Source organism: Natator depressus, chromosome 20 (genome assembly GCF_965152275.1).
Source record: "Natator depressus isolate rNatDep1 chromosome 20, rNatDep2.hap1, whole genome shotgun sequence".
Taxonomy (NCBI): domain Eukaryota; kingdom Metazoa; phylum Chordata; order Testudines; family Cheloniidae; genus Natator; species Natator depressus.
The window spans coordinates 12,415,182-12,487,270 of record NC_134253.1 but is presented as its reverse complement, the minus strand read 5'-3'; the positions used below and the strand labels follow the sequence as shown (position 1 = coordinate 12,487,270).

The following is a 72,089-nucleotide window of genomic DNA, read 5'->3' as shown; positions in this document are numbered from 1 at the left end:
AACCTACAGCCTGTGGGCTGGGTCTGGCCAGCTGCTTCATTTAATCCAGCCCATGGCAAGTCTCTGCGCCATGTGCCGGAAGCCCTCAGCCTTGGCGCCACCCCGTGGGGCTGGAGCCGCGAGCGCTGGCTCGCCCCACTGCAGGGGGAAGCTGAGGTTGTCAGGCCTAAAAAGTCCTGTCAGCTCCACGCAGCTCCTGGAAGCAACTGGCACGTCCCTGCGGCCCCTAGAAGCAGGGGTGATCAGGGAAGCTCCGCGTACTGCCCCCGCCTCTAGCGCCGGCTCTTCAGCTCCCATTGGCTAGGAACTGCAGCCAATGCGAGCTGCAGGGGCGGCGCCTGAGAGTGTGGGCAGTGTGAACCACACAGAATCCCCTGGCTTCTCTGCCTAGGGGCCTGACATGCCAGCTGCTTCTGGGACCAGCACAGAACCCCAGCAGGCAGGAAGCCTGCCTTAGCCCCACTGCACCGCTGACCGGGAGCTGCCTGAGGTAAGTGCCACCCAGCCAGAGCCCGTACCCCGAACTCCCTGCCCAAGTCAGAACCTCTTCCCGCACCCTAACTCCCTCCCAGACCCCACACCCCCACATGCACCTCAACCCCCTGTCCCAGCTCTGAGCCTGCTCCCGCGCTTTAAACCCCTTGGCCCCAGCCCTGAGCCCCCTCCTGTACCCCAAACCCCTCATCCCCAGCCCCACCCCAGAGCCCGTAACCCCAGCCAGAGCCCTCATAACCTCCCACACTCCAACCCCCTGCCCCACCCCGGAGCCCCCTCCCGCACCCTGAACCCCACATTTCTTGCCCCACCCCAGAGCCTATGGGAAGCCCTGAGCCTCTGCACCCCTTCGTGGGGCTGGGTGTGGCCTGCGACTAATTTTTTCTGTGGGTCAGTGGTCCCTGATAGGAAAAAGTTTCCCCACCCCTGGTCTAACTGATCACCATATTGGGGGTCAGGAAGGAATTTTCTCCCTGGTCAGATTGGCAGGGACCTCAGGGTTTCTTTGCCTTTCTTTGCAGCTGCGGGTCGCTTGCTTGGATTATCTGGGTATATCCCATTTAATCATTTCCCTCACTTTGCAGGGGTCTTTAGCACCTCGGTCCCTCCTCATTTCTGCCCATGGCACGTAATAGTCTGTGGGTCTCATCTCTGTTGCTGGGTGTAGTGTGTGGGTGCTGGGTGGTGCAGGTGGCCTGTGACATACAGAAGGTCAGACTAGATGATCTGATAGTCCTTTCTGGCCTTAAGCTCTGCAATGACTCTAGGATCGATTCCATTCTCACGCTTTGCTCCAGAGCTCCCTAGCCTGCAAGCGGAACCAGAAAACTGTCCGCTGCCCCCGAAAGTGATAACTTGCAATTCCAACATTGTCCTCAGTACACAGGATTGGCAGAATTCAATTTTTATTTTTTTATAGTTTCAATGGATAACATCAATGATTATTTTTAAGCATTCCCCCCCCCAATTTTTAGTTATTTGAATTTTCACAGTGGCAGGAAGAAATGTTTTGGGGGAGGAGGAGGATGACAATCATTATTTAATGACAGTAGATGCTGAGATTCAAAGAGTTAAGGCTACCTAAATGCCACCCCTGCTCCAGCACCACGAACACCAGCATTACAACACATTAGATGCACATTAAGGTAGGACTCTAAGAAGTTCTCACACATCATTTTTCTTACGTTGCCTATCTGTAAATGTCAATTATTAGCTATGGAAATATTTTTCACCGGTGGGTGGATGGTGAAATCAATGCTTACTGACATTTACCAACAAAAATCCAATCCTACCCATACACCACCCTACGGATGACTGGTGACCTGTAGGAATTATGCCACCATGAGAGTGAGAGATGCAGCAGTGGACTTTTAGTCACACTGTTTAGAGCTTTGCCTTTGTTTTCATTAACACCCATTTAAAATGAACACCTGATAGACACTTGGGAGCAGGGAAGTCTTTGTTAAAGAATCAGATTACAGTACATAAGTATTTCACAGGGAGAAACTACTAGAACTATAGGGCTCTTTAGCCTAGCACAAAAAGGCATAACAAGAACTAATGGCTGGAAACTAAAGCCGGACACGTTCACATTAGAAACAAGCCCATGTTTTTTAGCAGTGAGGGTGACCGACCATTGGAACAAACTCCCGAGGGATTCTCCATCACTTGACGGCTTCAGATCAGATCTTTTTGGAAGAGATGCTTTAACCAAAAAGAAGTTACTGGGCTCAATGAAGAGGTAAGTGGGTGAAAATCTCTGGCCAGGAGGTCAGTCTAGGACATCTAATTATCCCTTCTGACCTTAATAAGTTATAAATGTCTGAGTTGTCTGCTTCCCCCTACACACATTGCTTAGTATAAGGCTTGAGACCTGATGATGTGCCTCTCTGAGTCTGAGACAATTCCTCAGTACACCCTGAAAGCAGGGAAAATAAGACTTTAAAAGGTAAAAAACAAAACAAAAACCTTTTAAAAACCAAAAACGTTTCAGGTTTTCTATCTGCATCATAAAGAACCAAACAAGGAGCATTTTACATCTGAGGTAGAGAATGGTACAGCTAACGTTTGTTGTAGGGTCTCCACTGAAATAATTTCTCAGAGCTGTGAGGGAGGAATTGGATTGAGAAGGAGAAGCCGAATGAGCAAAGCAGCACCATATAAACAGCAGCTTCAGGCGGTGGATGCCCCAGAAGTCCTTGTGCTCTTTGAAATGTCCTCAGTGAATGTTATGGGCTGCAACACACATTTTAAAGGTAGATTAATCCCAAGGCAGTGGGGGATTTAAATAGATGAATAAAGAAAAGAACTGACGTGGCTGGTGTAAATGTCACTTTCACTGTCATGCTCCCCTTCTTGTGTTAGCGGCAAGGAAAAATCTGGCCTCAGTCAATGGATTCCCAGCTCTGAAAGGTTTGCACCTTTCCTAGGATAACTTAAATGTTATTTTAGTTACATTACATCAAATATCTGCTTGATAAAGGTTGCAGTGAGCCACTTGTCCCTTTCCAGTTCTGGGTTCTAGTCCTGGCTCTGCCACTTTACTTGCTGAGTGAACTTGGCCCAGTCATTTGGCAGCTCTGTGCCTCAGTTTGCCCATCGGTAAAATGGGGATAATGATATGGACCTACTTTGTACAAAACCGGGTAACTGGGCAACACAATGGGAGATGACATTCAATGTTGATAAATGCAAAGTAAAGCACATTGGAAAGCATAATCCCAACTATACATATAAAATGATGGGGTCTAAATTAGCTGTTACCACTCAAGAAAGAGATCTTGGAGTCACTGTGGATAGTTCTCTGAAAACATCCGCTCAGTGTGCAGCGGCAGCCAAAAAAGCGAACAGAATGTTGGAAATCATTAGGAAAGGGATAGATAATAAGACAGAAAATATCATACTGACTCTATATAAATCCATGGTACATCCACATCTTGAATACTGTGTGTAGATGTGGTCGCCCCATCTCAAAAAAAAGATATATTGGAATTGGAAAAGGTTCAGAAAAGGGCAGCAAAAATTATTAGGAGTATGGAACAGCTTCCATATGAGGAAAGACTAATAAGACTGGGACTTTTCAGCTTGGAAAAGAGACGATGAAGGGGGATATGATAAAATCATGACTGGTGGGGAGAAAGTAAATAAGGAAGTGTTATTTACTCTTCTCATGACACAAGAACTAGGGTCATCAAATTAAATTAATAGGCAGCAGGATTAAAATGAACAAAATGAAGTATTTCTTCACACAACCCACAGTCAACTTGTGGAACTCCTTGCCAGAGGATGTTATGAAGGCCAAGACTATAACAGGGTTCAAAAAAGAACCAGATCAATTCATGGAGGACAGGTCCATCAATGGCTATTAGCCAAGATGGGCAGGGATGGTGTCCCTAGCCTCTGTTTGCCAGAGTTTGGGAATGGGCAGCACTTGGTGATTGCCTGTTCTGTTCATTCCCTGTGGGGCATTTGGCATTGGCCACTTTGGAAGACAGGATTCTGGGCTATATAGACTTTTAGTCTGATCCAGTATGGCCATTCTTATGCTGTCAGTGGTTTGAGATCTAAAGATAGAAAGGGCTAGATAATATTCATCATGGTTATTACTACAGAGTATTGCCAACTCCAATGTTAAAAAAATCAAGAGATTGTCTTAAAATCATGAGATTTTTTAACAAGAATAACGGGTTGTTTTTATCTGTTTTCAGTGTTTTCAGAACTTGGAAATCATATTTTCAAGCTTGTTTCTGAAACTACGAGGGCTAGAAACTTTCAAAATGAAAGCTGAGATTCTCCATGCTCATGTGTCTCCATGAGCTGGGGCTTTAAGCAAATCTCCATATATCACAAGATTCGTGATAAGTTCACAAGAATTGGCAGGACTGAACAGTAACAGATAGAGGCCTCGATCAAGCTGAGGGCCCTATTGGGCCAGGTGCTGCACAGACATGGAGTGAGAGACAAACCCTGGTCCCTGCCCCCAAAGAGTTTACAATCTAAATATACAAATGGCAGGAGGGGAAACTGACGCCAGACTCGCTGATCATAAAAGTCCCCTCTGGACTTAAAATCTATGAAACATTACACTGTAAATCCTTCCAGGCCAGGGATGATTTCTTTCCTGTGTTTGTAGAGCACCTAACACAATGGGGCCTTAATCTCTTTTGAGGCTTTAATACAAATATTTAATAATAAGGGTGTCAGGAACCAAGGGCCAATCTTTTGGGGTAACCTCTCCTTACAAACACTGGTTACAAACCACAGTAGCCCAGAAGTCCCTGTAAATCTTTTAGGCCCAGGTTCTCCATGGGAATTACGTGCCTATATACCTTTGGAAATCTGGACTTTAGTTCCTTAACTTGTTCATCAGAGTCTGTGTTTAATGAGATAAATATTGTACACCCAAAAGTACATAGTCAACAGTTCATAGATAACAGGTCCCAATTCAGCCAAAAAACTGAACCCTCATCTATCTGGGGAAGCTGGTCTTGACTGAAATATGGGAAGTGGAGGAGAAAGAAAGTTGATATAAATTGTCTAGGCTAGGGGTTCTAATCTCAGTCTTGTCTATACTGGGCTCCATCCTGTTCCCATCCAACTGGGCCCCTTCCTAATTAGCTCTATATGAAGGTGAGAATGCTTATGACCTACTACTAAGGGGGAGAAGGGTCATGACTAGAGCTGGGTGAAAACTGATTTTTTGATTCGTTGGCAATTTCAAAATATCAAAAAAGCTTCAGTTCAGTTTGGACAGAATTTTTGAAATTTCCGTTTACTTAAAAAAAAAAGTCATTTCATGTTGAACAAAATGTTTTAGTCTGACAACATCAAAAACACTGGATTTCAAGCTTTTTAAAACAAAAATTGGATTTATTTTTTTTAATGGTATTAAAGGAAATTTTGAAACCCAAAGTCATTTCCAAACCAAAAACTTGAAACATTTCCTTTTGAAAATGTCCACACTGGGCATCTCCAATCTTTACGAATATTTTTTACTTATTTATGTCCCAAAAGAAACCATTTGGTGAAACTGACGTGAACTCTTGAAACATTTTGGAGTTACCGAGTCTGCTTTTTTCACCACAAAAAGTTTAGTGTGAAAAATTTTGCCCAGCTCTCATCACGACCCCAGAAATCCCCTGGGTGAGGCTAAGAGGATAAATGCTGCTGCCCTGAATTTTATTCCATTTTCTCGGTGATTAGTTGCTCTGGGAGGCTCAGCAAATTTTCTCTATTACCTGCAGCAGGGTCCACTTGAATTCGATGTAAGACACTTGATGGGGAAATCAATTGCTCTTTCTTTCATCCCAGCCACTCAAGAGGTTTCTTATCTGCCTCCCACCAGATCATAAATGCAACACCACCTCCCCCTCCTCCTTTTCCTCTCCCCCGCTGCAAGGCGGCTCCTTATCTATGCTGGGGAGGAAGTCATGCAAATAAATTGCTGTTGAAAGAGGTGTTCGGCCTTTGGAGAGGGACATTCAGGAAATGTCGAGTGCCCCCATAACAGCCTCTCTCAGGCAGCATGCCAATAAAGTGAAGAGCACCTTTGAAGCAATTAGGGAGATGAGATTGGCCTGATTTCATTCTGCTCAATGCCCTCCACTCCCTCTGTCTTGGTGAGAGCGGCAGAAAGCATTTTGGGACCTTGGCATGAAGATCTTGCCACTGATCCCAGGTCCCACTCAACCGGGTGGGAGTGCAGAGGGCCAGGACTCAGCGGGGATCGAAGTGGGACCCCAGAGCTAAAAAGCGGGAGCAGCAACAGCATGAGTCAAAGCTCTGTAAGTAGGGCTTGTAATAACTCCTGTCCTCTGTGGACAGACACAGAGTGGCCCTATAACACACATTCACCACTGGGTTACACTAGCAGCTTGTGGGAGGCACACAGCACCTTGCCAGATCGGTCCCCAAGCACCTAGTGTCACCCACTGGGCTGTGTACGTTGCATGTCACCCCTCTGTGCCTAACCCTGCAGATCTGTTACTGCTCCCAGCTGTGGAACTGGGCTGCTTTGCTTGAGCTGCACAGCTGTGTTCTTTTACCTCTAAAGCCCCTGATTCACGCCCCGGTCACACATCTGGGGATGGGGCCCGTTGATGCGAGTGAGAGCTGAGGGCACTGAGCATTAGAGCTGGGCAAATCATGGATTTTTCGGCTCCCTGGCAATTCTGAAAAATGTGTGGGGGGAGGGATTTCATTTCAGGTCAACCTGAATTTAAATGTGTTCATCTCTAAGGTGCCACAAGGACTCCTCGATGTTTTTGCTGATACAGACTAACAGGGCTACCCCTCTGAATTTTCAGAGACTCAAAGAGTTTGCAGGGGGGGATGTGTTTCGGGTCGAATGAAACGTTTCGTTTCACTGCTGAGAATTTTGTAAATGTTTTAAAATTTAACTTACAATAAAAAGAGAGGAAAGTTTCTACCCCAAAAGCCGGTTTCCGGTTGAAAAACTGAAATGTTCCCATTTCTTCCGCATTTTTTTCTTTTTCTTTTTTAGTATTTTTTCCCCCTTGACAGAAATAATTCGGTGAAATTGCCACAAATTCACGGTCACCAACTCTGCTTTTTCTACCGGATAAAAGATTTGGATGAAAAATTTCTCCCAGCTCTCATCAGCACCCCGCAGGGTAGGGCCCAGTGACTCCCTGCTCCCACTGCAGTCCCCTGTAAATTTCTCACTGGGCCTTTGGGTCCAAGGAGCACAAAGAGCTTCCCCCAATTCCCATGAGGTCAGCGGGAACGGACGGTGCCCCGGGGTGAGGCCTAATGATGTGTTACACCGCAATCCTGCCACCAACAGGAGAGGCAGCTCCAGGAATGGGCAACCCCCAGGGTTGAATTCACCCCTTGACAGGAGCTGCTGGTTCTCTGTGCTGTTTCGGGAGTGAGCCTGTAGCTTATGCAGAAGGAACAGAAATGCTGTTAACTAATGAAGGGCCGGAAGGGGGATCCACAGAGGCTACGAGTAGCTACCCCACTGGCTGCAGAGTTTTAGTTCAAGCTGGAGCAGCTCCAGCTTTCCGTTCCCATGTAGCTGTTAACAGAGTGGCCATTACATGTTCATAACATGTTGTTTGAGTTGCATATATAGGCTATAAGGGGCTGACTCTGATTGCCTTTGTGAGGGGCTACCTCCATTTGACTTAACTGGAGTCACTCCAGATTTACCTGGGGTTGATGAGAGCAGAATGTGTACATATCAATTCTGCGTTCCTTTCTCTCATCCTCCTCCCAGGGCCAAGGTGGGGGTGCTGGGAGTTCTCTCCTACATCCAATTAAACAAACACCACCACCTAGAACTAAGAAAGCTCTGTAGGGAACTACCTATCAGAACATCAGCATGGCCCTATTGAGTTAGACAGATGGTCCATCTAGCCACTTTTGACAGTGGCTGGTGCCAGACGCTTCAGAGGGAATGAACAGAACAGGGCAATCATTGACTGATCCATCCCCTGTTGTCCAGTCCCAGCTTCTGGCAGTCAGAGGTTTAGGGGCACCCAGAGCATGGGATTGTGTCCCTGACCATCTTGGCTAATAGTCATTGATGGACCTATCCTCCAGGAACTTCTCTAGTTCTTTTTTGAACCCAGTTACACTTTTGTCCTTCACAACATCCTCCGGCAAGGAGTTCCACAGGTTGACTGTGTGTTGTGTGAAGAAGTACTTCCTTACGTTAGTTTTCAGCTTGTCTAATAACTTCATCAGGTGACTCCTAGTTCTTGTGCTATGGGAAGAGGTAAATAATGCTTCCTTTTTCACTTTCTCCACGCCAGTCATGATTTTTATAGACCCCTGTCATGTCCCCCCTTACTTGTCTCTGTCCAAGTTGAACAGTCCCAGTCTTTTAAATCTCTCCTCAGATGCAAGCTGTTCCACACCCCTCATCATTTTTGTTGCCCTTCTCTGTTCCTTTTCCCATTCTAATATATATTTTTTCAGAGGGGGCGACCAGATCTGCACAAAGTATTCAAGGTGAGGGCGTACTATGAATTAATATAGTGACATTATGATATTTACTGTCTTATCTATTCCTTTCCTAATGGTTACAAGCATTCGGTTAGCTTTTGGGATTCCTGGGGCACATTGAACAGATGTTTTCAAAGAATTATGCATGATGATTCCAAGATCTCTTTCTTGAGTGGTAACCAAGAGGTAATGCAAAGCAATGCACATTGGAAAACATAATCCCAACTATATGTAGAAAATGGTGGGGTCTAAATTAGCTAAGGCACTGATCCGCCCCCCCCTTGCTGCAGTATGTGAGCACCTTTAACATATTCAGCCTCACAACAGCCCCTGTGGGGTAGGGAAGTGCTATACAGGCCAGTTGCTTTGAAGAGAGCATTGTTGCCTAGTGGGTAGAGCTCTGCACTAACACTAAGGTGACCTGGGTTCTAATCCCAGCTCTGCCCCTGGCTTGTTGGATGACACTGTGCCTCAGTTACCCTGTCTGTAAAATGGGGCTAATGATACTGCTTTCCTTTGTACAGATGCAAAGTGGTACAGAAGAACTAGGTCTTATTATAATGCTTCTTGTCATCAGATAGCAGGGAATCTGAATCCATCATCCACTTCATTTGCCATTGAAATGCCGCTGCCTCTGGGGTAGAACCCAGCAACTATGTAACAATGCACAGAAATGCCACACAACATGGTATAAGAGGAAACAAAGAGGGATACCAAAAGCAATTGAAAATGAAGGGGAAATTTTAATCAGGCAGAATGTAATTACTGGAATTAGAATTTGGCCAGAGCACTGGGGTTAACAGCCCTTGTATTCAATTAAATCTTTTTTCCCCTCCTATGCATCTTTCACAGGTTTGGAGGATGAGAATTGATAGTAAATCCCTGGAGAAATATCTCCTTGCAGGATTTGCTTGATTTCCATTGCTGTTTCCTTGTATTTACACGGGCACCATAAATGTAATGATTAAGACCCAGGGAAATTGAAGTGTGCAGTGGAACGGAGGAGGTGATTTTTCTCACCATAGAAGCAGTAAAACAATATCCAAGTTCACGCAAGTGCTTCTTCTCAAAGCTCCCAGGCTCTGCACATCTGTGCCTGGTGGGCTTATGGAACTTTTTCATTTCCCTCTGATCCCTTCAGGGTGGGGCGCTGCAGATGGCACGCTCAGGATTTAGGGGCGGAAAACTGATCTGGAAAACGTGGACTTTATATGACACGAGTAAAGAAACCCAGCTGCCTCTCAGGTTCCTTACATATTCCAGATGTTCTCCTTCACTCTCAGCCCCAGCTTCCTTCTGCTTTGTGGGTCCAATCCTGGGACATCCTAGCTGCCTCCAGTAATGTGCTGAGCGGCTCCACCTGAAATCAAAGACGTTGCCGGATGGGGCCTTACTTCACTTCACTCCTTTTTTGGACCGTTGGCTGATTTTGTTGAGATGTTTCCAGAAGAATGACCCGGGCAAAGTGTAAACTCAGCAGGGTGGGAGACTGTTTTATTTTATACCCACACAGCCCTGTGCACTGGCCACATAATGAATAACATGAATGAGCCAAATCTTGCAGTCCTTACTCGATGCTTCCACGGGCCAAACTCTCATTGACGCCAGTGGCAAGAGGAGAGCTAGGAACTTGATGACCATTGCACTGACATGCAGGATCTGGATTCTGGTTCGCGGCCATCTTTTCAGGGTATAAGATAAATCATTATGTCAGAGATATTATCTGCACCCTGCTCCTTTTTTTTTTTTCACATGGTGACCCTTCTAAGTTTTACTTTAGCTGGAAACCAAGGCCAAGAGTTTCAAAAAAAGGTGGCTTAAATGTAGACCACTAGGTTGAGATGATCGAAGGCATTCCCAGGGTGAAATGTTCAAAAACACCTAAGTGACCCAGTTAGGGTCACAAGGCCAGTGGAAAAAGTTGGCAAAGTGGAAGCATGACCCAGGGGTTAAGATACTTCTCCCTAGCATTTGGGAGACTTAGGTTGGCTTCCCTGCTCTGCTACAGTCTTCCTGTGTGATGTTGGGCAAATTATTTAGTCGCTGCGTGCCTCAGTTTCCCTCTGTAAACTGGAATTGGCTTCTCTACCTCCCAGGGGATGGTCAAAAGATTGTAAGGCAGTCAGATATTTTGGTGGGGGGGGGCCCATGGATCAAAAGTTAAGGGGGTTTATCCTCCTCAATTATTTAGGGACAGGGTTATAGGTTCCTAAAGATGCAGATAGGCACCCAGTAGGATTGCCAAGTGATTAGGTGCCTAACTCCCTTAAGCATCCCACTATCCCAGTGAAATTCAGAAAGATTGGGGCATCTCACTCCCTTAAGCGCTCTCGAAAATCTCAACCCTAGCTCCTTATGCAGGTACCTAGGCCCATCAGATTTTCAAATGTACCAAGGATCCAGCAGCTCCCAATCGACATGAGCATCTGCTTTGCTCCCCAAACTAATCCCTTCAGACACCCACTTTGGAAAATCTTGGGTCTTGCACACCCAAATGTCAACCCGAGTCTCCTTGACGCTGGCTCCTTTGCACATTTAAAACTCCTGTTGTCTGCAAAGAACCCAAGATCCAGCTCAGAGATACGAAATGCTTCACTTCTCCTCTAAACAAATTTCTGACAGGTACGTTCTCAATGCAGCCTGCCTTTCGTGCAGGCTTAAATGTGGAAGGTGCTTTTATGGCGCTGTGATAAATAAATTGTTAAGTGAATCGAGACTTTGGCATTGAGAGTCGGGGACCCCATGTGTGGAAATTTGCAAAGACTTTAAGTTCGGGCTGCTGCTTGAAAATGTGTAGATGATTTAATAATACCAAGTCAAACTGGGCGGAATGGCATATTTAGGAAATGCGCAACTGCGAAACATCTGGATGGATAAGATATACACTGCACAAGTGCTTTTAATTATCCCATTTCCATATAGAAGCAACAGATTAAAAAGAACCCATTGCTTTAATATGAGTCAAAACCGCCTCGAATGTACACTATAAAGTTGTGGGCTCAGGAGGGGGGCTGCCAGATGTCCCTTTAAGGGGTGGGATTGATTAGCTGGTGGTGAGGAACACTTTTCGGGTATGATTGAGGGCCGAATTTTAAAACAAAACACACACACACACACAAATTTGAGGCGGGCATTAGGGGGATTTGATCTGGCTATTTGGGCAGTGACAGGTGAGCTGCATAATGTATTTCTGTTTCCCAAAGAAAAATGGCAGGCTTACGCACAGCCATGGGAGCAGGGATTCAGTGTGTACATATCTGCACGTAGAAGTCAAACACGCTGACATGAGAAACTGCCCTCTGAGCTCTTGAGGCAGTGTAGATCCTCCCTGACTGATCCATAAAACCTGCTTGCTCATTGGATCCATGAGTAGTGACCACTTACTGCTACATTTCCAGCACCAGGAATTTTGCACGTCCTGGGAGAAAATGGCCAGGGACATCCTAATAATGGCGGGGGCCTAACAACTGACCAATGGAGATGGTGGATTCTCTACCACCTGGAGTCTTTAAATCCAAGCTGGGGTCTTTCTAAAAGATACGCTCTAGCTCAGCAAGAAGTTATGGGGAATACTGGGTGGGAATTTTCCACCAAAATGACTTTTTGTCTAAACTGATTATTTTTTCACAGGGAAGGGGCAGTTTTGATTAAACTTTCTCAGGTCCTGCTTGGAATTTCTGTTCAAAAGCAAAAGGAATGTGATAGCCTGAATAGCCAATAGCTCAGTGACTAGGACATTCAGCTGAGATGTAGGAGAGTGTGATGGGGTGTCAGCTCCACACTGGCAGAAAAGGGGTTAAAAACAGCTCTTGGGAGGATGCACAGGAGGCAGCCAATCACAGAAGGGCTTATAGGAGCAGCCAATCTGGGCTGGGCTGGCCCATATAAGAAGGGCTGCAGAACAGAGCCCCTTCAGTCACTCCCTGGCACTAGAAAAGGGAGGGGGACTGGCTGTCTTGCAGAGGGAGGGTAGTAAGCACCCTGGACCAAGCAGTGGTGCAGGAAGAGACCCAGAGAGCTAAAGGCAGCTCCTGGCAGGCTGCAGGGATCTGCAGACTGAGGCCCTGATGCAAGGGCAAAGAGGGTGCTGGAGCCACTGAAGGAAGTGGCTAGACTGTGGACTGCAGGTCCCCCTGGAAGGGGGGAACATAGGGTGTGGCACAGCCACAGGCCAGTCTCACTGAAGAGGATGCTGTGGTCCTAGGAGTGACATGGGTTCAGGAACAGAGGTGACAGTATGCGAGACACCACCAGAAGAGGGTGCAGCAGTATTTCCCCAGACAGCCATCGGGAGGTGCTGCAGTGGTGAGTTGTGCCCCATCACAGAGAGCTCTGTGCAAGGCCCAGCTCTGAATCAGACAGAGCAGGAATTTGAACTTGGGTCTTCTGCTTGCTAGATAAGTTGTCCTGACTACCAGGCACTTGGCTCTCTGGATATGGCAGCTTTTCTCTCTCCAGTTTTTCATGCAGAAGGTCTTGGTTTTGTCCTCATGTGGAACTGGACATTTTTAAAAATCTCAAATGCTGACATGGGATGGGAAAACCATTTTGCGCCCAGCTCTAGTTATGGGTTTGATGTAAGAATTGCTGGTGAAATTCTCTGGCCTGTGTTACGTAGGGCATCATAATGCTTCCTCTGGCCTTAAAATTGGCGGTTGAAATTCCAACCCCATTGAATTCAACTACAAAACTCCTACTGACTTAAACAGGGCCAGGATTTCACCCTATGACTGTCAGTAGGTATTGGCTACCTAACTCCCATAGGTCCTTCTGAAAATGCCAGCTGATGATAGTTACAGATTCTGTGTGGATCTGAGGATATCCAGGGCTGAAATCAGCACCATTTGGCATCAGTAACAACATTCAGCACCACTCAGGGGGTACCCCACACCTCACAGGATTGGGCCCATGTAGTATTTGCCATCTTCAAAGGCCTTTATGCACACCAAATCCCTGACTAATCTGGTGCCACTGATGTCAATGGAGTAGAACACCTCGGCAAGGTAAATATTCTTAGCCCCCTTTAAAAATTAGGTGCTAAGGTAGGAAGGTTGAGTGACTTTCCCGAGGGACACAGGAGGTCAGTTCCTGAGCTGGGATTAGAAGTCAGGAATGGAACTTTTTGATTTGTTGGCAATTTTGACACCACAAAAGTTGGACCAAAAATAAAAATGTTCGAAATTTTAGGTGAATTGAAAAGACCCCCATCCCAATCAGGTCCAATGAAATGTTTTATTTTGATTTTGACTTTTTTAAAAACATTTTTTTCCCCCCAATGAAGCTAAAAGAAATTTTGAAACAGTTGTTTCAAATCTCAAATGCAAATGTTTCGTTTTGAACATGTTGAAATGGAGGGGAGGGATAACTCAGTGGTTTGAGCATTGGCCTGCTAAACCCAGGGTTGTGAGTTCAATCCTTGAGGGGGCCATTTAGGGATCTGGGGCAAAAATTGGGGATAGCTCCTGCTTGGAGCAGGGGGTTGGGCTAGATGACCTCCTGAGGTCCCTTCCAACCCTGATATTCTATGAATGTAGGGCAGGGAATCTCTCCCTTCCCACCAAAACAACCAGCTTGGCAAAACCAACAGAAATGGGGGAAACAGTTCAGTGTTGCTGAATCTGCATTTTTCATTTAAAAAAAAATTGTCTGGGTCTAATCAGGAAGCCCCAGCTCTCAGGCCTGAGCCAAGACTGAAGGCCCAGAACACTGCCGGTCCCACCTCCTGTCAACAAAACCACTTCTGTTCCCACTTCTTACTGCAGCATCACCCCAGGGAGTATATGGAGAGGGCTTGAACTTGGGAACTCTGGAGCCAGAAGCAGGAGCTCTCCAGGTTCAGTTCTGCTAGCTAAACCATAGCTACAGACTCCTAACCCTCTATGCAAGGTGGCCATTAGAGGGAGACAGAGAGCCATGCTGTGATAGCCCTGGGTTGTGCAATTTTATCACTTACTTTCTTGCAATTGGGCTTGGCCCTCTTGCCATCTCAGATTCTCACTACCTCATATCCTCCAGCTTTTTCAAACTCCCTTCCCTGTCCCATCCACCTTGCTTGTAAAGATCCTTGGCCTCTGATAATGTTGCCAACCCTTCAGGATTGTCCTGGAGTCTCCAGGAATTAAAGATTAGATTTTAATTAAAATCTAATGTCCTGGGATGAAACCTCCAGGAACATGTGCAACAAAAATTGATAACCCTAGCCTCTGGTGACTGGCCCCTTACATGGACCAGGAAGCCAGAAAATAGCCAACCAATCTCTAGTTAAAGCCCAGAGTCAACAATGATTCCAAATGCGCATGTAGACTCCATGCCTCTGTGAGGACAGTGGGATTCTAAGGCTAAATTAATTCATGTTTGCAAAGCGCGCTTACATCCAAGTGTTTATGGATCACGTATTCTGAAGGAGGTCTGCTGTTGGAGAAAGGACGGTTTCGTAGCAGGCTGAAATTTTTTCAGCAAAATATTTTTCCATTGAACAAGGCAGCTTTGATGAACTTGAAACATCTAACAGCAATGTGCTTGTTTTGATGACATTTTCGATAATGTCAAAGTTCCAATTCAATACGATAAAATCATTTCATGTTGACACTGTTGTTTCAACTTTAATATTATATTAAAGTAGCAATTTGAATCGCATATATTCATATATTGTATACAATTATGTACTATATTGAATATTTTACACTATACTAGTAGCTGTCACTTGGGTGTGGTTTGTAAATTCAAGTGTGTAAAAAAGCCAAAAAATGGCTGAGACCTTCAACCTCTGTCAGTATAGCTGCGTCGACACTGTGGTTTTCGTTGGCATAGCTATGTGGGCTGGGTGTGGGTTTTCACACCTCTTGCTGACATAGCTAGGCTGGCATAACTTCATAGTATAGACCAAGCCTTTCTGGCCCATGGAAGCACTATTAAGGAGTTTATCACCACCATCTCTGAGCTTATCATATCAAAAATGGCTTTTAAGCTGCACAGCACACATAAAATAGGGATATTATAGGCGTACACGGCCATCAGTCTCAAAGGGAGGCCATGCCCCCTCACTACAGATGTATCACACCCATTTTACTGACATAGTCCCGAACGCAGGCAGGAACCGGGGCCTGAGAACTTCACAAAGTTTGTCAATAACAAATAAAGTGGAGAATCCCAGGATCTGCTGGTGGGCAGTTCTCAAAGGCGGGGGTGAGGGTGGGAAAGTTAATCAATCAGTGATGTCTTGTGAAAGATCACCATGATCTAGCAATGAAGTTGCCCAGGTGAAGACAGTGCACTGGGAATTATTTCCCACCCTCCACTTTTTTGGGAGCAGAAAATCTGTTACTCCTCATTCGGCCTGGATTAGTGAGACTTCAGTGGGGTTACCCATGTGAGTAAATGCTCTTTGTTAGCAGCAAGGGGTTCATAATTTGGCCCTTAGAGCGATGAGCTAGATTCTCCTCTTACTTTACACCTGATTCACATTTACAAGAAGGCCACTTTGCATGACTCTGGATGTGTAAAGGGGCTTTGAAGTGCCCTGAATAACTCTAGTGTAGCTTTCAGAGTAGCAGCCGTGTGAGTCTGTATTCACAAAAAGAAAAGGAAAGGAGGACTTGTGGCACCTTAGAGACTAACCAATTTATTTGAGCATAAGCTTTCGTGAGCTGCAGCTTACTTCATCGGATGCTGTAGGTCACAAAAGCTTATGCTCAGATAAATTGGTTAGTCTCTAAGGTGCCCCAAGTCCTCTTTTTCTTCTAGTATAGCTTGAAAGCTCGTCTCTCTCACCAACGGAAATTGGTCCAATAAAAGATGTTACCTCACGCACCTTGTCTCGCTTGCATCCTGGGACTGACACGGCTACACCACCACTGCAAATGACCTTTAAATGAGTGTTTGTGACATTTGCTCACTTTAAAACCCCGTTACTCCTGCCAAATTAGTGCAAAGAGGCAAAATGAGAATGAAGCCCAGGTACGTCCATTGACATCAATAGTTACTCCTGACTTATGTGGGTGTGAGAGCACTATCAGGCCTACTCACTCCGGTGGAATTACTCCTGATTTACATCAGTGCCCTGATTTACATCAGGGAATTAGTTCTACCGGCTGCACTGGAGCTACTACTGATTTACACAAGTGCAAGTGAGATCAGAGTCAGTGCTACTGACTCCAGTGGTGTTACTTTTGATTTACACTGGTGTAAATTAGATGGGAATTAGCCCCACTGACAGCAATGGCGCTGATCCTGATTTATGCTGGTGTGAAATCAGAACCAGCTGCACAGGTGCCACTTGGGTTACTCCTGGTTTACACTGGGAAGCTATTCCATATTTACTCCAGAATCAGGCCCACTGTCTATAGTCTAGTTACTCCTGATTTACACCAGGGCAAATGAAGAGAGAATGTTGTCCGCATCTTTCTACCTCTCTAACTAAGAGTGTAAAATTTCCCAACCAAATTTTGGCAAGGCATTTATTTATCCCTCTCTATATTTTTATGTTTCTGTTAATTAGATAATTAATCTTTATGGGTTCCTTTTATTGCTTGCCTCTCACCCCCATCCCATATTCACGCCTATCCCCCGCTCTATGCCTGCATCCCAGCTGCTCAGCGATACTTTTCTAATAGAGTGTTTAAAAAGGCAATGTAGCTATGCAAAAAAAGAAATCTCTTTGGAAAATAATTTCACTTCTGTTACCAGCTAAAATAAAGCTGGCGTTGGATTATAATATAAAAAAGGAAAATAGCACAATATAAGAGACAATAAAAATGTCATCTTTTACAATAAAAAACATCTTTCTCCCCACCCCCAAGCTACCTAGTTTACATGAGATGTTCCCGTTCTCTGATCTTGGCATGGAAGGAAAGAAAGAAAGATGTAAAATAGGAAAGAAAAAGAAAGATCCTTTAAAGGAAAAAGCCTCTTGCTTTTTAGCACAGGATGAAGTCATTATGATTCCCCATAGCCCTAGCTGTTCCTCATTAGTAACCCCTGTTTATAATGTGGTATTGAGGAAGTGCATTTGAATACATTAGAGATATTTGTGTGGTTAATCCCAGGCGTGACTCAATGCTGTTTACCCTCCAGTGGAGGGATTAGAAACCTGTTTGAATTGGAAAGGCAGGGAGCTGTTGGCTGCACCTGCCTTCCCTGAGCCTGGCAGGGAATGGAAGGAGTGCTGAGCCAGCAATACAGAGTGATAGAAATGTGTCTCCAATCTGTCTCTTTCTATTGATCTTCTCCTCCTCACAATCCACTGAAGCAAGGACCTTTCACTATCCCCACCCACCCTCCTGACACACTTAGACAAAATGAGAACTCAAGCCAACTTGCTCGGGGTCTCTCCCACAGAGAGGGCAGTTTGGGCCTGATTCTCCTCTCCCTTGTGCTGGTGAAAATCATGAGTCATTTCACGGAAGCCAGTGGAGATCAGATGTCTAGGAGAGAGAAGGCTGGCGGCTAGGGCGCTGGCATGAGGAGATCTCGGCTCGGTTCCTGGCTCAGCTGTAGAGGTCGTGCGTGACCTCGGGCCAGCTGTGAAAGTCAGAGGCTACGGTGATGAACACAGTGTAAGAAACTGTAAAACAGAATAGCTGAGCCAGGCATGAGATCCAAGCGCTCATTCAGCATTACGTGGGAGGATAATGTGGTGAGCTCTACATGCTGTGGGAATGATGCTCCCATGGTTTGGCCACAGACCAGGAGTTCAGAATGCCGAGATCAGCGGGGCTCCCTCTGTGACCTTGGACAAGACACCAGTGAGGATGTTGTGAGGGTAAAATCCATGAATGAGTGTGAGGTGCTCAGAAGCTCTGGTGATTGGGGCTAAGTAAACGCCTACATGGCCTCTTTGTGGGAGAGAACTTTCCCAGACTCTTCCATGGAGATGGGGGTCGTGAACAGAGGGAGGGGTAGGAGGCGAAAGGACCCTCCAGCTGGGTAAGGGCAGTTGTATTCCAAGGCCGGCAGCAGCAGACGGCTTGGCCCACAAGTTTATAAAGAAATGACTTGAGGCCAAAAAAATAAAAGTGGACCCAGCGGTGCCGACTTTCTAATGTGCCGGGGGGGCTCGACCCCCGCTCTGCCCCAGGCCCTGCCCTCTTCCTGTCCCGTTCTGCCCCCTCTCCCGAATGTGCCTCGGCTTTGCTCCTGTCCCTTCCCTCCCAGGGCCTCCTGCACACGGCTGAACAGCTGATCACCAGCTCACGGGAGATGCTGCGGGGGAGGGGGCAGTGCTGAGTGGCAGGGCCGCCGGCAGGCAGGAGGGGCTAGGAGAGGAGCTGATAGGTAAGGCCACCAGTGGATGGGAGGTGCTGGGGGGAGGGGGAGGAACAGCTCTGGAGCTCCCACGGAGTCGGCGCCTGTGAATGGATCTATCCTAGGCCCAGTCAACATTTAAAACTAGGTTGATGTGAAAAATCGACACCCCTGAGTGGCACAGCTATGGTGAACTAACGTGCCAGTGTAGACACAGCTAGGTCAGCTGAAGAATGCTAAAGAGACAGAGAAACCTTTTCCGTTGCTGTAGCCTGTCCCTACCTGGCAGGGTAACAGCGAAAGAGCTACAGTGCCAAACCTGTGTTTCTGTGCCCCTGTCGTGCAGACAAGCCCTTGGGTACTTCTCTGGCCCCCCCATTGCCATAACATCTACAAACCTCACAATTGTTAGCATATTGATCTTCCCACACACACACCGGTTAGGTTATGAAATACTATTAGCCCCATTGTACAGAAGCAATTAAATGATTTGCCCAAGGTCAGCCAGGAAGTCTTTGGCAGAGGTGTGGATTGAGCTTGTGTCTCACTTTTACTCCTTAACCACCACGGCAATCCATTCTCCCGATGCAGCAATGCGCTTAGCACCACCAACCCTGAGCTGATCATAGCAAGGATACTTTTAATGCCCACAACACACTTAGGTAAAATAGGGATCTATTGCCCCCTGCCCCACCCTTTTACAGACGTGGAACTGAGGCACAGAGAGATGAAGAGACCTGCCCCAGTCACACAAGGAGTCTGGCTGAGCTAGGAATTGAACCTGGCATGCCAAATTCTAGGCCAGCTACTAGGCCAGCTTTCCCAGAGCCTGCGGGGCTCACAACTTTACACTTGCCCCCGACTGTTCCATTTAACACTAAGCTACGATGCAGCCCAGTTCTTCCCTCTTTACTCACGCTGAATAGGGCCAATCCTGCCAGTTGTCCCACTGAAATGAATGGGATTTCTCACAGAGTAAACTACTACTCAAAGTGACTAAGAGTGGCAGAAATGGAGCCCTAGGGTTAGGCGACTGAGAAAACAGGGTGTGGGGGGGGTCTCATTATAGCAACATAAATCCAGAGTAATGCCATTGACTTCAGAGTAAATCCCAAATTTAGCTGAGAGCAGAATCTGGTTCTTTGTAACATTGAAGTTAACAGAGTCTCTGTGCTAGGGTGTCTGATCACTGTGGGGAATTGGATTATGCCATTTATATATTTCTTTCCCTGTTAATAGTAGGCATGAAATAATAGAACTGATCTGAATGGAAACTCAGCTCAGATGTTTTGGTATAAAACCGAGGTGTAACAAGTGTGGGATCAAATTCATCCCTGGTGTAAGTGCATGTAAGTCACTGAGATCTCTGTGGGCAGACACCCACTCAATCACAAGCAGCACTCACATACACACTCACTCACACCCTGACATGGTGAAAATAAGAGAGAATAATGTCCTAAATTCCTTCTACTAGTACTTGTTCCTGACACACAATTTTCAAATTTATTTTACACATGCATGCACTAGAATATGCACACACTAGAGCACACTTACACAGAGAGCGTAGAATACACTAACACACCCACACACAAACACTAGAATAGACTTACAACTGCACAGCCCTTTCTTATGTTCAAATTTAAGCCCCAATTCAGCAAAAAAAAAAAACAGTGTGAGTAGACCCATGTCTAACTTTATGCACGTCAATGGGTCTACTCACATGTTTCCGATTAGGTATATGCTTAAACCCCTTGCTGAGTCGGGACCTTATGGACAAATGTGCTTGATAAAAAGAAATGAAAACTCAAGGTGAATTTTAGAGGGTATATTTTAATTGTAATAGACAATTGAAACATTTCCAGCCCTGCTTGGATAACTGAAAGTGGAGGGGTTTCCCCCCCAAATATACAAATTGAAACTTCTAAAATCAACTGAAAAAATATGATCAATTTGAGGAGAAGAATATTGCCATGCAGTATTTAATAATCACCTAAAAAAAGATGAGAAGGAAAAGTTATTTAATGATCCTGAGATCACCAGAGAAGTTTCCTTTCTTCTAAGGATTCTCTTTCAGTAATCTATCTATCTATCCATCCCTATACACACCCATCTGTCTATCTTTCTATATATATATAATCCTTCAGACTTCATTGACTTTCACAGAATTACACCAGAGATAAATTTGAGCTTATATATTTTATAATGATAAAATAGATAGGCTCCTAGGCACTATGGTAATAGAAATAATAATAAATAATGGAAATATACATAAGAATTTTTCTTTTGATTCTATATGAGTATTTATGGTAATAGGCACTGATAATGTTTAAATTAGTGGCTAATGTGCACATACCCATGTAAGAATATATGGCTGTGAATGTGTGTGTATCTATTTAAATCTCTTATTCTCTTTGTTTTGAAAACAGAGGTGTCTGCACCTGTTTTTCTGTTTAAACTAAAAATAATCAGATGCAGGTGTTTACATTTCTGCATGGTGCAGAGGAAAGAAAGTCTGGCTTGATTTATAGGAAGCATCCTCAGTCATAAATCTCGGTGCAGTGTATATTTTTAAATGAGTGCTAGTGTGGTGTTTCATGTTAACTCTGCCTTTTTTCTTTCTTTCTTCCTTCCTTTCTTTTTATTTGAAACAATAAAATGTGATTAGAGGGTGAAATGTTCTTGCTCGGGAATTTGGGAGGGGATCGTGTCTGTCAGCACAACTGCCTGAGAAATAAAGGTCCTTATTCCTTGCTGGTCCAAATCGATGTCGTCCCATGGACTGCAATGGAGCTACTGCTGATTTCTGCCAGCTGGGAATCTGTCCCCCTTGACTCCAGTGGAGCTACATTGATTTACACCATCTGGGGACCTGGCCCCATTGACTTCAATTGAGCTACGGCTGTTGAGAATCTGGCCCCAAATTGAGATTTATGATAGAGAAATTTGCACCACTGGAAACCAGTGTCTCTGAGGTCAGGACAAGCCATTTGCCCTGGGGTTAATGGGTAATTTTAGGGACTGGTGTTTATTTCAAGTCTGGTTTAAAGGACATATTTATTGAAACAGCAGAAGGGAGAGAAATCTCAGGCATTTTACAATTCTGCAATCAGCCTCAGAGAGTAGCCTTAATTTTTAAAGGCAAACTCTGCTCTGGATTGTGCTGGTGTCAAACTGGAATAACTGCAGTGGAGTCAATGAGGGCTACTGTGTATTTACACCAGTGCATGGGACAATAGAATTGATCCCTACAGAGCAGGAAATTGAACCTGGCTTAATCCACACAAGATTTGATCTTTGATTTCTCTTTTTCACGTACGCTCTTTTTTCTGTCAGATGCTTTCTTGTACTTTCCTGTCCTCCCCCCTTCTATGGGTCAGTGTGTCTTTCCCTCCTGGTTTTAGCCTTCCACGACCCCTTTGTAGTCAAAAGCATCGCAAGGAGGTAGGCCAGAATTGTGGCCTATTGTCTGCACACCATCCTGCCTGAAAGAATAAGCCTGGGACCATACACAAAGCAAAGCAGGAACCAGACTGGTTCTCCTATGTGGACCCCTCTGTCTCCAGCCTGCAGATTTGTTAAAATTCTAGTTCCCTTTGGAAAATGAACAAAGCCGGAGAAGTGACTTGTTCTGGAGAGTGCAATGGATGATAATGCTTTATCCTCTGCTCAGTGACCAAGGATTGCATGAACTATGGAGGAGCTGCAGGATGCCACATCATTGAACGCTGCTGACATCAATTTCTACAGTTCAGCAGCGGCAAAGGCAGCTTGGCTGATATTTAAGAGGTATGGATTTGACTCTCTGTGGGCCCTGATCCTGCTGGAAAAAGCTTCTGTTCCCTTCTATGTCAATTCTTCAGCTAGGGCAGTGGATCAGCAAAGCAGCATCTGGTGAAAAGGAGAAATCTGGTGAGGAGGGGGATGAGAAAGCTATAAAAATGGGAGAGTCTGAGGGTGGGAGATGGAAAGAAAGAAAGGAGAGGAGAGAAGAGTAGGAGAGAGAATGATGAATAAAAAGAGAATGAGACAGATATAAAGAGAAACAGAGACAAAGAGAAAGTGGAAAAGGATGAAAGAGAAGGTGAGATTTGCAAAGAGGATGACAAAGGAAAAGAAAAATGAGATGGAGGGACAAAGAGGGAATGAGTAAAAAAAAAAAGAGACACACAGGAAAGAAAGACTGAGAAAGACAAAAAGAAAGAGAGAGTGATCTGGGAAGACAGAACAGAATCCTTGCTTCATGATCATTTTCATGCTTTGGGGCAAGGCTTTGTCTTTAACCATCCCGTCGCAATGAAGAATTCCTTCTTTCTTTCTTAAACCCAAATAATTGAGTCATCTAGATTCCTATGATTTACCATTTCCAATGATAAATAGTCGTTACAGGAGTTAGCTAGTTGGCAGATCTTTAGCTTGAAGTTATAATTTGTCAAGCTGCCACTAGATTCATGTTTTATGCTAATGAAGGCAGACTTATTGACTCAGGGTTAGTCAATGACCGGGTCAACTCTGTCCTCAGGCAAGGAAGAGGTCAAAAGGTCAGAGGTGAAAGGAAGAGTAGGCCTGTATGGATTTTCTGTAAGACAGCTGTAATTTTAGAATAAAGCCTGTATAACACAGAGAAAATATGAAATGTTCTAATAGGCCCAAATGCAGTAGACACAATCTGGCGTGTACAATGCTGAGACAAAAGAAATTGATTCAGCAAAGTACCTTCTTATTAAGGGATTCCCCAAACCTGCTTGTACCCCATGCACAGTGTTGCCAAAATCTGGTGATTTCATCATGAGTTTGGTGTTTTTCTTAAAGCCCCAGCTCCTGGAATCATGGGATTTGTGTGAACCTCTCAGCTATCATTTTTATAAAATAGCAAGTTTCTGGCCTCATGGTTGCAGGAAAAAGCCTGAAAATGTGATGCCGAAAGGCTCAGAAACAAGAAGGGAACTAAAGGGATCACCCAAAATTATTATTATTGCTTTAAATCTCATGATTTTTAAGCCAGCTTTGTGATGGGGTGGGCAGGCTTGTGATTTTTGAACACTTGTGGTTGCCAATACTTCACTGCTTTATGCAGACATGAGCATGAGCCATGGGATACACATACCCTGAAGCTGGATCCGTAACTTCCAGCTTGGGTAGACATACATGTGCTAGCTTTAATTAAGCCTGCACACTAAAAATAGCAGTGTAGCCACCTCAGGATGGACCTAGGGACTCGGATGGGATTGTTCTCTGGTGGCTAGCCTATGCCAGTGCTCTTGCCATCCTGGGGTACACTGCTATTTTTAGCATGCTAGCTCAGTTAAACGTCTACTCAAAACGGAAATCACACCTCCAGCTGCAGTGTAGCTGTACCCTGAGGATTCCGGAAGTGCGAGGTGATGTACTCCTAAAGACCTCACCTACAACCATGTGACCGCACATTGTGGACAATCAATCGCAAGGTGTTGGTTCAACTGTACATTATGGGACCTAGCGAAGGAATCACTGGGTGAAATTCTCTGGCGTGTGCTGAGCAGGAAGTCAGATGAGATGATCATAATGGTCCTTTCTGGCCTTGAAATCTATGAGTCTAGACCAGGGGTTCCCTAGCTATAGTACATGAACCACTCTTGCTACACGAGCTCGATGTTCCAGCAATTCACGTCACAACAATTTTAAGAAGCTGGTGCGTGAACCAATACACGTTTGGGAGCCGCAGTTTGTGCCTCAAGGGAATTATCCCTACAGTCGGTGTAAAATATCTCACATTTGCAACCTATTTACTTACAGCAAAAAGAGGTCGGGGTTTTATTTCAAGCTGCTTGGTGTATATATTCTTAATTTTGAAATGTTGTCAATTTTTTTTATCGAAATGTGAATGATGACTTTGCAGATCCACCCTTATTTTCCAAAATGCTGTACGAGTTTTCCTTCCTTGGAGCAAATTTGCTCAAGAGCGATCCATTTTCAAGGCAGGGGAGAAAGTTAGATTCACAATGCAATATTGCAAGGACTTTGGGGCAGGAACTGTCTATTACAATATGTGTGTAATGCGCCCAGACACACTGTAATGTAGAGATTCCAACTCACTGGAGCCGAGGTGCCATCTTAACATACATGGTAAATAAAAGAAAGAACAATAAGGTAACACAAATAGAATCAAACCAAGACAATTTTTAATGTTATCCATTCACATGTCCATTTCCCCTCCCTATCACAACACACATTCCACTTCATATTGAAAGAAAATAAATAAATCAATAAATAAATCCATATCGTCCTTCCGATAGTCCTGAGGGACAAGGTGCGTGAGGGAATATCTTTTACTGGGCCAACTTCTGTTGGTGAGACAGACAAGCTTTCGAGCTATACAGAGGTCCTGAGGAAGAGCTCTGTAGCTCAAAAGCGTGTCTCTCTCACCAACAGAAGTTGCTCCACAAAAAGATATTCCCTCACCCACCTTGTCTCTCAAATACCCTGCTACAGCAGCCCTGCATACATTCTGATAGTCCCGGCAAATAAGAGGTAGACATTTTGCAATAGCTCCCTTCATTTTCACGTGCCTTTTAAATATTCTCCACTGTCAAAAGAAGTCTCATGTTCCATGAATTTAACTAGATTCACTATACATCTTTGGTTTAAAGGAATATGTGCCAGTTTTAGATTGGGGTCATAACTGAACCTTGCAATCCCCAAACATTTTAAATAAAACTTTTTCTTTCTTTCTTGTGTTGATTCTAGACATTTTGCGGTTTCACCGAAATGTCTGAATTTACCTTTCAGAGTAGCAGCCGTGTTAGTCTGTATTCGCAAAAAGAAAAGGAGGACTTCCACATGGAGTAATTTAAAATAACAAATTAGGAGAATTTTTAAACAGGCAAGGAGATAAAAGTTTAGTTACATAGCAATGAGAGGAAAAATAATTTAAAACACAGCAGCAACCCTAATTCAACATGAGTACTTTAGTGAACAACTCACAGCTCATTTCCAAAGTGTGATTAGAATTTTGCAACAGGGAAAGACAAAATAATAGCGTTGGTGGCAAATTAGCATATTTGGTTCCTTAGCTATTGTTTCATGTGTGTTTTTTCTTTTTTTGCCAGCAAAATGGAGTGAACTGCAAATTTAAAGATCCGATTAAAAAGGCAACAGTTTCTAGGGATTGTCCTGCCTGAAATTCCACTGATGGGTGTATTATTTAGAGGTGTTAAAACCCCACCACCACCCCATTAATCCTTTCAGTGATGAGTGGCAAGGAAGACCGAGGGAAAGTTTGGTTAGCAGAACATTTGGTATAAATCCAGCGGCTGTTGAAGAAGAATGCTGTGTATATTTTTAAATCAAATGTACTTTTCAGCCACCTAAAGTCCTTTCATTGGGTTAGCCTCTTGTAATATATGATCCGAGTGAAAATAAACCAGTATTCTCCATGGACAAAAGGCATTTCTCAAATATATTTTGATAGTAAAACATCAATAATAATAATAATAATTAATAATAATAAAACACGGTGATGAAAATGAACCAATTATTTCTCCAAAGTGAGGCATTGTGTGCAAACTTTGTCTCAGCATAAGTGGCTCTAACATTACCTAGGGTTATTATAACACTTCTTATTGTTTGTTCTTGATAAAATGTTGGCCTCCATTTTATCCTTTTATTAAAGTTTAAAAGGCAACTATTCCCATCTCTCCAGCCCATCACCACTGTCCTGTCAAAGTTCTGTGACAACACCCCTGATTTTTGCATTTGCTTTGTTGCTTTCACTCTTTGCTATAAATTAAATCCACTTTTAATATGAAGAGTGTGTTTCTTCCCAGCTGTTAGAAGATTTAAATGTTAATGAAGAACCTCGGAAATGTGAAAATAAATAATACACTTCTAAGCTTTTACTGACTGAGGAGGTTATTTATAGCATAATTACCATGTCTCTTATATTTCTAAGCCTGATTTTGAACTCACATTTCCTCTCCTATCCATTTGTGCTGAAGGTGCATTTAGCCTAGGAAAGCACATTTAAAAGATGGGGGAAACATCATATTTTCTTGATCAAATATCTGTGTAGGCCCACTGATTATACTGCATATAACTTGTTTCATATGGATTAGGTCCAAAGTCCATTAAAGACCACTAGATTTTTTCCATTGACTTCAGTGGCTTGAGACCGGGCTTTTTCTGCCCCTTTAGTATCACATCAGAGGGAGGGTTAACTCACCCACTAGGGTATCATTTAGATGTGTGGGCACAAGAATAGAGATGGCATTCAAGAAACTGTGATAACCATCCTTGGCCAGAATGGCTGTCTGTGGCCAGAATACTGAGTTCAGCAAAAATGTCCTGGTCTTAAAAATACTTCTGAAGAGCATTATTCTCCCTAGAAATTTCATCAAAATGGTATGTAACTGTATTACTTATCTCTAAAATAATTACTCCCAGGAGATAATGGCTCTAGTTCCTTCTAAAAGGGCTCAGTGAAATAGGAACATTTGGAATTAGAGTTCAAATATGAAAATTATTCCCCAAATTGTTGTTAGAACTTTTTGTGGAAAATATGTAATTGAACCATTTTGTAAAAAAACACAAAAACAAATGGTGAAACTTTTCATGAAAAAAAGTTCATCGAAAGTTCCCACAAAACAATTTTGTCAAGAATTTTTGTGGGGAAAAAAATTGCATCAAAACTTATTGTGAATAAGGCTCATGTCAAAACTTTTGGGGGAAAATAATGTGTCAAAATAAAATTTGTCAACACTTCTAGTAGAAAAAGTTCATCAAAACCTTCCATGAAGAATGAGCCTTTTTGTGAAAAAAAATTAATCTAATCTTTTTGTGACTAAAGATGTTGTAGAAACTTTTTGTGGAAAAAGTCGAAATGTATTGTGAATAAAAATGTAACAAACTTTTAGTGGAAAAAACGTCCAGTTTACTCACAAAGAATCAAGAGTGTGTGAAAACTTTTTGTTGTCTGCATTTTTTTGTAAAAAGTTCATGGTTTTTGAAAAAAAATATTTGGCCCTCTCTATTCACCTCTGCTCTACGAATTTGGAAGGGAAAGTGACTTTTTTTTTTTTTTTTTAGCATGGCATCCATTAATCTAGCATCTGCATCTATTGGAAGGACACCGATTTAACAGCACAATGCTGGCACCTGTGCTATCGGTGGTGGTCATGGTGGTGAGTGTGGAAGTCTCTACACATGGTTTTGGTGTGTGTTTTCATCCCCAAGTCCATTGCAAAGCATTGCACCCTTCTCTCTCCCCCAGCAAGATGAATGCAGGGGGCTGAGTGGATCTGATGGGAAAGTCTCTTTTCTGTTTCTCTGCCCAAGATCAGAACAGAGGTTCTAACAAGAGCCTCAGTCAGATGGGAGGCGTGGGAGCCTCGTTACTTCTGCTAGGAGAGGTAGCTGGGGAGGTGATGTCTGATTTGTCAGAGGAGGACTCCGGTCCATTGCAGCCAGCTGACCCCTCGGGGAAACCCTCCCTCTCCCTCTTCTTCTGCTTCATCCTGCGGTTCTGGAACCAGATCTTCACCTGGGTTTCGTTGAGCTGCAAGGCACAGGCGATCTCAACCCGCCTGGCCCGGGTCAGGTACTTGTTGAAGTAGAATTCTTTCTCCAGTTCGGTCAGCTGCTTGGTGCTGAAGTTTGTCCTGGGAGAGACTGCGTTTTTCTCCCCAGCAAAGCCACAGTCTCCTGATTTCACTGGAGACAAAGGGAAGGGGGGTGGGAAGGAGATGATTATTGAAACCCATGAGGTTAGTAACTAGGAGGCTCCCTTTCCAGCTAGCTAACTTTCTTTCTTCTTTCTTAACCCCCCCATACAAAAACATCTTTTTCGTGAGTAATATCCCCCCAACACCCACACACATACTTTCCATTATCTTTCTTTATTATATGCATAGATCCCTATTGCAAAATATACTCCTACTGCAATAGGTATTTATTCTGCAAAATAATCATATACACGTGCCTCTTTCCCACGATATATATTGCAGTAGGAGTGTATTTAGCAAGAGGTATATATGTACCTGCCTCTTTCAATATATATATTGAAAAATAGTGATATGTAGGTATATAGGATTATTTTGCAGAATCAATATGTATTGTAATATGCGTATATTTTGGAATCTATATTAATTATGTAGATATGTGTCTTTATATAGACGTGTGTTATAAAATATGTGCGTGCGTACGTGTGTATATATGTGTGTATACATCAATTCATTATGTATATATTCATTATATAAAACACAAGTAACAGGCTAGACTCGCGCGGGCTTCAGTCCTTTGCGCTCTGTGGTTCATAGAAAGTCCCCGGGCGGCCCTGGGATTTTTGAAGGAGCAGTGAAAAAAAAGGTCAGTGATGTGCGCTTTAGACCCCATCTTGGGGTACAATGCCCTGTTTTGGGGCTCTGGGGTTTTCTGCCTTAAAACACACACAGGGGGTTATCATGTTTCGATAACCGGGCTGACCCAATGGTCTTGGCGGCGGAACACGTGCAGGATGCGGGAGCCCAAAGGTTAAGTGGAAAGGAAAGGTGGTTATAATGGGAAACTTGCCAGAGATGGGTAGAAAGGGCCCGGGTCGGTCTTTCTTTTCTTCTTCCGCCCCCCCCCCCCACTCCCCGAAAACATTCAGATTGAGGGAAACACGTGGGGGTGGGGGGAGCGAATAACCCTTAACAGCTCTTTTCACTTTGGAATGACTCTAATGCCAATCACGAAGGTTTCACAGACAGTCAGGGCAGAGAGAGGTGGGGAAGCCGGGGGGGAAACTGCAGCAGATTCACTATCTGCCTCGGGTCCCTACACACCAGAGTCGCCTGCCCTACAAGCCATTAGCTTCTCTGATGCCGAACTCAGGCCCCAGGTAGTTTCACTTTCAACTCTTCCCTTGGAGTGGCCAACTGCCTTGTTAGAGCCCCAATGGGTCCCCCCGCTCCCTGAGGGGATAAAGTCTCGTGATCGCATCTCCATTTACATCTTTCTTTCTTTCTTTCTTTTCCAAACACTGCTATTAAAGCGATGCACTAAATGGAGGGGGATAATCTGCATCTGTTTTTGCAGAGTTGAGTCTGACGTCTAAGGTTTTGCGTTTACATATCAGCGTAATCTTAACTTTCCAATCAAAGAACAAATCTCTCTTTCTCCATCTCTCTCAGTCTCTACTCTATCTTCTTCCCTTCCTGTGTGTCTCCTTCTGTCTTTCCAATTTTCATCTTCTCTCTAACACACACGTCTTATTATACTAGCATAAAGGATATCCCTCTGCCTTTGTATCGAGCTCAAAAATGAGCATACATTTAAAACAAATCTTCTCCATGCCTGTGAAACCCACTAAAAACATCTGAAACCATTTGACTCTTATTTGCTTTTTTTCCTTCGTTTTGCAAATGATCAAATTCATCCTTGTTCTTTGATTGATTTATATATGGCCAGGATCAGCAAAATAAAAAGCAGAACTTTCCCAATCTTGTTATATTTTTGCTCTCAGTGAATGACAGTTAACCGACTCCTCTCCTTCCCCTCTTGAAGGTGAAACAATGAGATAAGGCACGAAACAAAGAGAAAGCTTTTAGCCTTACTTATTATATATATATATAAAAACCCACGCGGTCGCTTTCTTGGTTATTTGAATAGCTTTTCCCCTTTGGTCGAGAGAGTTAGGAGAAGTCTGATTCGTTTATAAACCCAGATCATCAGAAGAGAAAACTGAACAAATACTGCCCACACCCGAAAAGTTACAGGAGAGAAGCAAACATCAATTGGCAAACTGTTTGCAAAGCGTAAAATCTGTTCCCCTTCACTCAAACTCCAAGAAACTGGAAAATCATACTGTCTTTTGCCGTCAAAAGAACTTTAAACTCAAACGGCAGAGGAAATCCCTTGGAGGCAGTGAACTCGGTTTGATTATTTTTTAAAAAAACATTAAAATCTCAGGCTGTTCCACTGGGTTGCCTTTGAAAATATCAATTCCTTTCTAAACCCCAAACGATCTCCTTTTTCAACGTTAAAACCGGGATGAAATGTGCATTTCCCATCCCTCCCACTTGAGAAAATACATCATTTCACATCCAGTTAGTTAGATACTTTGTAACAACATTTAACTTAAAAAAAAAAATACATCACCCAGAAATTTGCAAAAGCTTGGAATAAACTTTACAGGAAAACGCTTGAAGCAAACGCGAATCTGTTTGCGCAGATGGTTCTACTATTGTAATTTTAAAGAAAGTTGTGATTTTTTTAAAAAAAAGATCCCTCAATTTATACAATATTTAGCAAAATGTCAGAGATAAATCTCTTGGAAGATATTTATGATGCAAGGAGCCACATATAATTGGAAGTAAACAAGAAACTTCTAATGATCTATGAAGACACAGATTTTTATCGATGAGTTCAGAAAATGGTTTCATTACAAGGCTTAATATTTGGAGAAAGTTTTTCCGCCTCTCAGTTTGAAAAAGGTAATACATGGACTTTCCTCTGGGGAGTAATCTAAATGAATATAACTGCTACTCTTTGAATTTTGCAATGCACTGAGCGTTGTCAAGATCAGAATTTTTTGGTAGAATAATTTTGAAGCTAAATTCCCAGCGCACAGAACTAAAAGTCAGACTTGCTAATTACCAACCTGCTAAAATTATACAAAAGTAGGACGTTGTTTCATCTCTTTTATTTTGGGCTAAATTACTTTTACGGGTGGAGTTGTCGCGCCTAAATTAAAATGAGACAAAAGTCAGATTCCTGTAAAATGCATTTTAAAATATTGAAAAAAAGACGTTTAATTTTTCCAGGAAACAATAACCCCATTCAAAACCACACACTCCCAAACCCCAGGTTCAACATTAATTTCAAACTATACATGTGTACCTATATATATTACAGATCAAATAAATATTTGATATATGTTTAAGATTCTGTCAATCAGATCAAACACTTATTTGGGGACCATTCTGGCCAATTGTAGACAAACGTGTCCGTTTCCTCTTAACTCGTGTTTTCTAAAAAATAAAAGTTTGTTTCCCCTTGAATGATTTTTTTTTAAAAAAAGAAAACAATAATTTTAGACTCAAGACGACTTTAATAGAAAAAAAAAGTTCTGAAAGTCACACTCAGCTCGGGAGAAGGAGTGTAGTTTGGAGGTAATCGTAACAAACATCATGGCAGAGAGAAAATTTAAGGCAAATAGACCTGCTTAGAGACAGGCATGCGCCAATGTGGGGGGGACGGGACACCTGAATATCTTCCACTTTTATTACCTAGTGACGTTACTTGGCCTTTCCAAGTGACCTGCCACCCACAGTTAAATACACTGGCCTCTGTCTCAGACTCACCTGTTCTGGGAAGGTTCCTTTTGACTCTCATCCACTCAAAAGTTTTCGTGTCACCGTAAACATCCTGAGAGAGGTCCCCTCTATCTTCTGGCACCACCAGAGAGTTACAGCTGGGGGGGTCCTGGCTACAGGCGTGGTACCGATCCGCTCCCCGACCCCCGGAGCGGGGTCCAATAAGGCAAGCTGGGTAGGCGGCGGAGGAGGAGGGGGGCAGGCTCCCCCCAGGAAAGCCGGGGTCATGAGAACTGGCTGGGAAGGGGCTGCAGCAGGATGAGTTATAACCTGGGGAGGCGAAAGCGGCGCCGGGAGGTTGGCTGGGGTTGTAAAGGGGCCTGGGCCCAGCCGCGAGATAACGAGAGGGAGCGGGGAAAGGATGGGGCTGGCCGGGCGGGGAGGGGAGATGCGGCGGGGGGGGCCCTGCAATTGGGAGCTCCCGTCCCAGCACGCAGCGATTGTCCCCGGCACAGCGGATGTTGCACGGCCTCCGCTGCAAATGCTGGAGTCTCTGCTCCCCGGGCCAGGTCCCTGCATAGCCCGCCCTGCTCTCTCCCCCCCAGCCCAGCTCTGGCTGAGGGTTCATCCTCCTCTCATTGTCCTGGCCCCCACCCGCGCTAGCCCCCTTGTCCCGCGCCCTGGCCCGGCTTGCACCATGTCAAATGGGGCACTTCCCCGGCCCGGAGCGCGAGGAAAAGCCAGCTGAAATTCGATACATTGGCAGGAGGGATCACGTGGCCGGCTCTTGGCCAATGGCCAAGGTTCACTGGGAGAGGGACTGTTTGATGAGTTAATGGCAGCGATTTGTAACTTTCAGTCTCTCTCTGGGCAAACACACAAGAGGGATGATAGGAAACAGTTTCTGCACCAGATCTCTCTCTGGGCTGCGAGAAATGGACATGACTTCATCCCTCCCCCCAACCCAGCCCAGCCCCAGCCCACCCCACCAGACCCTCCTGGAATCTCTGCTGGGATGCTCAAGGTAAGTCAATTTTTATTCTCACACTCCCAAGTTCGCTTGCATGCATCTTTTTGCTGTGGGGGTTGTTGTTTTTTTTTTAAATAGAGCATCCCTCCCTCCCCTTCTTCTGTATCCAACCATAATACACCGTTTCATCTTCATTTAGCCGATGAAGTTTGAAATTACTTTTGCAATGAAAATGGATGAACATGTTTGTGTGTGTGTGTGTGTGTGAGAGAGAGAGAGAGAGAGAGTGAGTTTAGTAATGAAACGCAACAAACTTTCTGTATAGATCAAGTGGATACTCGTTAATAGAAATCCCAGAGTGGCTTTATTGATAACCTATAAGGCAACTTTTCAGACTAAAATATCCCATTATAATAGAGGAAAAATGTTCTTTCTTTCTTTCTTTCTTTCTTTCTTTCAAAGCCACGGTCAACTGCCTTGGTTAATTCCGCTCCCCCTCCCCCACCTTTCACCCTTTCCAGCAATAATATTTAATTTCAGATGTCTGGGTTTTCTTTCTGCTCTCCCAAGCTAAGTCTCCTTTGGAAGAATCAGTGGGTAAGAAAATGTATTATTAATTATACTCTAGTTTAATCAGCCAGACCTTATAGGAAGGTGGATCCTGTAGAACAGTTTTAATTTAATTGTATTTTGATCTATTGGCCTGTTTTAATTGAAATAAGAAGATGCTAGGAATATGGAGAATAGTTACACTTCTTGATTGTTAGCAGTCTTATAAAGATGGTTATCTATCTATATATCAATATAATGACTCTGAAACTGGAGGCTTTGGAGAAATCATTAAATCCAATTTTTATGGGATAATTTTTAAGCCTTTTTAATATGATCCTGTTGTCTTTTTAAGCTAGCAACCTTTAGAGACAGTCACCCAGATGTACTTTTTGAGTTTTGACTGAAAAAAACAAGAGCTCAGATGAAGGCGAAGAAAAAAAGGAAAGAGCTCAACTCCTCATGACTCAAAGTGATGTTTTCTTCTCCAGTTGATATTCCAGGCACGTAACACTGAGCCCAATGTTCCTGCTTCCAAGAAATATTAATCTAAATTACTATTAATAAGGGACAGCTACAAGTTAATTGGCATTAAAATAATTCATTTCAATTTGTTAATATTAAATGAACAGATAAGACTTTTGCTTAAAATGTACTCATGTTCTGCCTTTCTTATTAGTTATGGAGAAGAAAATTCTCTGAAGAAACCATTCTCTAAAAAAGAGTTTGGGGTTTTTATTTATTTATTTATTTATTTACCAAATGTAGGGTGCAAAATGAAATGCACTTTTTCCCCCAATGGAAAAATATGTGTATAATGATTTATTACGAAACCATCTATTGGAAAGAACCACACAAGACATCAGTGAATTGGTGAAACACCTGAATGACTAGAAACTTGAGTAGAATTTAAGTGAGCCAATTTATTTCCAACTATTAATTATGGAATGCAATCCTTCCATTCATTCTTCTTCCCCAATCTCCAAGGGCCCTTGCCCCACCTTTAAAGCCACCCCCTTTCCTTACACGAGATCTGGGACATTTGCACAAAACTGAGTTTCCCCCACTTTTAGACATTTTTTGACCACTTGAAGGTCTAATAAAATATTTAAACCTCATATCCAGCCATTGATTTTATGTAAAAATGTTCTGCTGGTGGAATTCATTAGGCTGACATTATCCCCACTCTTCAGCTGGGCAAAAGGGCTGTCCCATTCCCCATCTGCTTACTTCCTGCAGAGCCAAACAGAGAAAAAAGCATCTTGATTAATATTTACAAGGTCCTGTCTCTGTAATTCATTCAGCAGCATTCTCCCCTTGTTTGTCAACTGAAATCTGGATGCAGATGGCACCTAGGAAAGCTTGCACTAGAAAGGGAAGGGGGGGCGGAAGAGGCTTTGTATATGTGAATAAAACAAGAGTCTATATGGGCTTCTGTCTGAAGCACTCCAGGACTGTATTAATTGAATCAGAAAAGTTACTCAGCCCGGTCTACTCCATGCCAATGCACCTGCTCTATTTCACATGTGGTCTCCATGTTTTTTTGGACACAGCCAATCCAAACAGGTAGCAGCATTCATTTCTTCAAGGAGAGGGCCAAGCCACATCTGCCATTGACCTGCGCAGTGGCTCATCATGATCAAATTTGAGGGCCCCTGTGAGTTTAGCAAGCTCAGTGAAACCTGAATTCCACCCTCCGCCCTTCGTGTGTGTGTGTAGGAAAAGTGGAATAGCAAGTTTCCAGTGTCCACAATTAACACAAACTCTTAGGAGAATTCCAAATATTTAAATTGCTAATAATCCCAAGAGCAGCCACATTCAAGACTTGTGTTTGTCTCTAAATAAAGACACGGGGTGGTGGGGGGTGGTGAATGTATTGTGAAAGAAAGAAATATTTTTATCAAATACTTTCAGTGGGACCTTCCTTTGCAACCTTAAGCCCTGGCCAATTACATATTAAAGAAGGCAGATGTTAAGAAGCTGGGTGTGTTTTCTATTGTCCTTGGCTTCCACAGAAACAAGGGCAGTTTTGCAATGAAATATAAACTTGCAGCCAAATTAGTAGAAGCTTAAAATCTCAATCTCTCCTGAAACTGGAGAGGAACAGAGCCTTTCCCTTGTGAACACAGAGCGCATGTATCAATGTTTGTATAAGGCCCCACCATACTTTTTAATATTAAGCTCAATATTTTATATGGGGTTGGGTGGTGATTGAGGGGGAAGGGAAGAAATCACAATGGATTAACATAGACCAATTGATGTTTTGCAATATAAGATAACATTTACAAGGCAAAACAGTTACTTGTCAGGGCCCTGCGGGGGGGGGGGGGGAGCATGATGGGTGATGTGTGGGATTCTGCTTTGTTTTTGAAGTAAAAATGTGTGATGGATGTTTTTTTCCCTCCATTCCTGATTCTAATGGGCTTTCCTGTTTTTATTAATAAGTCATTTTAAAAATCAGGTATTATTATTATATTTTGGAGCATGGTGGCACTTACAGACCCCATCGTGCTAGGTGCTGTACAAGCAGCTGACAAAAAAGATGGCTCCTCCCCCCAAAGAGTTTGAAAGCTAAGGGCATGTCTACACTTAGCTCCGGAGTGATCGATGCAGCGGGGGTCAATTTCTCACGTCTAGTGAAGTCACGATAAATCGACCGCTGAGCGCTCTCCCGTCGACTTTGGTACTCCACCAGAGCGAGAAGCATAGGCGGAGTCGACGGGGGAGTGTCAGCAGTCGACCTACTGCAGTGAAGACACTGCAGTAAGTAGCTCTAAGTACGTTGACTTTAGCTGCGTTATTTTCGTAGCTGAAGTTGCGTAACTTAGACCGACTTAGCTTGCCACCCCCACACAGTGTAGACCAGGCCTGTGGTCCCAAACCTACAAATATGTGCTTAACTTTACTAGTGTGGCTGGTTTTTTCAATGGGGACTACCTATGGCAGTGAAGTTCAGCATGAGGGTAAGGCTTAGTCTACACTACAGAGCTTATGCCAGCATAGCCCTCCATGTACACCGACAGAAAAAGGTTTTTCTTCCCACACCGCCTTCCTGAATGACATTAGCTGTGTCAACAGAAGCCCTATACTGATGGTTTCTTGGCATATCTGTCACCGGGGGGGGAGGGGAGGGTCTGTTTTTTTCACACCTCTGACCAATATAAATGACACCAGTATAAGTTTGAAGTGCCGACCAAACCCTGGTCAACACTTAAAATTTAGATTGTCCTAGCTACGTCGCTCAGGAGTGTAAAAAATATTCACACCCCTGAGCACTGTTGGTAAACTGACCTAACCCCTGACATAAATGCTGCTAGGTCAATGGAAGAACTCGTCCATCGATCTAGCTACCACCACTGGCGGATTCCCTGCGTTGATGGAAAAACCTATTCCGTCACAGTGGGAAGCATCTACACTATGGCCCTACAACGCCACAGCTGCAGCAGTACACGTAGTGTAGACATAAGGGTTTTCAGATATAAGGTTAAAAGTTTGGCTGCTTGTAGAGTTAAAGAGACAACGTCCCCTCCTAATGTGGACAGAATTTGGGAGGCAAAATAAGCTACCGTGGTATAAGACATCTTTATATTGAGATAACTGCATCTACACAAGGGCTTATATCTGTATACCTATATCCGTAAAAAAATCACACCCCTCTTCCATGCTGTTATACTGGTACAACTTCTGAAGCATGGACCAGGCCTTTCACACGTATTTAACTTACTACCGTGAGCAGTTTTACTGGGGGTTATTCATGGCAGTGAAGGCTGGGTCTACACTACAGACTTCTGCTGACATAGCTCTGTCAGTCAGGGGCGTGAAGCGGAGTGACCCCAGAGCGATAACGGTGCCAGCAGAAACCCCTAGTGAAGCTGTGCCTTTTCTGGCAGAGCTTGTTACACGCATGGCGGGTGATACAAAACACAGCTCCCCGCTAGGAGCACTTTGCCTGTATAGTATGCTGGTATTCCTAGTCTAGTAACGGGCTGCTGGTGTAGACATGGCCGAAATGTTTGCAGGATTGGGGCCTAGCAGCTTGGGGAAATTGACCGGAATAGGATACTGTGGAATAAACAATTCCAGGATACCTCTCCCTGTGGACTCTCTATTTCAGAATAAAAGTCACTTGTATTCTGGAATAATTATTTTGCTTCCAAAGTGGAATAATGTTTTCTGGAATAAAATTGCTTTCATTCCAGAAGAGAGTGTCCACACGGGCAGCTATTCCAGAACAGCTGTTTTGGGGCAGTTTCCCTATGTAGACAAGCCCAGGGTAAGATGGGGAATAACATGTGGATACATCAGACTGAGGGGGATCCCAAGGTATTAATGACATGCTGTGATCAGCACAATAGATAGTGGTTGCAGCACACCAGCTACCTACCCGTATTGTGAGGTTTTTATATGCATCACTGCAGAGGTGAGTTTTATAGAGGGACTTGAAGGAGGATATTGTGATGGTGTTGCCGATTTTTACAGGAGCATAGGTGAGGCATGGGAGAAAGAGTGATTATGCATGGAATAGTAGAAGGATCCATTGAGTCTCACACTAAGAACTTTAAAAGCCACAATCCAAAAGTTTAAAGAGAGCATTGCATGGTGTGATTCATAACACTACACATACACATGCGCACACACATACATATTTTTGTGCCTCAAACATCATTTTTTATGTCATCTTCAATTTTCATTAAGGTGCTTCCACAACTCCAAGTATATAGCACAATCCGATTTGAGAGCTGCCGGAAAGAAGAATGAGGAACATGAAGAAGTCTTCAGTCCCCCAGTGGATTGGAAGAAGGAAGATGTGCAGTGTCCAACATGATGTTCTGATTGTCTAGTGGGTGCATGGAGGTGTCCGAAGAGGCTGGTGGAAAATGCAATGAGGAACTGACAAGGTTCTCTTCATTTTTTCCCCCTCACTGGGTAAATGAGTCTGCACTGAAAAAACTGGTCTTTCTGGAGACTTTTAGTATCACTCAGGATTTCTGTCATTTCCTCTAAATGCAATTTTTGCGGTAAATTGAGCTTCTCACTTCAATATAAGAGGCAGCATAGATTGAAAAGGATAGACATGTCTTACAGTTAGCACAGGGAGACAAAAATTGTGGGAGTCTCTCTCTTTTTGTGTAAACACACAAAATATAGGTTATTTATAGCCCCCTCCCCCCCCGGTATGTATATCACACATGTGAGATAGAGACATGAGTAGGGGGATGAATGGATGGTTAAAGATTCTAAGGTTCGACAGCGATGGATGCCAATCTGAGAAGCTGGGTAGATAGAGGGATAGGCCCTGATCTGACATTGCCCTGCACCGTGTCTCACCACTTACACCAGTGCAAAGTGTATGTAAAACTGACTTCCATTTACACTAGGCTCATGAGGTGCTCAGACACTGTGGGGATGAGCACAGTATGATGAGTCATAAGTTCATAGATTCCAAGGCCAGAAGGGACCATTGTGATCACCTAGTCTGATTTCCTGTATGGCACTTTTTTTTTGAGTTTCCCCCCAAAAATTCCTAGAGCAGATCTTTCAGGAAAACATCCAATCTTGATTTTGATCCAGTGGTTAATTACTCTCATTGTTTAAAATGCATGCCTTATTTCTGGTTGGAATTTGTCTAGCTTCAAGTTCCAGCCACGGGATGGTGTTATACCTTCCTCTGCTAGATCGACGAACCCATTATTAAATATTTGTTCCTCATATAGCTACCTATGGACTGTAATCAGGTCATGTCTTACCCTTTTGTTAAGCTAAGTGGATTGAGCTCCTTGCGTCTCTCACTTTGAGGCATGTTGTCTAATCCTTTAATCATTCTCGTGGCTCTTCTCTCAACCCTCTCCAACTTATCAACATCTTTCTTGAATTGTGTACACCAGCACTGGACACAAGATTACAGTAGCGGTCATGCCAGTTCCAAATACAGAGGTAAAATAACTTTCCTGCTCCTACCTGATTCCCCTGTTTATCTCTACAAGCTGCATTAGCACTTTTGGCCACAGCATCACACTAGAGCTCATGTTCAGCTGATTATCAGGCATGGCCCTCAAATCTTTTTCAGAGCCATTGCTTCCCAGAATAGAGTCCCCCATCATATCAATATGACTTACATTCTTTGTTCCCAGATGTAGTCATTTACATTTAGCCATATTAAAACACATATTGTGTGCTTGTGCCCAGCTTACCGAGCGATCCAGATGGCTCTGTCTCAGTGACCTGTCCTCTTCGTTATTTACCACTCCCCCAATTTTTGTGTCATCTGCAAACTTTTCCAGGGATGATTTTGTATTTTATTCCAGGTCATTAATAAAAATGTTAAATAGCCTAGGAACAAGATCACAGGATGACTGTGAGCCACCAATGGGATGCAGCTGTGTTAAAAATAAAATAAATAAAAGGCAAATGTGATCCCGGGGTGTAACTGGTGAGGTATTTCCAGTAGAGCTAGGGAAGTATTAATGCCCTTCTACAAGGCCTCATCGAGCAAGACCTCATCGGGAATACTGTGTGCAATTCTGGTCAACCACGTTCAAGAAAGGTGACTTCAGCCTGGGACAGGTGCAATGAAAGGCTGCTAGGACGATCAGGGGAACGGAGAGCTGATCTTACAAGAGGAGACTAAAAGAGCTGTGCTTTGTTAGCCCAGCAAAAAATAAAAATAAAAAGGACTGTGAGGGGATGTCACTGCTGCTTATAAATACATCAGAGGGGTAAACACCAGGGATCAAGAAGACGTCTTGAAGCTAAAGGCCAGCACTGGCACCAGAACAAATGGGAATAAATTGGCCAGGGGTAAATTTAGGCTAGAAATGAGAAGGTTTCTAATCATCAGAGGCGGGAGATGCTAGAACAGCCTCCCCATCAGAGTAGTGGGGAGCAAACAACCTAACTAGTTTTAAGATGAAGCTTGATAAGTTCATGAGTGGAGTCCTAAGCCGGGGTTGCCTGTGGAAACGGGGACTGGACTCAACAACCCAGGAAGTCCCTTCCAGTCCTATGTCCCTATAGACTAATAACCTTTATAGAACAGAGCAGAACTTTGCACCACTTTGGCCACGGGCAGGGGCCTGCCGGTGAGTGTGTACATCATTCACAAGTGCACTGCCAGAACGGCGTAAAGTGCCTGCAGTGTCAATGACAACCAGGCTGCGCTAATTGGGTGCCTGTTGCACCTACCCTGTGCTCCATTGGTACTGGTGCGCATGACAACAGGAAAGGTTCAGGCTAACGCTGACCCAAGCTTGACGCGTACCCACACATAGGCAAGCGCCTGGCAGAGCTTGCTGTGTGGTTTCCAGCTGTCATGGTAGCAAACTCTGCTCTAGTTTGGGTTATACTTGCAGCCCCGGCAGCTGTTCCACACGCTCACATCTTGGGGGAAACACATTGTCCCTTGGGCAGAAATTTCCCATGAGTCAGCGCAGCCCTGAGGGGAATTATTATGGAAATTTGAGGGAAGTTAGCTACTTCTGAGCTCCAGGATTGTGCAATAAAATAGTATTTTAGCTTAAATGAATAACTCCCCAGAAATGACTGAATTAAAAGGCTCCAAAGTTGCTAGGCTGTTGGTCCAGGAGGAAGGCAAAAGAGATCATTATGATCATCCAGCCTGACCCTCCTGCATAATACAGGCCAGAGAGTTCACCACCATCTAGCCTATAACTTAGTGAGCCAGGATGACAAGAGTCTACCAAAATCTGCAGGGGAAGGAATTGAAAGACAAATGCCAAAGTGATAGGCACCTTAGAAACACCGTAGCTATGTGGTACAGGTCAACAGATAGATTGACAAACCGTCTATAGTGTGTAATAATAGGATATTATCCTTTTAGATAGATTGAGAGCCCTCAAGAGGCACTCACGGTGTTTTAGAAGCCACCAGAACCCAATCACAGCAACCACCTGCAAGTAGCTAGGTCACATGTAAATTACATATACGTTTGTATATATTTAGTAAAGCTTATTCCGAAACAATGTGGATTTTTCCATATTTTTGTGTAAAAAGCAAAAGGTACTACATCCTGTCTACAAGGAGCAAACATTACACCCACCATCTCCTCTAGATGGGTTCTCCCACCCACCAGCATCACTTCCATGTTGTCCAGGTTGTCCTTACCATGGATAGGTACCTCGAATACAAAGACATCATGCTCTGGGTCTAATTAAATATGAGTTATAGGACTGCTGTAGGGAGAGAGAGAGAGAGGTGTATCCATCTTCCACCCTGCAGTTATACCATTATAAGGGAAGCTGCTAGCAACCCCTATATTTAAGTTGCATAACATCCTAAGCTAGGATGTGTCCATTGTTTGCAGCAGGCCTTTGAAATTCCCAGAGACGAAACCCTCAGGTTAGAGAAGAGCCTTTTCTTCGTCCTGCAAAATTCACATTTCCTAACTTTGGAGCACTTGACTTTACAATCGAAATGATATTCTTTTGACTTAGGGTTTGTGGTGGGGTTTTCGTATGGTATATCATTCTATGTCAATGTGTATTATATGTTCAGAAAGAAAGAAAGAAAATCAGTCATTTGTATAAATAATAACTTGCAGCCAAACTAGCTAGAAATGTTATTAATCATGTTTATTACATTAGTGCCTAAGGACTAACCACTGCCCCTTATCTATATGGATAAGACAGACACAGGGTGGAGCAAGGGGTAGTACATACAAGCTGAGTGAAAAAATCAAACAACTGGGAATTTTAAATGGGCTTAGATTTGGGCACCTAACTCTCCTAGCACATTTGAAAACCCAGCTGCTCTCCTTTGGCGGCCCAGTTAGAGTCCAACTTGAAACTTTCCGCACAATACCCGACTGAGGCATGAATTAATGCAACAATCCCACCGCAGCCCCTGTCTCTGCATATGCTTCATTTGCCTGACATTAAGAGAAGAGTTATAAGGCCAGAAACAATAATAAATAACTAAAACATCAGAAGGTCTCAGCCTGGCTGCTTAAATACATTTTATGGGGGTGATTAGAGCAAGAAACATCACCTGGTGTGCTGGATTGCCATCTCAGCTTTGCTCCCGCTAACATTGTTAGCACTTCCTGTCCTCATTAGGAACTGAGTGTTAGATAGAGGTACCATTCTCATGGTCTAGATTGGTTACAGTCCCCTCTGCAAGTACTTTCTTCCCAGCCCTTAACTGCTTTGTTTCCCATATTATGAGCCTCGAGACGGCTGGTTGTCTGTTTCATGGTCACTGGGGTGTGCTAGTAGTTCAGAGTGAGAAGGAAATAAAAGCAAGCTAAAGTGGAAATGTGTTATAGGAAAGCCTTGCGCCCCTCAGGAAAAAGGCCTTTCCTCGGAGCAGAGGTGTTGCTGTGACCAGGATGGAAATTGACATATTACAAATGCATTGAGATGATTTGGGGACTTTTATTCTACTCCTAGAGATAGAGTTTTGATCTATGCACATTCACTGAAATGTATCAGAGTTCAGCTCCTCTCTGTGGTGTTTTAAAGGACTCCCTAATAATAATAATACCTGCCTCTTAGACAGTGCTTCGCATCATTAGTGCTCAAAGCACTTCATAAAGGAGGTCAGTATCATTGTTCCCATTTTACATATAGGAAAACTGAGGCACAGAGAGGGAAAGTGACTTGCCCAAGGTCGCCCACCAGGTCAGTGGCAGAGACAGGAACAGAATCCATGTTTTCTGAGCCCTAACCCAGCACTCTGTCTCCTAGGAAATACTGCCTCCCTATGTAAATTCTAAGAGTATTGTGGGTAGAGCTGGTAACAGCGTTTTATGTTCCTGCAGAAAATTTTGATTTTCAGCAGAAATTCAAATACCAAAATATGTAGGCTGAAAATTGAAATATTTCAGTTCTGAAATAGTGCCTCATTCCCTTCTAGGGGCCAGGTGCCCTAGTCAGACTACACCTCCCATGATACACCAAAGTCTCCCCTCTGGGAAAGAGGAAGCAGTGCATCATGGGAGACCCTGGACATGGTGATTCAGGAGAGCCATAGTCTGGCCAGGAAGCCAGCTCACAGAGGACAATGGGGTCCTGAGGAAACTAAACAACAATTCCCACAAGGCACTTCCAAATTGAAATATTTTGATTTTCAATTGAAATATTTCAGTTTTGGGGTATTCATATTTTGGATGAAAAACAAAAACTTCCTGCAGAAAGCAAACACTTTCCCCCCCAAAATTAATTTAGGCAAGACTCTGATTTTTTATTAAACATCAGTTTTGTTGAAAAATTTTTGACCTGCCCAACTTGTCGCCGAAAGTCCCAATCCTTCCTGGTGCTTTATCAGTCAATAGAGATTGTCCTGAAACAAAATTGTGGAAGTCATTACTGGAGAAGTTTGAATTTGGACCTGAACTTTGTGGCTTGGGTCCGTGTCTGATTTCTATACCTGCCCAGCTGCATGGAAAACCATAGACCCCATCATTACAAACCTCAGTTCTTCAGCAGGGAAAGTAATAGGGTCTCATTTTGCATGTATTACAGTAACAGCTAGACTCCCCAGCTATGACGAGGGCCACTCTATTATTATTTATTTGTATTGCAGTAATGCCTGGGAGCCCTAGGCATGGACCAGAAACCCACTGCGCTAGGTGCTGTACTTTATTTATTAGGGGTACTATGGTAGCATAGGAGCCCCAGTCATGGAGCAGGACTCCATTGTGCTAGACATTGTTAAACAGCCTCCGAGTATGTATTAGGTGTATTACAGTGGCACCTAGGAGCCCCAGCACGCTAAGTAGTGTACAAACACAGAACAAAGAGACAGTCGGATGCCTAATAAGAGACAGCCCCAGCTCTGAAGAGTTTAGTTTAAATAGACAAGGGAATGGGATTGGAGACAAGAATTGGTTTGCTCAAGGTCATACGAGAGGCAGAACTAGGAATCAAACCTCAGTACTCCAGGCCAGTGCCCCTATCCCCTAGGCCACACTACCTCTCCTGTAGTCTTTAGTCGTGCAAATAGTTCTTAGTCATGAATAGAGAACTGCTGAGCCATTTTGGGTTGAAAAAGACCCCTTAGTGATCAACTTATCCCATCATTACAGGAATCACTTCATTATTCCTAAGCCATCCTCAACAAATGGGTCTCTAGCCGCGAGCATCTCCAGTAAAAGCAACCCCCCAGCTGCTCTTGGCAGCATGTTCCATTGTCCTAACTGTTCTTAGAGTGATAAACTTTCTCCTAATGTTTAGCTTAATTTTTCCCTGCTGCATCATAAGCCCCGCTTCTTGCTCTCTTCCCATTTACTAATGAGAATAATTGGTCGCTGTCCTCTTGGTAGCAACCTTTTGCATATTTGCAGTCAGCAATCATGTCTCTGCTCTGTTATCTTTGCTCTAGTCTGAACATGCCCATCTCTCTCGCTCAACCTTCCCTCTTAACAAGGCCATGTTTGGCAGACCTTTCATCATCTTTTGTTTCTCTTCTCTGAAGTCCCTCCAGGATGTCTTTAGCTTGTGGGGTGGGTGGAACTGGGAGCCAATCTTGCATATCTTATGTAGACAAAACTTGCAGAGTTCATAGGCCAGGAGTAACATTTTCAAAAGATCTAAGGCACTTATTAAAGGTTTTTAGGCACCGACCTGCCTATTTAAGAGCTTACATGCCTTAAAAAATCTGGCCCTTAATGACTTAGGCTCCTAAGTCACTTTTGAAAACGGGACTTAGGCACCTCTGAAAATTTCGCCCTAAGTGCCTAAGTGATTAAGGGTCATATTTTCAAGTACCTACATGATTTAGGAGCAGCCTACATCTCATTGATGACCAATAAGACATAGGCTTAGTGCCTAAGCCACTTTTGAAAATACGATTTAGGCTCCTAAGTCCTTGAGGTGCCTTTGAAAATTTACCCCAGATCTTCAGCTAGCATAAATCAGTGGAGCCACACTGATTTCCAACAGCTGAGGATCTAGCTCACTGTGTAAGGTCTACAGGATCCTCTATTGACACCCTCCCTCCTCCCCGCCTCAAAAAAACCAAAACAAAATCAGGAATTACTAGTGACAGGGAAGCTTGGTCTTAATTAAGGGCAAAAATATTTAGGCTGTACTTGTCCATGAGAGTTCAGCACCTAACTCCCTTTGGCCTTGTCTACATGGGTAAGTTTCACTGGTTTAATTTTCCTGTTTTTTTTTAATTGCCTGAGTTAAACTGGTGCAGATCAGATCTCTACATGGACACTGCTCTTCTGGTTTAGGAGTGGTTGATTTCAGTTTAACTTGAACCTATTCCCAGTGGATTTACTATAAACTGAAATCAGCCACTCTAAAGCTGAATTAAGAATTTTCATACAGATGTTTATTATGGTTTCACTACATCACCAATGCACACCTTAGTTTTTACTGATAAAACTTTCCCATATAGAAAAGGCCTTAGGTTCTTTTAAAATTCCTAGCTTTAATACAGTGACAAAATATGTATCCAGATTCATGTAATTATTGATGCTGAGGTGTGTCAGTTGTAATGCTTGGATCTTGCCTCTCAAAAGTTTCATTAAAAGGGGCAGCACACAGCTACTTTGAGGTTATAAATCTTCCCTGCTGATGTCATCTCCCTTCTATTGGTAAAAAAATTGACATCATAGATTTCACATGGGACCGTTGTGATCATCTAGACTGGCCTGTTGCCTAACACAGGCCATAGAAATGAAGACTCCTGAAACTGAGATTAACGTAAGAGCGATTTGTACTGCAGTGCGGTCAGAGTCGTGCATGAATTTCTTCTTGGGTGCCTCCCTCATTTCGCAGCTTTGCCACACAGTGCATTCCACATTTTGGCTTTGACAGGTTGAGCACTGATACCTGGAGCTGGTTGAAAATTTTCTGACCTTTTCCACCGGAAAATGCTGAGTTTATGTAATTGAAACTTTTTGCAGGAACGTGTCGATTATGATGAAATTTTTAGTGGAAAATTATCAGACCATTTCATTTTGACATTACTGTTTTGACGTTTATGCTATTTTACTATTAGTAAAAAGAAAAAAGAAAAGGAGTACTTGTGGCACCTTAGAGACTAACCAGTTTATTTGAGCATGAGCTTTCGTGAGCTACAGCTCACTTCATCGGATGAAGTGAGCTGTAGCTCACGAAAGCTCATGCTCAAATAAACTGGTTAGTCTCTAAAGTGCCACAAGTACTCCTTTTCTTTTTTCTTTTTACGAATACAGACTAACACGGCTGTTACTCTGAAACTTTACTATTAGTATAATACTGGAAATGGTAAAAGTCACAATGAAATATTTTGACCTTATCGGAATGAAACGTTTCAATAAGATCAAAGGGAAATACTTCCAAAATATTTCATTTCTTCACAAATTTTGAGATTTCGTCTTTTCATCCCAGTTTGGGACTAAATCAAATTTCAAAATCTCAGACTTTCCCATACAATGAAAATTCCAGATTTTGTGCTGTTATTGAAATAATAGCAACAACAGGGTCCTTTTAAAGTGTTCTTCATCTGTAGATCTCAAAGGGGAGCTATCACCACCCCTAATTTTACAGATGAGGAAATGAAAGCTCAGAGCAATAAGGTGACTTGTTCAAGGTCACATTAGACAGGCACTGGGACTTCTGAGTCCTAGCACGCTGCCTTATCCATTGGGCCACATTACAAAAAACCCTCCAACTTAGATAACATTACATGAGAAAATAATACTTGAAATGTTTGTCCAACACTTACCGTGATAGGGGCCCAATCTGTTAATAAATCAATCCTGCAGAATAACCATAGACACATAGAAATGTAGGACTGGAAGGGACCTCGAGCGGTCATCAAGTCCAGCCCCTTGAGCTGAGGCAGGACCAAGTAAACCTAGACCATCCCTGACAGGTGTTTGTCCAACCTGTTCTTTAATACCTCCAATGATGGGGATTCCACAACCTTAGTGGTAGCCTATTCAAGAGCTTAACCATCCTTATAGTTAGAAATGTTTTCCTAATAGCTGCAAATTAAGCCCATTACTTTTTGTCCACCCTTCAGTGGACGTAGAGAACAATTGATCACCATCCTCTTTATAAGAGCCCTTAATATATTTAAAGACTGTTATCAGGTCCCTTCTCAGACTTCTTTTCTCAAGACTAAATATGCCCATGTTTTTAAACTTTGCCTCATAGGTCAAGTTTTCTAAACATTTTAGCATTTTTGTTGCTCTCCTCTGGACTCTTTCCAGTTTATTCACATCTTTCTTAAAATGCGGTGCCCAGAATTGGTCACAATTCTCCAGCTGAAGCCTCACAAGGGTCATAGATTCATAGATTTTAAGGACAGAATGAACAATTGTGACCATCTAGTCTGACCTCCTCTATGGCACAGACCATAGAACGTCCCCAAAATAATTCCTAGAGCAGATCTTTTAGAAAAACATCCAATCTTGTTTTTAAAATTGTCCATGATGGAGAATCCACCATGACCCTTGGTAAATTGTTCCAATGGTTTATTACTCTCACAATTAAAAATGTTTGCCTTATTTCTAGTCTGAATTGGTTAGCTTCAGCTTCCATCCATTGGATGGGGTTAGACCTTTCTCTGCTAGATTAAAGAGCTCATTATTAAATATTTGTTCCCCACATAGGTATTTATAGACTCTGGTCAAGTCACCCCTTAACCTTTACTTTTTCAAGCTAAATAGATTGAGCTCCTTGAGTCTATCACTAAGGCATGTTTTCTAATCTTATAACCATTCTCGCCACTCTTCTCTGAACCCTCTCTTTTTTGAATTGTGGTCCTCAGAACTGGACAGAGGATTCCAGGAGCAGTCACACCACCAGTTCCAAATACAGAGATCAAACAACCTCTCTGCTCCTACTCGACATTCCCCTGTTTATGCAATCCAGGATTGCATTAGGTCTTTTGGCCATGGTGTCACACTGGGAGCTTGAGTAGAGTGGGACAATTACCTCCTGTGTCTTACACGTGACCTTCCTGTTAATACACCTCAGAATGATAGTAGTCTTTTTTGAATCACATTGTTGTCTCATATTCAGTTTGCAACGCACTATAACCCCCAGATCCTTCAGGACATCCTATGAGAATCTGAACACCCTCAGCCCCTATTAAGCTCAGTGGAAACTGAGGATATTGAATTTCCCCCACTAGGTCTGATTGGTAGGTGCCTTGGGTTTCGTTTTTTCCACCTTTCTCTGCAGGGTGGGGTGCAGTTCGCCTGCTGGCATCATCTGAGCATGTCTGACCTAAGCAATTCACTACCATATCAGGGTCCTTGAGCTTTGGTGGCACCTTGGCTCCTCCTGTTCTCTGCCTATGGCACACTCCAGTTTAGTATCCTGAGGACTAAAAAGGTTTTGGTCTAACTAAAGTCACTGGGCTCAATATAAGGGTAACTGTGTGATATTTAATGTCCTGCAATATACAGGAGGTCAGACTAGATAATCTAATGGTCCCTTCTGGCCTTATACGCGATGAAACTATGAGTTATACACAGGATCAGGCCATTAAGATCTAGATATAGGTTGAAATCAAAACCCTAGGCCCAAAGATCTCTGAACGTTAGGCTAGGGCCAATGTTCCCTCTAATTTTTGACAGGCCGTGTGCACAAAAAAATTCTTCTGTGCAAATTGTTATGGGCGCGGTGTTTTGCCGTGTGTGCGGGGTTTAGGATCTGTGTGCGCACACGCGCACAGCTTAGAGGGAACAGTGGCTAGGGCTACACTTATGACCGTGTGTAGAGTACAGGGACTACATGTTTAGCCACATATTGCCATGAAAGTCTCCGGCAATGGGGCTGCCATGGGTAAAGCTTCCCAGCAGGGAGGCAGTGGAACACGACACTGATGAAAACAGCAGTGTAGATGTGCGTGGACTGCTTGGGTGTGTAGACCATGAACCCTAGGGGAGTCAGGCATGTAGAACACACAACTCTACTCCCCTAAGCCAGGTTTCACCACCTGTTTAGCTATGTTAGCTGGGCATGCAGTGTCTGTACTCTACTCACTGCCTGAAGGACTTGCCTACATTACCCGCTGGATCGACAGGCAGCGATCGATCCAGCGGGGGTTAATTTATCGCGTCTAGTCTAGACGTGATCAATCGACCGCCGAGCGCTCTCCCATCGACTCTGGTACGCCACCGGAGTGAGAAGCGTAGGCGGAGTCGACGGGGGAGCGTCAGCCGTCGACTTACCGCAGTGAAGACTAAGTACGTCGACTTCAGCTACGTTATTCACATAGCTGAAGTTGCGTAACTTAGCTCGATCCCCCCTCCTCCCCGCAGCGTAGACCAGGCCTTTGTGTTTGAAATCCAGATTCAGATTTAAGAGCTGTGGCTTCAGCCATTTCTATTAATAATGAACAAGGAGGGACATAGGTGAGACATTATGTGCATGTATTATTATTAATTATTAAACATTGGAAATCCATCTCAGAAGTAAATCCTGCATATGCATGTTTTTCTGGTTTAGAGACAAACACCTTTTCCTTTTAAAATGCTCTCTTAGGCACTAGGAAAATGCCACAGCAGAATCCTCTGTGCAAATGCAGGCACCAAATCCTGCACCTTTCCCCAGGCTTTTGAAAATGTGTTGTCTGTTTATTTTAGATGAGGGTAGCTTTTAACCAAGTCACTGATAGAACAAGCCCAGCCATTGGCTAACCATGGGATATTTTCCAAGTCCAGGAAAAGAATTTTTCTTATTTATTTTTTTGAACATTGAAAATAGAAAGCGTGCAAAGGAAGAAAGATCCAGCGCTAACAATCCAGCACGTTGCAATGAAAAACCTGTTCTCTTGCGTTTAGGAAGGTCAGTAAACTTTGAATCACCATCTGTATCTATTCCTGGAGTTCCCCAGGATGTACAAAAAGGCAGGCTTGCCACTGCCTCCTTCAACAAAATACAGCACAGAGAGAGAGGGGGAAATTGCCATAAATTTCCATTATTTATACAAGAAGATGGAGCGTATGGCTGGCCAAAAGGCACACAGTAATGCATTTTACATAGTGCCATAATATCCCCTTTGTGTTTCGAAAGCTATCCATTGCAATCCGCACTCCCTTCGGTGCACTTTGTCAATTTGCCTTTTTATTTATTTATTTTGTGTTCGAAAGTTAGAATGACAAAATATGAAATCGTCTGAGATCCATCAGATATGTCTGATATCTTTCTTTACTGGCCCCTCTGCGTTTTATTCTTCATAGCAGCTCCGAGGAATGTGTCTTGGCAAAGCATAAACGTATTTGTCCTTTCCTCCTTCTCTATAGGATGCTATTTAAAAATAATAACATTGGTGTTGCCTACTCTCCGGGTTTCACTGAGAGTCTTGTAATATTTTGTGGGTGGGTCCCCCCGGCTCAGACTCAACTTCATGTGAATATGTGAGAATCCCAGCTTTAACTTTTTTTCATTTGATATATTTTAAAAGGGCATAGCTAGCCCTAGTGTTTCAGAGAAAAGCTTGAAAATGCAACACAAGCACACCTTAAAGGCTCGAAAAACAGAAGGCAAATAAAAAGAACCCAGAATGTGTGTGTGTGTGTGTGTTTGTATCTATATCATGATTTTAAAGCCATGATTTGAACAATTGGCATTGGCACTGGCCACACTGAAATGTACAAGGCCCAACAGTAATAACATCAGTATATATTTGATTTCCTCTCTGTAGAAAACCATGCACATTGTGGCACTAAATTCAAATAGTAATTATTAACCTGAAGAGTGATAGCACTTACAGTCTCTGTTGGGATCAGAGCCGCTGGGTGCTGCATAGACATTCAGTGCCCCAAAAAGCTGACAGTCTGAATAGACAATACTGAGAGGAAGGGACTTGCCAAAGGTCAGGAGAGTGGGGTGGGAGGAGGTATTGTTTCATGGTCTCTGTGTGTATATAATGTCTTCTGCAGCTTCCACAGTATGCATCCGATGAAGTGAGCTGTAGCTCACGAAAGCTCATGCTCAAATAAATTGGTTAGTCTCTAAGGTGCCACAAGTCCTCCTTTTCTTTTTACATCAGGTTAGAGGAGCTGGGAATAGAACCCAAATCTTTTCAGTTCCCTGCTGGGGGAGGGGGGCTACTCACCCACACTTCCTCTTTAAATAGCAGTCATGATAATCATAAAGTACTTCCTGAGGTCCTGACTAAGGGTTTACTTCACTGCTTACTTTGGCAAACTTCCATTTGAATTCAGTGGGAGTTTGCTTGAGTCAATACCGAGACAAAACAGAGTAAAAGACTTCAGGAGTTGGAACAATAGCACTAATCAGAGGGAGAGGTGAGATCTCAAAGCACTTTCCAAACTTCAATTAATCTGTTCCAGCCTCACAATTGGCCTCCCCCCTAATGAGCTAGATACATAGAATTATAGCCCATTTTACAGCAGGCTAAATAAGGATGCAGCGAGGTTAAGTGACTTGCACTAGGTAACACAACAAGTTAGTGATAGAACTGAGAGAGAACCCAGGAGTCCTGCTGTAACCCCCTGGTAAGATAATAACAAGGTTATATGGAATGTAGGTAGGCTCGAGTCCAAAATAAATGCCAGACCTTATAATGCGATGCAGTCAAGAGATGATATTTTTGTTGACAAGTGCTGATCAAAAAGAACGTAAGCTTGTGTTTAATTTTGACACGAGTAATCCTATTGAAGTCAATGGTACGTACTGCTAATGTTTAAAATTAAGTGCTTTGCTAGATCAGGACTTTAAGCAGGGAAATTGGAAAAGGGACGAAAGCAAGGCATATCCCCTTTTCTTTCCAGTATAAAGTGGTCTAGCTGAGAGACACCAAGCTATACATAATTTGTTTTATTTAGGCCATTAGAATACAGTACAAGAAATCCTTCAGTGCAAAAATTCTGGGATGTTCATAGTACACACAGCATTCTATGGTCTATTGGAAAAAACAACACAGCGACATTTTCCTATTACAATAATCAGTCAAACGTTACTTCAAGAGGCTGAATCTCTATTTGAATAGGCAGCAAAAGATTGTCCTGGACTATGCATCCCGATCCTGCAGAGAAAGAAGCCACAGGACTCGGAGACAGGAAATTGCACCATGCAAGAGGTTTTGCGTAAAAAGAAACCACAAAGAAATGAAATGCAAGGGGACATTTAAATAAAGCGAAGGCCCTAATTCCAAACCAAGCAAATTCAGGAGATGCAAAATAAAGGCTGCAGCATTTTCCTTAAATATAGAGAAGATTGACGTAAGTATTGCTTTGCTAATTTAATATGTATTGAGGACTGGCTGTCCCTGGAGATGGTTTATGGTGTATAAAATCTTTCCGTTCCAGGTCATTGGTTCAATTCAAGCCCAAACTTATAGTGATGGCCTGTCTGGGAAGGCAGTGTGGTCTAGTGAAGAAAGTACTAGAGTGGGAGTCAGGGTTTAGGTGTTATTTTCAGTCCACAAAACCCCATCTCAGCTGCCATCTAACCCTGTAGGCACCTCAACTCAGTAGGTGCCTAAACTCTTGCTGTAAAAGCCCCCTAGGCACATACGTTTCTGCCTTGGGACATGCGCACTGTGCCTCAGGCAGGTGCCCGAACACCTATCTTATGCCTAGACCCCAGCCTGATGCTCACATCAGGAGAAGCTAGGCCTTGCCCCTCCACCACCAATCTCACTTGTGGGACTTGATCTGGCAGGCGTGTACAGAGCATGCCTAACTCCACACACATTGGCTGGATGGGCGAAACCACCGGCCTTGTAATCTTTAGCCTAGTGGTTAGGGCTCTTGCACAAAATGTAGGAGAACCCAGTTCAATTCCTTTCTCTGTCTGTGGGGGAGAAGGGCTTTCCCACCTCACAGGTGAGTGTCCTGACCATAGAGTCATTCTCATGCTCTTTCTTGCCCACTGCACGTTTAACACGAAGTGGAATAGCTTCAACAAGAGAGACTGAGAGAGCCCTGCACCAGAATATCCCATAGTCTAGTGGGTTGGGTAGTTTGTTAATTTTGTGAGGTAAAATGTGCCCTGTAAAGAAGGATAATCTCTTTCTCTCTGAAGTTAGACTGGGATATTAAGCTTGGAGTTTTCCAGTGAGTTGTTGCGTTCCTACTGAATGGGAGTTCCTGTCCATTGACTTTCACTGAGAAATTGGTGCATCTTGTGATTTTGGGTCCCTCCATTTTTGGCTGTGACACCTTAAAGGGGCCTCATTTTCAGAAAGGATGTCCCTTAAAATGCGGTCTCAAGTTGGGCACCCAAAAAGGCATTTCCAATGATAGTGGGGCAAGTCTCTTATGAAAATGTGGACGTTGATGGGGGTCATGGAACTGCATGCAGAAAATGAAAGTGGGAGTTATTTGATTCAGGGTCTGATTCTGATCACCCATGGCTGTAAACCAGGAGTTTATTTGGATCATACACAAGTTATTGGGCTGAATACAGGGGTAAGTAACTGGGTGGAATTCTGTGGCTTGCGTGGTACAGGAGGTCAGACCTGATGGTCCATTCTGCATGCATCTATTAAACTCCACTGAAGCCAAGGTAGTTATAGTGGTCTAAAACTGGAGTGAAATCAGAATCAATCCCTAAATGACCAAGTCCCTCTCATTCTTTTCCTTTTACTCTGTTGAGTTCTGTTCCAAAGATGGATGTGCCAGTGAAAGTTGAATTTGTAAGCTTTCAGTCGCACTTTGACCCTAGGTGGGTTGACATTTCTCATCTGATTTTTTCCCTGTGTCCATCAATTATTCCCTCCAAATGAAATATGAGCAAACCGCATGGAGACCGTAACACCTAAAAATGTCCTGTTTCTACATAACAATTTATGAATGTGCTAATTTATGGGGGGATGAAATTTACGGCCAGGGCTTTTAGAAGTGAACCGGTGGTTTAAAATTCCAGATCAGTGACAGAATCCTCAGGCAGGCTTCAGATTACAATGAACAGCACTGGGAAACGCAAAACAGTGGAAATCCCACTCTGCTCACTTTGGTATAAACGACTGAACAAGGTGCAGGATTATGGAGAATCTGCCCCATGGCTTTCAAAAGCTGAGAAGAGCAAAGCAGGGTGAAAACAATCACTCCTTAAAATTGTTTTAGGTGATTCTGAGTTCATCCTCTCTTGCAGGCAAATAATAGAAAACAGAGCACAGACTGGAGTAGGAAGCCAAGAGAAGAATGTGCGTGTGTGTGTGTGTGTGTCTTAGGGTTGGTTGAAAACTGCCAATTATGTGTCTCTGTGAGTGAGGGTGGGTGGGTGCTTAATAGAGCTGGTTGACACCTGCTAAATACTTTTAATGGGAAATTTAAAAAAAATGTATTTACTTCCCCCTCTCCGTCAGAATATTTCTCCGTTTTTCAATGAAAAATATCAGTTGTCGAAATCAGTTTTGGTAAAAATATTCAGTTTCCTGAAATTTGTTATTTTTACTTAAAACTTGGAAAGCATACTGAAAATGTGGGGGTTCTGGGTTTTCATCAAAAACACTAATGCTGTCTAATTTTTTTGCATCTAAACATCTTGTCATTGAAACACATGCAAAATGTGGACTAAAATGAAAATTTTTGGTTTGGGCCAAAAGCTATTTTCTGTCAAAAATTTCTTTTTGGCAAAAAGAAATGGTTCCTACTGGCTCGAGAGTTGAGTTGAGGATTTTTAAAAGGGAGTTAGTTAAGAGGGAATTCAGTGGGATTTAGGTACATAGGCCCAGATCCTCAAAGACATTTAGACACCTTTGGGAGCCAATAGGAACCCTGTATGACTGTCTCCAGCCCTGTCCTCAGAGCAATTTACAGCAGCCTGGGGGCTGCTCTGATCTTACTGAGGGAGCTGTCTAAGGTCTCCTAGTAACCATGCATCAGTTGGGGATTGCTGGAGCAATTTGTGCTCTGGCTACCTTCCCTTCTCAGCCCTTATATGCCTTCTGTGCCAAAGGCTGTGGAAGGGAGGGATCGGAGCAGGCTCTTTCTGCTGTCTCCACACCTGTTGAGGGTCCTACACCAGGGGCATCCTTAGCAGAAGATTTAAGGGGATTTCACCTAAGAGGTTGAAAAGGGGCCTGAGAATCTGGCCTACTCAGTGCAAAGTAGACTGATCATTTTCAATCAGTACAACAACAACAACAAGAGGTGGGGGTGCAAAGTGAAAGCTGAAGCAGCTCAGAAGATCTCAGCTGATGCTCAGCACCCTACAGGGTTAGACCATTGATAAGGCCAACTTCATTCCAAATATGACATGCCAATCATCCCATGTGAAAGCTGGCATTGCAGCTGCAACAGGTCAGACCTTTTCCATCAAAAGGGGTTTTTTTCCCCGCCAAACCTGCCATTTTTGTCTAAATCGAAACATTTTGAAACGTGTGTCAATTCTGATGAAAATTCCCACAGGAAAAAAAATTGGAAACTTTAATTTGCAACAGCGAAAGGAGAGACTTTGATCTAGAAAAGCAGGTAAGCTGTTTCAGTCAGTACTAAGTAGCAGCCAGTTTTAATCTTCTTCAAATGAAATAAACTCTCCACTATTGTATGATGTCATATTATAGCATGAAATAAAGTAAAAATAATAATAACAAAATATCAAAATGAAAAAATCCATAAAATAAAATTTCAAAATTCCCAAACGAACTTTTTCCACAGCTGAATTTTTTTTCTTTTCTTTTTTTTTTTTTTTTGAAATTCTGGTTTGCAGGAAACTTCAAATACTTGTTTTCACACTGATTTGGAAAATCAAATTCTGAAATGTTTGGACCAACACCAGTTGCAACACCCCCTGGGCCTTGTCTGCAATAAAGTTTTCTTAAAGTTTTCCAGCTCCACCAGAAACTGCAGAAGTGGAGGGTCAGGCACCTGCATGTCAACAACAGTGTCACCTAAACCAGCTCTGACCAGATTTAGCCATCATGCCAACAGCTGGTCTACACTAGTACTCTCATAGACCTACACTGATAAGGCAGTGTGGTCTAGTAGGTAGGACATTGGTCTACAATAGATGAGGGTTCTAATCCCATCTCTGCCACTGACCTTCTGTGTGACCTTGGGCAAGTTGTTTCAACCCTGGCATTCTTTGCCTGACTTGTCTGTTTAGATTGTAAATTCTGTGGGGCAGGGACTATCCTGCTATGTGTCTGTGAAATTCCAGCACAATGGGGCCCTAATCTTAGTGCTACTGTAATACAGTAATAAGTAGTGGAGGGAAATCATAAGAACACAAATCTAGTGTAGACGGAACCATAGTGTTGGGAAGTAGAAAGGCTGGAATCAATGTTTTTATGGTAGATAGTTTATCTAGAAAAGTCTTATAAGAATTCCTAGCAATCACCTGAAAGCACCATTGCTTGTTAAGGCATTATTACCTGTGATTTCTCAATTTATGCCTGGTTCCCCACAGGATTACCTAATCTTTAAAAATCAATATGGAGAGAACTTGAATTCTCTCAGAAACTTGGGCCAAATTGTACCATTGATCTTGAAGTCCTGAGAGGTTTAAAATCAATAGTTAAATACACCCACAACACACATGGTCCCTCTTCCCCCACGCTAGTTAGGTTAGATGGAAGGGCATTTGGAGGCAAGTTGTTGTTAATAGTAATGATGATAATAATTAATAATACTAAATAATTTATTTATTTATTAACATCACTTCTTGTAACTGGGAACAGTTTTCTTAATGAAAAAAGAAAAGTTTTTAAAAAGTGGATGGAAGGAAGAAGACTATACATAATGTATTACACACACACACACACACACACACACACACACACACAGAGTGTTACATTTTCTAAAGCGCCTTAATGATTTAGAAGCCAGTTACCCAATTTCAAATATGATTTAGGCACTTAGGACCAGATTTTCAAAGGTGCTAACAGATGTACATCGATGTCTAGTGAAATTTTCAAAACTGCCTAAGCAGGTTAGGTGCCTAAATCCTATTGATTTTAGCTTAAGTGCTTTTGAAAACTCCACTGGTGCCTATCTGCATTTTTAGCTGTCTAAATACCTTTGTAAATCTGTCTTGTGAGGAGCCAAAATCTGAATGACTTTCAGTGAGATTTAGGATCCTAAGGCTTTGGTGGTATTTTGATGCCTAACTCCTGTTGTAATCAAAGGCAGTTAGGTGCCTCAGTACCCTTGGTGATCTGGGCCCCAAATGCCTAAGCCACTTTTGAAAATGGGACTTGGGCTCCTAAGTCACTTAGGTGCTATTGAAAATGTTACATATGCCTTGATTCAGCAATGTACTAAGGCACATTCTTAAGTTGCATTAAAGTTAGTTTTCAGAGAAGCAGCCGTATTAGTCTGTATCTGCAAAAAGAAGAGGAGGACTTGTGGCACCTTAGAGACTAACAAATTTATTTGAGCATAAGCTTTCGTGAGCTACGGCTCACTTCATCCGATGCATGCAGTGGAAAATACAGTGGGGAGATTTTATATACACAGAGAACATGAAACAATGGGTGTTACCATACACACTGTAACGAGAGGGATCAGGTAAGGTGAGCTATTACCAGCAGGAGAGTGGGGGCAGGTGGGGGACTCTTAGACCCATGGCCAAGTACTCTGCTGAACTAGGGACAGAGAAAGAGGGAGAGAATGAAAATAAACTCTTTCCATGTGTGACACTATTTCTGCAGGGTTACTGGTTGTACTATAAGCCAGGAGGGTGAAGCTGGAATCACTAAAATACCCAATGCGAAATTTAATTCTTATCATCTGTGCAGTTAGGGTACCAGACATTATCACATAATAATAATATTCAGGTTCCAGTAAGGAAAACTACATGTAACATCTTTTCCCCTTCAGGCAGCTAATTCCCCATTGTCTCTGCATTGGATGTTTCTCTAAAAGATCTGCTCTAGGAATTATTTTGGGGAAATTCTATGGCCTGTGTCATACAGGAGGTCAGACCAGATGATCACAACGTTCCCTGCTGGCCTTAGAATCTATGAATCTCTTTGTGCATTGAGATTGGTTTGATCCTCCATACAATTTCTCCCTTTGTTCAGCGAGGAGAACAGATCCTTGTGGATGCTGCACGGCAGGAGAAGCCACTGAAGCATCTCGAAATATAATTAGAATCTAAATATGACACTGCTGATACAGTTGGAGACCTCGCACCATAAAACACCAGGCCTGTGATTTGTAAAATTGTACCAGGCAGCCCTATGTCATACAGAGTAGGAGATGCTCCCAGACATACAGACGTTTGCAAGTGCATGATTGCTTAAAGATTGCCCATGAGTTTTCAATTACCTCCTATTAATGTATTTACTCTGTGTATCTTTCATCAAGCTACGAGTCGTTTTATTTTTTATACAGGGATGGGTTGAGTTTAGTAAATGGCACATATTTCAATATTAAAGCCGTTTACTATCATCACAAGCATGAAAGATGCCTCAAATAAGATGCAGCTGCACGTGAAGTTGTTAGTGTCTTCATCCCAGGCAGTATATCTCCTGTATTTTAATTAAGTGGGTGTTCTCTCTCGCGGTGCCTCGTACATTACCGGCGGTCATCCCAGATGTCAGCGAGGACTTTCCAGAGAAACTAAATCCAAATCAAACCAACAAAAGAGTCTCTGCCAATCAGAACCAACCTGCCTCTTTTCTGAGGCCTAAATTGCAGTTCTGCCAGCCCAGTGGCTGTATTACCCCAGGAGAAGGCTGGGAACCAGTTTGGGATTCATGTATGTCTACAATGTAGGTGTAATTTCCAACTGGAGTAGACATATCCGCGCAAGCTCTGATCAACCTAGTGCTAAAAGTAGAGAGTGTAGCTAGATGGCATGAATGGTGGGAGGGGCCAGCTGCCCCAAGAGTGATCCCGTCCAAGACCTTAAGCATGTATTCAGGCAGCTAACCTCTCTGGCGTGTCCACTCCCAGGGTTACACTTTTATTTTTAGCCCATAAGCTTGATCAGTGCTAACCTGGGCATGTCTCCTCCAGCTGGAAATTATACTGTCCAGCTCCAGGGTAGACATACACTCAGAATCATGGTCTAGTTCCCAGTTTACTTCTGATCTAAGAGCTTGTCAACAAGGGGATATCCAGGAAAGTTAATCCGATTTAACTAAAGGTGGGAATTTGAAGTGGATTAGGTAACCCACCCTATGTGAACACCTTTATTCAGAATTAAAGTGGACTTCATTCAGTTTAATATAATTCGCTTTGGAATCGAATTAAATTAAAGGAAATGCAGGCCACTTTAATTCTGAATGAAGGTGTTCACAATTTCCTGCTAACGGATGCCAGCCCTGAGGTCTGGTGGCAAGTTGATTGGCCTTAATGCGGGTTAACTAATTCACTTCAAATTCACACCTTTAGTTAATTCAGATTAATTTTCCTGCTGGATGTCCCCATGTAGACAAGCCTTTTAAATGGGTGTAGGGAGGAAGTGCCCTTCACTAGCCCTATACCCAGTGCAGTATGCTTAGTGTTCACTGGCTACTGCATGGGGAAGTGGGGGTGAGCCAAGTGTGACGCTGGAAGACCCAGTGCCAGCTCACGCCATGGTCCCTGGGCCTCAGTGGACACTGACAAATGCAGAGCTGGAAACCCGTCTGACTCACCCGTGGGCTAGTATGGTTAAAATAGATATTAGAGTTATAAGAATGTGTTTAGTGTTTAGACTTTATGAAATGCTTGCGGATTGCTGCATGTATTACTCTTATGTATAATATCTGTACCCCATGGTATATGATAATATTTAAGTGTTTGCTCTGTAACTCTAAAAGTGTTTGCTACAACTGTCAAAGCCCACAGTCAGGAAAACATTACCAAGTGTGAAATATTAGTTTACCATAAGAGGTGTCCTCTTCTCCGCAACAAAAGAAGGCCTACAGACACCAGCCAAGCCACTATGGAACATCAGTGGACAAAAGACTTTGTTGATCGCTCCCCACACATCCATGAAGAGGATTCTAGCTCAAGCCCTCATCCCATCACAGCTTGAATGCTGAGGGAAGGACATAAAAATCCCTGCAAAGGAGGAATTATCACTGTGCTGCTTGGAATTCAGAGAGGGGAAGATTTCTAAGCATAAGCAAGGGATCCCCAGCTGCATGCCTTGGGTTAGCCCTAAAGGACAGACAGCGCTTGCATATGATAGCAGCTGCTGTTACCATCTGGAACTTAAGACTGTATCTCATTTGTGTATGCATGTGTACCTGCTTTAACCTTGTGAGTTACTCTCATTTCTTTTTCGTAGTTAATAAATCTTTAGCTAGTGTTATAGGATTGGCTACAAGTGTTGTCTATGATCTGAGATCTGAGGTACAATTGACTCTCAGTAAGTGACTGGTCCTTTGCGACTGGGAGTAACCTGAATATTGCTGCGATTTTTGGTGTAAGGGACCATCTATCACAAAGGCAGGCTTGCCTGGGTGGCAAGATAGACCAAAGTACCCAAGGGGACTGTCAGTGATTCCATGGTTAGACTGTTATAGTGCTTTAGCAGTTCACACTCATTAGTTGGTTGGTGAAATCTAATTACAGAACATACAACCAATATGGGATTTAAGCCCTAGTCCTTGACAATCTGCCCTGAGGTTGGCATGCACAGTCATAAGCTACATCAGGCAACTTGACACCAAGAATGCCCCCATTCTCCTCTTCCTTCTCATCTTCTTACTGCTCACACGTGGAGAAGGGGATGTAGTCATTCACACTGGTAGGAAAATTTCCAGCAGAACGTTTATCCATCGGAAAATGCCGATTGGTTGAAAGTGAAGAGATTTGTGGTGATGATGTCAGTAAAAGTTAATTTAGACCGAAAACTTGAAAAAAGTGTTTTGATATGGTCGAAACATTTTGTCAGGCAACATGGATGCTACTGCTAGTGGCATAATTTCCAGCTTAGGTATACACACACTTGCTAGCTTTACCTATCATAGAATATCAGGGTTGGAAGGGACCACAGGAGGTCATCTAGTCCAACCCCCTGCTCAAAGCAGGACCAATTTCCAATTTTTTCCCCAGATCCCTAAATGGCCCCCTCAAGGATTGAACTCAATGCTCAAACCACTGAGCTATCCCTCTCCCCCAAACATGGAATATCAGGGTTGGAAGGGACCTCAGGAGGTCATCTAGTCCAACCCCCTCCTCAAAGCAGGACCAAGCCCCAATTGTTTCCATTTTATCAAAACAAAATGTTTTGATTGGTCAGAAATATTTTGGGGGAGGGAATTTTGTATAATGGGAAACTGAATTTTTTTGTTTCCATTCCATTTCAGAACAGCATATATTTTTTAAATCATGGAATTCCCCACAAAATGAAAACTCCGATTCCCACTCAGTTCCAGTAGTGACCCCATTGAGGCTGTTTTGTCCATGCGCACGCACGCACACACACACATACACACACAAAAGCAGGTCTGGGAAACCCGTGCAGTGATGCCATAGAGAAGTTACATGTGTCAGTATATAATGCCTGCATCTGTAATTTTCACTCCATGCATCTGGAGAAGTGGGGTTTTTTACCCACAAAAGCTTATGCCCAAATGAATCTGTTAGTCTTTAAGGTGCCACCGGACTCCTTGTTGTTTTTGTGGATACAGACTAACACGGCTACCCCCTGATACTTAATAGAGATGTTCCTTCCTTGCTCAGGCATACAGGACAGGCCGTAATCTGGCCCTCATCTGTACATATAATCAAGACAAAGCCTGCCTATTAAAACAAAAGGGGCAGGGGCAGAGTGGGGACCCAGACTGGAGAAGTCGTCTTGCCTTGGAATGACTTCCACTCCAACAGCTTGTGCGGTGTTGGGTGACCCATTTGCCAAGTGGATGAGAAAAAATTGTCCTTCCTCATGAAGCTAAGAGGATTTTTCTCTTGGAAACTTACCATAAACTGCACAGCTCCCCTTACTCTCTGGGCCACCTGCCTTCAAAATATTGAGCTGGGCTAGTGCCCAAATAACCTGTCAGTCCCACCTTGTCTCTGATGTGCTCTTCCTCCATGTAAGGTTTTCATGGGAGAAATAGCTGAATGATTTAGACAAGAATTTCACAACCTCCCTGATCTTCCCATATTGCTAAATAGGAAGGAGGGAGAGGGGCTAGATCCTAGAGAGATGGGAGGGGTTCCTGGGGTGATCCTAGTATGGAAAGGGGTGTGTGAGGCAGAGTGGGAAAGGTTGAGAGCCATTGATTTAGATGGTTTCCAATGATTTGACCCTGTGGTTATACAAATAACAGCTCTTATCTAACAGTTTTCACCTGTAGCTCTCAAAGCATGTTGCAAAGAGCATCTGTATTCGGGATTGTGGTAAAATGGATTTTCTGCCCCATGGAATTGCAACTATTTTTTCAATCCCAAAATGGAATGGAAAGCCAGCATTTCAAAAATTTTCACCGTAAAAAATTTCAAAAGAAAGAAAGAAAGAAAGAAAGAAAGAAAGAAAGAAAGAAAGAAAGAAAGAAAGAAAGAAAGAAACCGTTTTGATGAACCTAAACTGTTTCATTTCAGCCTCAACCGTTTCAAGTTTTTAAATATAAAACAAAGTCAATTTCTAAATAAAAAGTCATTTTGAAAGGAAAAATTTAAATGTTTCATTCATTTTGACATTTTCAAAACTTTTTTTCCTTTTCATTCCTCCCCCCACCCCCCCCCCCACCCCAAGTGAAGTTAATCAAAGCGGCATTTTCCAGTGGAAAACTGTGCCAATGAAAATGCTCTGACAGCTCCAGTCAGTATCATTGTCCTCATTTTACAGTTTTCAGAGCTGCCATAGGAATTGAGATGCACAACATGGGAGATGTGCATCTAAATCCCATAGCCAACATTGAAAATCTCTGTCTTTAATGTCTAAACATCCAAATGTCAGTTGCCTACTCCCTCCTTCCTACCTCACCAGCTCCAGAACAGCAAATCCAGAATCATTCTGGTGTATAACTCCATGAAACTCAGTGGGGGAAGCACCGGGGATGAATTTATGACTTTCCATAGAAACAAATATTATGACAGGCCTGGCAATGATTCCCCATGTCACTGATTGGCCTATAAAGTTATGGAGGAAATTGGACGGCTCCCAGGAAGTGTCTCTGATCTATAGACGGTCACAAGCCAATGGGCATGATAGTTGCCTTCCATTCAGACTAAATGAGGGAGCAATTAAATACCCCCTTTGTTTAGTGATCACTGAAGCAATAGGAGTCAGCTCGGCAAGGCTGGATTATTGGAGTTGAGTCCTGTGATCTCATGGGTGAGGGGTTGCCCCTGGGGTCTGAATGCAAAAGCAGGGGTTGGGTACTGTTTGGTGGGACTTTCTGTGTCTGTGAGAGAGAAGCAGTCTACAGAGAAGGCAGCAGGAAAGCCAAAAAGGAGACAGAAAGAGAAGCACTGGTAGCATGACTCTGAGAGAAAGCCAAAAGAGAGAGCCTTCTGGGCAGAGTGCTAGCTGGAAAGAGGCTTGCAATTACAAGCAAAGAAACTGTCTCCTGTTGTTGGATTCCTCTTGTGTTCAGGGAACTGTGTGGATATTCATTGGATTTAAAGAAGATTGCACCAAAGACATACCAGATTCTATTGTCAGTTTCTCATCCTAACAGAAACAACCTGCAAGATTCAGAATTTTGGCTAACAGCATGGCCCAGAAGAGAGGTAACACTAATGTAGGCTAACGAGGTTACAACGGATCCCCTGCTGGTGTAAATCAGCATAGCTCCATTAACATCAGTGAAGATGATGATTTACACCTGTTGAGCAAAGCCAGATTAGGACAATCTTAGTCTGTGTAAGATGCAGCTGGGAGCAGGCCTCCCAACCCGGGTAGACAGACACGTGCTAGTGCATAAAAATAGCAGTGTGGGTATTGCGGCTTGGGCTCACCAAACCCCCTGGAACCCAAGTCCCCACTGGAGCTGCAATAGCCACCCTGCTATTTTTAGCGCACTAGCTCAAGATAAATTATTATGAGTCTGTGTAGCCGGGCTTGCTCCCAGCTGCAGTGCATACATACTCCCTGAGGCCCCATGAGCATCTCTCATGAGGCCCCATGATCACACCTCCATGCCGTAGCCCGACCCCTGGCCTCAGCCCTCCTTGGGACGGCAGCAGGTTTCAGAGTTCAGATCAGTGGGGCTGTCGGCACTTCGCAGAGCTATTGCTTCAGGCTGTCTGCAGAATCAGGCAGGCAGCAAGTTCTACTTTGTTCTTTTTTCAAGCTTTTCTTTGCATCCATGAGAGCTAGAAACTTGCTCTTATCTTCCACCAAGGAAAGCTGAGATTCTGATCTCATTGTGAGACTCCAGGAGCCGGGGGCCCTAGGCATAGGCCTCTGGTGCCTGTGCCTAAATCTGGCTCTGAAGATGGAGGATCATCTGGCCCAGTATGATGTTTTTGTGATGGACAGCCAGATGGAGCACTAGCTATGATATGGCAGTCATGAAAATCAAGTCAAAGGGCCGTATTTTATTCTAAGTTATACCATTGCAATCCCCATTGAAGTTAGCCTTTAAGGTCAGGCTATCCCCCTTGAGTGACTCAGTTTAGAGAGTTGTGGGATAAATCCTAAAGGCTTTGCACACTTGCATTTTGTCTACTAATCCATCTCCAATGTGGCTACTTGGAACATTCCAAACCTCTGAGCAGTTTCAAACAGCTGCCATTTTCTAACAAACAAACAAAAAAAAAAACCCAACCTGTCAGGGAAATGTTTCCTGCCTTCCCCAAAATGTGGAATCCTCCCACAACATAGGTCTGGCTCCAGGCCCAGGATAACTAGCATTCAATCCTCGACGAGTGACAGGTTTAAGGTCCCCGTGTCTCAGAACCCATTCCTGCTGGAAATGGAAAGTCAGTGGAAGTTTTTCCTGAATGACTTAGGCATGATTTTGACCCATAATGAAGAACAGCTGAGAATACTGGAGAGAACAGAGCTCAGAATCTATTTTGTGAGGCATCCCCTGTACATTTAAATAGACTAAGAAAGAAAGAAAGCTCATTTACTGTTATATAAATAGGTTTGGCAGAATTTGGTTGCTTTTAAATGATTTTTATGGATAATATCAATGTTTATTTTTAAGCATTTTTTCTATTTAGCTGTTCACAATTGTGCAAAATTTATGGGTTTGAAGCTTTTTTTAATTTTTATCATTTTAAATTTTCACAGGTGTAGGAAATTAGAGGGGGTCATACAGCAATTATTTAATGGCAATACATGCTGAGATGAAAAAAGTTAAAGCTTTATAACCGTGAAAACACAAACCGTCAACTTCATATGTCCACATTTTAGCCTTAAATTAAACTCTAATAAGTTCTCAAGCAGCATTTTTTCTATTTTGCATATCTGTAAATTTTGGTTACTGGCGACGGAAATATTTTTTGTGTAAATGGTGAAACGTATTTAAATGGTGTGTAAATGGGTTGTGAGTAAATGGTGAAATCAACATAAAAATCTAATCCTTCCAAGCCTTTATAGGAATAAGACTAATATAGTTAAACTAGCTAGAATATAACTGTTGCCCAGGATTCCCAAGGGATTTAGACACTTAACTCCCAACTAGACCTGGGTACATATTAAGAATTTCCCCCACAAGAAATTTCATAGGAAAAATTCCCCATTAAAATTTTTGGGTCATATTTTTAAATAGTCGTATTTGATTTTTTTAAAGTACACCTGCAGGAAAAATAAATACATGTATCCAATGACATCCCAATGGCCAAAAGAGGCTTAAGTCTGAGAGCAGTCACTGAAGTAGACTTGAGTTTGCAATGCAACAGTGTCCTGGTGTGATACCTACAGTATTGCCAAACACAAATGGTCAAAAACCACGTGACTGGCTTAAAAATGGGCTAGAAACTTTATTTTTGAAATGAAAGCTGTCTCTTGTAATCACCTGACTTTAAGAGTCTGGGCTTTTAGACCTGGTCTACACTAAAAAGTTATGTTGACCCAGCTATGTCACTGAGGGGTGTGAAAAATCCACAGTCGCTAAGTCAACCTAACCCCAGTGTAGACAGCACTAGGTCTTCCATCAACCTAGCTACCACTTCCTAGGGAGGTGGATTACCTATGCCTATGGGAGAACCCCTTCCGTCGGCATAGGCAGTGTCCCTGCTGAAGCCCTGCATTTCAAGTGTAGACAAGCCCTTAGAAAAACTCCAAATGTTACAAGACTCATAAAATTGGTAAAATTGGCAACTCTGTGCCTATGAAATGCAATTATAGATTCATAGAATCATAGAAATATAGGGCTTGAAGGGATCGCAAGAGATCAGCTAGTCCATCCCCCCCCCACACACACACACACACACTGAGGCAGGACCAAGTATAGAGAATTATAAGGCCAAGGGACATTAAATCGTCTATTCCTGACCCCTGTATAACACAAGCCATAGAATTTCACCAAGACTAAAGCCTGTCTTCCATCTAGTCTTGATCTGAAGCCTTCAAATCAATGATGAATCCACCCCTTCCTTTGGTAGCTTGTTCTAATGGTTAAACCCTCTGATTATAATACTGCTCAACAGAGCTCGTCTGAAAATGGGAGCGGGAGGCACGTTCCACGGAAATTTTTGACCTTTCGTCAAAAAAAAGTAAGCCAAAATATTTTCCAATATTTGGCCAAAAACGGCTGACAACTGACAAAAAATTAGTATTTGGCCAAAAATGTGTAGTTTGGGAATTTCCAATGAAAAACCAAAAGTGTTCGAGGAAAGCAGACACTTTCCAAGGAAATGTTCATTTAGCCAAACTCCCAATTCTACCCTGGGAACGAAGTTGTGATGGATTTTTTTTTTACAAGCTGTATTACCGAGGTCAGAACTGATCCATCATGGACAGTTTTCGAGAAGGCGAGAGAAATCCTAAAGTCTTTAGTCAGTTGTAGTATTCTGTCCAGAAAGAAAGTGCCTAAAATGGTGTGTGGGGGGGGGGGCTGGAGCAGAGGGGGGACGAGGGAAGAATGCAAGAGCTCACAGAATTGGCAAAAACAAACAATTAAAAATCATGCCAGGTTGCTGAGGGGCTCATTTTAAATCACTGTTTTACAGAAACTGCTAAATCCCAGATTAGGAAAGACCTTCCCTCCCATACACACACTTTTCCAGACCGCTTTAAGAATTGCAGAAAGACGCTGCTGAGGGGAGGGTGAGGGGAAGTGGCGTTTCTGTGGATATCTGAGGCTGAGGTCCTGTCGGGATGATCTCTGTGGTGCTGCTGGGATGTCATTGTATGTATGCATTGTTAATGATTTGTTAGGGCACTTGGGATATCATTTTCAAAAGGGCCTAAGGATTTAGGAGCCTAAATTCCATTAACTTTCAAGGAGATTTAGGCTCCTAAAAGCCAAATTACTTCTGGGAATGGGATTAAGGCCTGGTCTATACTACAGAGTTAGGTCAATGTAAGGCAGTTCATGCCACCCTAACTGTGTAAGCATCTACACTAAAATGTAGCTCCCACTGATGTAACTCACCCACAACACCAAACGAATAACTCCACCTGCGTGAGAGGCATATAATTAGGTCAACGTGGTTAGGTCATTGCAGTGTCAGTGTGGACACTTACATTGACTGTTGTTGCCTTTCAGAAGCCGTCCCACAATGCCAGACACTGACCGTTAAATCAGTGCGAGCACTCCCGGTAAGGATGCACACCACCAACACGAGGAGTGTAGTGTGGACATGGAAAAGTGATTTAATTACTGAGGTGGCTGTACATCGAAGTAATTTAGGTCAACTTAATTTTGTAGTGCAAACTTGCCCTAAGTCTGTTAAGGGATTTAGGGCCAGGTTTTCAAGAGTATTCACTCACCTACAGATGCAACTAGGTATCTAGTGGGATTTTCAAAAGCACCTAAACAGATTAAGCACCTAGGGCCAGATTTTTAACGGTATTTCGGTACCTAACTCCCATGGAAATCAATGGGAGTAATGTTGTTTTAGGGCTTTAGAAAATTCTAGTAGCCACCTGGCTGCATCTTTAGGCACATAAATTCATTTGAAAATCTTGCCCACAGGCACTTTTGAAAATGTTACCTTTGAGCCTTGGACAGGCCTCTCTTTATGAGTTTAAATCTAAATAAATAAGAAGCGTGGGCCTTTCAGTACTCAGGGTAGATAATCCAAGTTGCCATGAGACAATCCTTTTGCAAAGGTTCCACCAGGCAATATTTTATAGATGGTGACAGGCGATTCTATAGTCCCATTGCCTGCTGATTAAAATTACAGCAGGAAAGAAAATCTCTCCCTTTTTCCCTCTGCAGACAAGTCTTAGGCTGGGAAGTTATGAAGATAAAGCATATCAGTTTCATGTCCCGGCTCCATATTGAGAGAAAAGCAATTCAGGCCCCTCCATGCTCATTCACAGCTGACTGAGTTGCTGCTGTCCCTCTTATTGAAACATTGAAACAGTCATGGGTTTTTTTTTTCTTTCCCTGTGAAAATGTTTCCTCATTACCAGCCAGTGAGTTGCCAGAATGAAGCAGTTAGCCTGCCTTTTTATATTGCCGTAATATGTGTACCAAAGAAAATCTATTAGCACCTCAAAGAAAATCACTCTGGGATCATAAAGGAACTGTCAAAGTTTCACAATCCCCAACTTTCACTCACATTTCATATTCATCAAGAAGATGGAATAAGAGGGGGCCTCGGAAGCACTTCGGAGGGAGCTATTCTGAGCCCAATTCAATAAGGCGGTGTTCAAACGGCCTTGAGGAATGTAAAGTATTATTCATTCGCAAAAGTTCATAAATTGTGTGCTGCTTATGTGCCTTCTATGACAAACGGCTTTCTCTCCTCTCTCAGCCGCTAATGCAAAAGCCCAAGTAACTTGAGAGTTCCAGAGGACTTCAGATTCTGAGAGCTCGTGGCTAGAAGTGAAACCCCCCTGGTTTATGTTTGTTAGCCTTTGGGGCCAGCTGCAAAGTCAACCTTTTCTCGGTTGCTCTTGAAAGGACAGGTATTGGGTGGGGATGGATAGCTGTGAAGGAGGAGGACCTTAGCTCTTCTATGCATGTATCTGCTAGGTTATGTGGTTGATCAGGGTAATTGAAAGGGCACTTTATTAACGCATTTTTAAAGGGCTGGCAAGGGATCCCAGAAGCTTATACTCTCTGATATTCTTTTACTGTAGCTTGTAAAAATCCAACTTGAATAAGTAAATTAAATAAATAAAACTAGATGTTCAATTTGTCACATTAGTATCTCACAGATTCTGTAGATTTTTAAGGTCAGAAAGGAATATTGTGGTCATCTAGTCCAGTGTTTCTCAACCTTTCCAGATTACGGTACCCCTTTCAGGAGTCTGATTTGACTTGCGTACCCCATTTCACCTCACTTAAAAACTCAGGCTTCAGCTTCAGCCCCGCCCAGCGGCCCTGGGCCCTACCAAGTTTAATGCTGGCCCTGGTGACTCCATTAAAACCAACTCACCCAAAGTTTGAGAACCGCTGATATAGTATATAGAGCAGTATCAATGAGTCATTGGATGAAATTGTAGTTTGTACTGACTTCGCTGGTGCTTTTTATGGAGCCTGTTGTAAAACAAGGCAAATATCTAGATGAGTTGATCTATCCCCAGAGCTACACGTACCCCTGGTTGAGAACCACTAATCTAGTCTGACCTCCTGCATAACACAAGCCAAAGAACATCCCCCAGTGATTCGTGCAATGGGGCCCCAACAATGAACCCCACCCCTGTAAGCTAGCCACGTATCATTGTCCTGATTTTCCAGATGGGGAGGCCTAGAAAGGGGAAGTGAATTGCGCCAGAGTGAGTCCACGACAGAACCCAGAATTCATTAGTCCCAGCCTCCTACTCTAATTACTAGACAATGCTTCCTCATGCACAGATCACTCAGACTGAACTCCTCAACGCTGCCTAATGGATTTGAGTGTCCGGTTCCTATGGGTGGTTTTGAAAAATCTCAGTGTCAGCCTCAAGCTCTTTTGGTCCAATGAATTGGGCACTGGGCTGGGACCCAGGAGACTTCGGTTCTATTCCCAGGTCTGTCATTTGCCTGCTGGCTGACCCAAGGCAAGTCACTTCCTATCTCTGTGCCTCAGTCTCCCCATTTGTAAAAATTGTGGTCACAATACTAACCTCCTTTGCAAAGTGTTTTGAAATCTGCAGATGAACAGCATCATACAAGAGTTAAGTATCATTATTATGATTATTTAAGGTACATAACACAGCAGGAAAAAATGCTGTCCTGATGTATTTTTTCTAAAATGCATTATGTGTACCATGCAACTGTGTTGACTTTTCAGCCAGAGAATAACTCGGAGGCTTTCATTTTTAAATGATACCATTCCTTCTTATGGCCACAATTATGCTAATGATAGCATTATTAAGTGGCATGGGAATGACCCTTAAATCAAATCAGAAAATTTCCTCTTCAAGAAAATTGCAGTCCATCAGATAATTCAGCACTCGAAAATACACTTGGAGGAAATTGATCAGCTGGGGAAGTCAGATATCCCCCCACCCCCTGTGACTGAATTCGGCGAACATATTTTTTAAGAAGATTATTTATGGTTTATTTTAGACACCAGATCATTTGGTGCTTGTTTCATCAATTTGTCACTGTTTTTATTGTCACCAATTGCCCATAACTGGAGTGCATTTAAAATGTCATTGATCTTGATATTATGGTGTCATAATATGACAGTAATAGTTGTACCCTGTACAGGAAGCCCAGTTCCTAAGATTGATGGCTTTCACCGTACCAATTATATTCTGTCCATCTAAGTGATAAAGAGCGTGTTAGAGGCATTCAATAGATAAATTAGATAGCTTTTCCAATTATTCCCTTTATTTTATAGGGTCACGTGTCTGATTAAGAACTTTTTACTTCTGTTATTAGCCAGCCAATTTTATATGTTCGCTCCATGTGTTTTAATTTTACTGATATAATGAAAGATATTGAAGCGTTCACACAGGGGTCTGTAATTGCCTCCAGTCTCTCTCTGTCTCTGGGTCTTTCACTGTTTTAGGAATGTGTCCATTTCATTCCTTTTCTGCGTGATTAAGGCCAGTGAAGACAGCTTATACTCAGCTTTGCCATGATTTCTGTTAAACATTGTGAAAAATAGGGATGAGATACAAACAGACCAGTTTTTTGTAGAGCCCTCACTTGGTGTTATCATAATTAATTATAACAAAAGTTTGGGAAGGAATGTTAAACCTCCTGCTCTGGGTTTAGCCAGTCTCTGATTCTTAGGGCATGTCTACGTTGTAATATAAGCCCAGGTTCAAACTTAGGGTCAAGTCTAACCTCCCCACCCCTTTCCATCTAGACACAAATTGCACTAACCCAGGGCTCGGAACCAGGGTCCTAGGAACCCCAGGGGGGTGATGGGTCTGAGCCTGAGTCAAGCCGGAACCCTGGGTTCAAGTCCTATTGCTTTGCAGCGTAGACACAACTCCACTGGATTTGTGCTTCGGGAGTCTGCCAAAAGCATTCCACAATCCCATGGGCCAACTTTCTTTGTCCTCTGGACAGTCAAGTTTGGTGGAGAATCACATTTTCTTACACTGCACCATAAACAAAGGGCTAGAGAGGCTGCATTTTGGGAGGATGCTTGGTGGTCTTAGGATATGGGTGGTTGGACTCGGGCCCACATAACGCTCTATAGACACTGGAGCCCCAGGTTGGGACCACAGGGTTCAACAATTGTTAGCCTGGGGTTACAAATGAGTGTAGATGCTCAAGCTCTAGGTCAGGGTTTCTCAAACTTCATTGCACCATGA

General features: G+C 43.2%; 1 protein-coding gene and 1 long non-coding RNA gene across 2 annotated transcripts; one reads left to right on the top strand and one right to left on the bottom strand.

Annotated features, from left to right (window-relative positions):
* Window positions 1–27,410: 27,410 nt before the first annotated feature.
* Window positions 27,411–32,604, bottom strand: LOC141974958 (homeobox protein Hox-B1-like). Its single transcript, XM_074935036.1, has 2 exons — window positions 32,025–32,604; window positions 27,411–28,392 (listed from the first exon to the last, which is right to left on the bottom strand). The coding sequence occupies exons 1-2, from the start codon at window positions 32,602–32,604 to the stop codon at window positions 28,049–28,051; spliced, it is 924 nt and encodes a 307-aa protein (XP_074791137.1). The 3' UTR covers window positions 27,411–28,048.
* Window positions 32,605–32,867: 263 nt separating this feature from the next.
* On the top strand, window positions 32,868–52,549 carry LOC141974952 (uncharacterized). The gene is made up of 3 exons (XR_012635829.1): window positions 32,868–33,000; window positions 38,191–38,393; window positions 52,417–52,549. It is a non-coding gene; the product is annotated as an uncharacterized LOC141974952 (long non-coding RNA).
* The last annotated feature ends 19,540 nt before the right edge of the window (window positions 52,550–72,089 follow it).

Bases quoted from the DNA above. Each gene is read 5' to 3' on its own strand.
- LOC141974958 (XM_074935036.1), bottom strand. From the start codon at position 32,604: ATGAACCCTCAGCCAGAGCTGGGCTGGGGGGGAGAGAGCAGGGCGGGC. The intron at 28,393-32,024 runs GTGAGTCTGAGA...CTTTGTCTCCAG, and splicing joins AAGGAACCTTCCCAGAACAG to TGAAATCAGGAGACTGTGGC.